Below are 72,089 nucleotides of genomic sequence, written 5' to 3'. Positions count from 1 at the left end.
TTATTGCGGGCAATAGGCTGACTCTATAAATTGCTTAGAGAGGGCTGTAAAGCACCGTGAAGTGGTATATAAGTCTAGGTGCTATTGCTACCATCATTATTAAGACTCCTACTGTTATGACTTGTAATAGTCCGATAACTAATATTTCCTTGAAAATTTATTTTACAGTATAGTCTTTATTGTCATTGTACAAAATATATACAATGAAATTGGTTTTTAATTTTAATTTTAGGAGATTATTTCCATATTCTTGTTATTCTGTGTATGTTATGCAATAAAGGTGCTGGGCAAAGTCAATGAGGAATCAATTGTTTTTTATTTTATGGTATCAAATTATGCATTTGTTCTTTGCTTGTTTAAAAGCAAGCAACAGAGCAATTCATAGACTTACAGGTAACATGTTTTTTTTTTAAAAGCCAGCTTTTAATAGTCTCCAAAAGAACAAAATGTTGGCATTGGTAAAAAACTGTGCTCAGTTTGAAAGAGTTTTTTTTTCAATTGCAGGGACTAAAAATAAGATGAAATTCTTAGTATAGAGCATTTTGGTCTCTATAAAAGAGACCAAATTATCTTTTTATCTCCCTCTCCAATCATAAACAAAGCCATATTATTTAAGGATTCAAAGTTAGGCTTGAAGTTTCTAGGACAAAATTTTAAAGGTATAAATCTGGTAATAAAATATACCTGCATGTATTTATATAAAAAAGAAATATATATATTTTCATGTCTTATCAGTTAATGACCCCTTTAATGAAATATACAAATTAACTGCATTTCTAAGAGATGACACTATTCTGATACCTTTGTATAATAATTCAGTGAGAACCATTTTTAATTTTTCTCAATGGTGTTATCAAAGAGTAAACAATCAAGGTTAAAGAGGGAGTGGAGAAACATGTAGAGGGGAAAAATACAACAAAAATACAATAATTAGACTACAATAAAAATCCACGAAACTGCAAATTAAATCTGACCTCAGTGTAAGCTCACACCATGTGCCTCATCTCTGAAGTGGTTTGATCTGCTCTCAGACTGGAGCAAGCAGCGATTGTGGAAGAATTGTATTTTATACAGTTTTTGCAGTTCTAATGCAGATGACCTTCTGGGATATGTTTTCACTTGAAAGAAGGCGTCTTCAGTTCAGAGGCACATTATCCTCAACTGACATAAGGAGTAGAATTTATCTTACCCTCCAATATGTGTAGTGGAAAAAGCCTCTCCATTGACACTGATGAAAGCTTCCTATTCACAAATACTTATTTAACCCAGGACCATCTTGTGGTTGAAGGGCTGCATTCAGACTACTGGGATTTAGTTTTCCAGTTTCCACCATTATAGTAGAGTAGTCCCGCTTATCGCTGCCTCTCCCATTCATTCTTATTTCTAAGCCACTTTCCCTTCCTCCTAGACCATCTTGTTCATCCCAAATTAATTCTTGCTTTGCTTTTTCATCATTCCCCTAAGAGGCAAACCTCTCTACTGTTTCCTTTAAAAAGTTGAAAGACTTTTCTGTTTGCAAAACCTTGGCTGTTAATGTTGTTTCAAAATGAACCCCATTCTCACCTTTACTTTCTGAATCCAAGAACTGTTTGAAGTTGTCTTGGTTTTCAGAATCCTTTAGTGCTCATGCTCTCCTATGCACGGCTATTCAGAAACCTCAAACTGAGATCAGTGAAACTTGCTCAGAGATATGTGTGTATAAAACTACAAACATAAAAACAAATCAGAGTATTTCTCTCCCTCACTCAATTCCCCCACCCACCCCAGTCAGGCTTCCTATTTTGGAGTAATCCAACTGTTACTAATACTGGCATCTATATATTGGTGGGAAATAAAAAGGTTGCCTTTAACAGACATAAGCCAAGATTTTAATTTGTAGCTGATAATTTGCTATTGGAAGCTTATTCTGATTAGTCCTCTTACAGCACCAACAGTTTTCCAGGTAGTGTGAATTACCTGCTGTGTATGTTTTTACCACCCATTCAAGGATGAAAATGAGTTACAACCTAGGCCTCAATTAAAGCCTGAAATAAGAGAACCTAAACTTCTTTTATGCCTCCACTTCTAAAGAATAGAATTAGTTGCTTGATATATTCTTGGAATTCTAATTCACACTCCTGGAAATCCAGCAATGGCTGTCTCCAATGAAACTCATTTCAGCTGCTACCCAATTATACTGCCTTTGCTCTAAGTCAAATCATCAGGCAACAGCTGAGAATTGAAACAGACTCCATTTGTGAAAATGAATGGTGTGGGGTGTATCCAGTAATGCCGAATGTTTTTAAGTGTGGCCCTGGGGGGAATTAAAATATTATACTTGGTTCTGTTAATTTAATTCACCTTTCTGAGTTCTGTCCATTTCATTTCTGCTGTCAGGTTCTTATTTGGTTTATTTTTTTTATTATTAACCAAATGAAGAAAAGGAAAAATAAAAAAGGGCAAAACCACAAAAGGAAGGAAAGACAAACAAAAACAAAATCACATGACCAAGAAATCAAGAGTGGTGCAGTGGTTAGAGTGCAGTACTGCAGGCTACTTCTGCTGATCATCGGCTGTCAGCAGTTTGGCAGATCCAATCTCACCAGGCTTAAGGTTGACTCAACCTTCCATCCTTCCAAGGTGGGTAAAATGAGGACCCAGATTCTTGGGGGCAACACACACACACACACACACACACACACACACACACACACACACTTATTCCTTGGCTGTATGGAGTAATGCTGATCAACCTTTCCAATAAATCAATAGAGACCCACTTCATAAATAAATAGAAAGCAAATATGATTGAAGATTGTAAACTAGAGGTCCCATTGTTTTTCCAATATTAAAGAGTGAACTTTCTTATTGCCCCTGATACTTGATAAACCCATATTTTTGATACAATAAGTTCAAAGTTTGGGGGTATACAATTCCAGCATGCATCCACACGTCTAAGCTATATTTTTATACCTGTAATAATATATTAATAAATGTATATGACATTTTTATTAGTAGTGTTATCTTTGTCCTAACCGTTGTATGTATAATGGATCTTGGTATAGCAGTGGTCTCTTTTGAGAATATTAATATGGTATTACAGAATTCTATACAGTTTACACGTATGAGTATATACTGGAATTATATATGACAAACTTTTGACTTACCGTATCAAGTATTAGATTCAGTGCGGGAAGAAGTGGTTTAGATTTGGTATTCAGAATACCTTGCGTGACTCCTTAAATAAGATTTGCATGGTAATCATTACATTTCAGGAAAATACCTGTTGAAGTTAAGGTAAAGGAACATTAAGGAGACCGTGACAGAATATAGAGACTTTTTTTGCATCCTGTTTCCATGCCCTGTTCTGTTGTTTGCATTCTTAATGCCTCTTTAACTTCGGCACCTATTCTCCTGGTGCCATCCAGCTACCTGTGAACCCAGGAAAGGTTGAAACTTTAAGAACTACCAAAAAGACAGGGAGCATGTCAATGGTAGAGAAGAAACACTTTTCACACTTCAGGTCTGAATGCTGCGCTTTCCTTGATGGAAAAATAATCACTTTGAACCTTGTCTAGATTGAAGGTGTAGCAATTCATGCAGCTTGAATAGCACTGCAACTAATGAAATCTTGTGATATTGTATATTGGCAAAACAGTTATCAGGCTGTTTGCCATAAGCCATTACAATACTGTATAACAACAATTTTCTAGCATAAAATTGGGCTGATTGTCCTGGAATATGAATTTAGAGGCTCTACTAGAAGTTTGAAATCCACTTGTTTTTCTCTGAAGTAGATCCAAATGAAACCTTTAATGAATTTTTGAATAATATATTAGAGAAGAAATGGAATTGATGTCCTTTCAAGGACTCGCCAAGGATTATTTTCTCATCATTAATGCCTAAAACTATAAGGATTTTTTTTAATACACTGAATTGAACTTCACTAAATTTGTGCAACTTTTGCCTTCCCCAGAGTTCTTGAAAAGGTTTAAATCCTGTCACCTACAGTAAAATTAAAATATCATGTAAGCATTAGTATGTTTATCTTGCAATAGTATGATTGTAATGCTATCCACTTTCCTTCTTTGTCCTTTTCTGGTGCTGCAACTTGGATATAAAGCATTGTGGAAAAGGTAAACATGATCACGAGAATGACTTTCCAGTTATCACTTTCATTCTGCTATAACTGGCAGCCTTTCCCTTATCACTAATCTAGTAGTCAATAGACTCCTCAAACTAAATAATATAGACCAGGGGTGTCAAGCCTGGGGGCTGGATCTGGCTTGTGGAGGGCTTAGATCTGGCCCACTGGGCCGCCCTGGAAACAGCAAAGGACCAGCCTGTGGTGTCTCTGCCAGTGAAAATGGAGGTAATGAGGCTTGTGGGAGGCACTTGCAAGCTCCTTTTTCACTGGCAGAAGGTGGCAGGAGGCTGTTGCAGCCAAAAATGGAGCTGGGAAGCCCATTTTCTCTGGTAGAGCACCCTTGACACAAGTGATGGCGAGCTGGCCATGCCTACCCTGGGAGCACCCACTATGCCCCCTCCCAAGGACAAACACAACCCTGATGTGGTCCTCAATGAAATTGAGTTTGATACCCCTGATATAGATGAAGTCTCCATTAAATCTGTAATAAAGGTGGATATTATTTCCCCATCTAGCCTATAAACCTGAGGTTTCCTTGTGCTCTCCAGGCTAAGACCCATTCATATCTGACTTTCTTTAGTTTTCCTAGATCAGCCAACGTTGGCTAACTAGGCAATACTCAATAGGAAAACTGTAATAGCATTATTCAAATAAATATGCAGCTGAGGTCTGTGGGATTTAATAAAATAAATTGCTAAAGAATTGAGAGAAAAACATAAGCAATACCCTGCTAGATCAGACCCATCTAGGCTATCAATCTTCTTTCATGATGACCAACCAACAGCCCAAATAAGCCCACTGGTGGTGTCCCATCAGTAGTCCCACTGCCATCAAGCTAATAGTCATTAACCCCATGAATTGGTCAACCTTTTTGGTGAAGTCAGCCAAGCTGGTAGCCTTAGTTTGTATAATTGCAGACTTAGATTTTATAATATAAGAAAACAAGCATAAAAGAAACTCAGGAATTAAATAATGCATGGTGTATTCTCAAAGTAATTGTGAAAATGAGGCCACAACTGACTTTCTCTCTCCTCTATTAGAGAAATAAAGCTTCTTCTATCATATTTTCTCCCCAGGTAATCAATTGAGCAAAATGATGTGGAATTATGGATTTTCATTCATCCAGTGAACTACAATTTATCTGAGATTGTTTCAACTAAACCAAGTCCTTCAGTGTATGATTTCCTAACGAATTAGTGTAGCTTTGTGTATTCACCACATTTTATTGATCTATGAGAGTTTTGTAAAGCAATTTCTGCCATAGTAGGTTTCCCCAAAAGTTAATTGAAGAAAAAAATCTGTTCTCAATTTTTATTTGTATAACGCAGTTTCTAAGCATCCACTGCATTCCCTGAACACTCACACTTACTTACCAAATGATGAATACCATGATACTGTATAAGATAATATCTTTTATTCAAGGGTTGTTGTTGTTTTTTAAAATGTGCGTAATAAATATTTTTAAAAGTAGTAATTAAAGTTATTCTGTTACAGCAACAACAATTTGCTTCTTTTTTGGCTGCCTTTATTTCATGCATTTCAGAATAAAGATAAGGACAAATTCTACCAATGTGCACATTAAAAACTGTACAAACAATTTACTTAAATGGTCCAAACATTTCTAACAGAAGATGCTTCCAGACAAAGAATTTGGCAGTACTTTGGTTTTCCAAATTTAAAACTTTTTTACAAGTTTCAAAAAAGCCATTATAGAAAAACCATAAGATGAGAAAAATGCAAGATGATTAGATTTCATAGATTTCAGGTTGTCAGGTCACCATAACTTTTAATGAAGGAAGCAGAGAATCTGTAACACAAATGCTTCATCAGGAATCACAAAGGGCCTATGTTAATTGGGTTAAATATTAGTCAACATTATTAGCAAGGTGCAATGCTAATTAGATGTATTTAATAGATTGGACTAATGGCTGTTTAAAGTTTAGGGTGTTTCAATAGATCTTTTTGCTTTTCCTCAACATGCATGCCATAATTTATACCATCTCCACAAAGCCTTGTAGTTATGAAAAAATAGTATTTTGCAATGCTTTATTTTCATGTTTTAGGTACCTTGTGATATCACTTTCACCTGCTAAAGAAAACGGTGAATCAACCATGAAAATAATATTTTTTGATTTGGTGGTAGAGAGAGTGCTTATATGAACTTGGGTTTTTAATCTAAAACCAGCAGTATATTGTTTAACAAGCAGATTCCTCCACCCCCATCTCATCTCAACCATTTGAATTTTGGTTAAACGTTCTCCCTTTATCTCAATTGATGCACACTGCCTTTCCTACTTACTTAACCAGGGAAGTGCTAGAGAGAGGTGCACTAGCTCCATAAGCCAAAAATAGCTAGCTAAATAAATAAATAAATAAATAAATAAATAAATAGCCACTACCTTCAACACTCACACCTTTTCCATGAAATTAGATAGGATAGATAGATATTATAGACTAGGGGTGTCAAACTCATGGCATCACGTTGTCATTATATGATGCATTGCGACTTTTTTCCCTTTCACTAAACCAGGGGTGGGCATGGCCAGTGCGTGATGCATCCAGCCCATGGGCCATGAGTTTGACACCCCTGCTATAGACAGACAGATATAGGCATAATGCTCAGGTAATGTTCCTATCAATTTTCCTGAGAATTTGTTTGACCTCACTTTGGTTTATTCTCATCTTTTTTTCCAAAGTTTCTTCATAGTTTTTTCCCTAGACAAAGAGAAATTCTTCAACAATTTCTGGAACTGTTCTTCATAATGACCATAGCACAACATTTTATTCTTAATGTTTTATTTCCATAAGATAAAAATTCCCTTTTTCTTTTCCCTTTGCTGTTGCAACTTGCAACAAAGCGGCAAACATGTTGACAGATTGACATTTGGATTTTTCCCCCCATGTCAAGGCCAACTGCATGTCCTATAGTTAGAAACTGGAAATTAGGAGGGGGCGGAAGGGAGAGACAGAAGAAGTCTGTGCTAGGGTAGATGAGAATGGAAAAAGAAAATATATAGAAGAAAGGATTAATGTCCAAGTTATATTCAGGTGTTGTTTGAGCATAATCTTGCTATGTTATAACAGGAGTGAGGCTTCACCTTTCTCACTTCAACTCTCTGTATTACATATCTATGTATATGGGTATTTCTGCAAATGGATTCTAATTTGCAAATAACTTTCCCAACCATGATGGGAGTTGCTGTTGTTAGTTGTGAAGTTGTGTCCATCCATAGCGACCGCATGGACAATGTTTCTTCAGGCCTTCCTGTCGTCTACCATCCTCTGGAGTCTATTTAAGCTCACGCCGACTGCTTCAGTGACTCCATCCGGCCACCTCATTCTCTCTCGTCCCCTTCTTGTTTTGCCCTCAATCTTTCCCAGCATTAGGCTATTCTCCAATGAGTCCTTCCTTCTCATTAGGTGGCCCAAGGGACATGCAGGGAGTCCCTGGCTGGAGTCCCTGTTTGTAATTATGATATGGATTCTTATATTCAGTCTGTTTTTCTTCCACTAAGGATTGTCAGCTACTAAATGAATATTTGATCAGAGGGGCAAGATTAAATCGCAGTTCAACCTGCTTGACGATAGTAACCCTACATACAAATAGTATGTAAATTGACATTGTTTACCCAGCACATTGAAATCACATAAATCAATGGAAATTTCGAAAGTGATCTCATTCAAACTTCCTTCTCTTTACTAAACTCTAAGAAGCCCACGACTGGTTGTATTATCTGTATTTAATTTTCGCCATTGAAGTACTATAATAGGCAAAAGAGCCATCTTATCTGTAAAGGGAAACATAGTTTCCTCAAGCTTAAACCCAGTGTTTAAGCCAGTTTATATTACCTGGAAGGACCATCTCTCTCACCCACCAACAGCTTGTCAATCAGAAAGATCGGCAGTTCGGCGGTTTGAATCCCTAGTATATGTCTCCTGTGTGAGCAGGGAGTTGGACTAGATGACCTCCAAGGTCCCTTACAACTCCGTTACTGATAACCAAATATTGGCTACCAAAATGCATCATATAATTTATTCATCTGAATGGGTCCTTTTGCAATCCTTTTGCAATCATGATTAGTTTTCTTCCTCCTCATGATCATCTGGAATGTGGTGATGATTGGGTGATAACATTGGAAGAAATGAGGCTAAAATGTTTACTTGTTTGGATTCTTTGAGGGTAGTTTAAAACAAAAGAAAACAAATTAAATCCAACAGAATAAAATGAATAAATTTTGACTTTTAGAAACCCAAGCTAATATACATGCCCTAATTTTTAATAATAATAATAAAAAAATTAGACAACCTGAATAACAAGGAAACTTTTCAAGTGACATGTGAATCTCCTCAAACTGTTATTTGGACATATCCAGAATTTGGGATTCAGCCATAATACCTCTTTGAACTTTGCAAATTTTATTGAAAACCAAGTGCTGAGCAATACACATTTTGAAATCAATTCTCCCATCCCAGACACACTTACACATATTATGCTAAGCTAGAAAATATTTTTTTCTCTCCCCTCACTGGTTTCATCAACTGTTAAAGCATGAATGGCAATAAGAAGACTGGTGCTCATTGCTATAGTTTTGATCCTCTGTAGGTGCAATACAGGTTATAACTTTCATTCCAGTTGACAAGAGTTTGAGAGGTTATAGATAGGTTTCCCGACATCAACCATTATTTACTGTTTGACTGTAACATCAGTCTCTTTCGGCTTTTTCAATACTGTTTGCACTTTTCCTTTGTGAAAAGCATCTTGATTGAGCCATACAAGGGGAGGTATTACTATCTTTCTATGGGATCAATGAAGTTGTATTTACAAGTCTAGGACACAGTGCACACACTGCAATAATGGGTTTTAGTCTGTTTGTTGACTGAAAGCTCCTTTTCTTTGTAACTTGTCAATCTTGTATCTATTACTTGATTGCAACATAAAAGGCTATTTGACAAGCACTGAAACAACAACTGTATCAATCTAGTTGAAGTGCTTTCCTGCTCTAAATATGTAGCCTTTAGCAAGATAAATTGCTTAACATTTGAAAAGCATGCCAATGTTTTTATTGGTTGCTGTATCAACAGTTTTGAGGATGTACTATTCCTTTCACTGTTCTTATATTGAAATGCTGGTAACCAATGTGCATTGCTAATTGAAAGATGACATTGAAAATCCAAAATACTTGATGTTTGTAGATGTTTGCAAGCAGCAGCTGTTCGTGGGCTCTGTGCGGAATGTAGAACAAAATCTAAAGCATAGGAAGGGTGCTTTGGTGACGGCCAACATTCATTTTGGGATTCCAGAAGGCTGGCACAGCTGGAAGCAGTTTTGCAGACTGTACAATATCCTTCCAATATATTGGTCTCTCCTCAAAGTGTTGTTGAATAAAATCCTTGGTGTACATATCTTTTGGTGATTATTGTATACAATGTCATCTTTGTGCATCTTAGATGTTGTAGGTGGAGAGATACTGTATATTAGCCCAAAATTAGAAGAAGCTAGTAGCACCTTTTTCAACTAACACATTTAAAAGGCGTACGTTTTTATGAGCTGCAGCTCAGCTCATCACATGCAATTTCAGATGGCATCTAATGAAGTGGGATGCAATTAGATCAGATTGCACTTGATAGAGTGAGCTGTAGCTCATGAATTGATTAGTCATGGAAGGTATTGCCAGGCTCCTCCTGATTTTTTCAGTCCTCACCATTCATTTAGGCAGGATGTGACAATTCTATCTGTAATTGACAGAGAGAAAATTCAGGTGTCTTTTTGTTTTTTTACATCAGTGATAGAATTCCCAGTTACTTGGCAGTTTTCATGATTCGGAAGTCTTTCCATTATTCCATGAGTAAATATTTATATTTTCCTCAATATGATCCCAAATAGTGAAAAGCAGGATTTTCCTTTGTAAATTGCAACATGGCCAATATTATTACATTAGAAAGTTGCTTCAGAATTTCAGTTCCTTCTGAGACGAGGATAGATACAATACTTTCAAGCAGCTGTCTCTTGTGGATGGAAATAAAAATCATCCTATGAATATGTGGCATTCTAATGATGTCAGCCCTGGCCGTTACTCATGATGGTGCTGTACTACCTGTGGAAAAAGGTGTCTTTTACTTGGATGTCCTTCTGGACTCTTAGAACCTGCTCAAGCATCAGGTGGAATCTGTGGCCAGCTTTTGGCCAGCTTCAGTTATGATACCAATTCTGAGTTTACCTGGACCAGGATGCCTTGTCTTATGTAAGACATGCCTTGATCCCCATCAAATAGGTTACTGCAATGCCGTCTACTTGAGGATGTTTTGGGGATAGCTGATACAAAATGTGGAATTCAGAGTATTAGCAGGTCATTCCTGCCAGGCTTGAGTAACATCGTTAAGTTGCCATGTTGGCTGCCAGTAAACTTTTGCAATTAAACTTTTAAATGATTGTACACCACAATACCAGAATATAGTAGATAAGTGACACTGAGAATGATTAATCAAAGAAACAGCTTGCTTTTTGAAGATGTGGGTACCCCATCATGGGAGCTTTTTAAGAACAGATCAGACAATCATTTGTTTGGGATAATATAAGATCTCCTGCCTTGGACAGGTCTAGAAGAGCTTCAAGGTCCCTTCCAGCCCTATGATTCTGTGTTTATGTCTGTCTAATTTGGTTATCTAGAAGGTTGGCTGAAAAAAACCTCCCTCCCCCAGGGAAATACAAATGGGATGGGGAAAAATGAATAGTTTTGATAAATTATGTGAAAAGCGGTTGATGTTCTAGAGTTAAAATGTGTAGGAATTACCATGCTTATAATGCTGTAAATATGACTATGCCTTCAAATAGTTAACTCATAAGTATATGATTTCATCTAAATGTGAATTTTAAAAATTGGGGAATATGCTGCTGGCATAGAAAGCCTGAGAGACTCAAATCAGTTGAAATAAGGTGCCTAATAAAAATACATGGATAACAGCATCAATTACAGAATAATTCATAAGCAATACAGTTCTAGGAAAAATAAAACAAGCCATTTCTTTCTTAGAAAACAAGATTTAAATGGAGGTGTAACTAATTGACTTTGTGCTATATAGTCATCAGCATTATTTTCTTTGGTAACTATTTTTTTTATAAAGAATTTTATTGGTTTTTACAAATATTTATAGGAAAAGGGTAAATAGGTATAGAAAATTTTGAAACCTACATCATGCGAAAGGTGGAAATCCCCCCAAATCTCACAACTTTTACAGAAAAAAAACATCAAAAATTTAAAGATAGACATTGGCAGCTTTTTGTTTTACATTATATCATCAATATATTCAATCATCTTTTATGTCACTTCCAACAATTACATTATAACAACAATTGCAATAATGTTTCAAACTCATTTTTGTGACCTGAGTCTTTTCACTGTTGCATCCTCCCCCCTGTCTACTGGCGGAGCCACGGCCCCTCCCTCCTTCATGTCTTGTGTACTTTCCCCTATTTCATCTAGGAGGGCACTGTGTTTTTTAATGAAGGCCTCTGCAACTCTATTAATTCTAATTCTGCTGCCCTCCCAGAAAATCAGCATTCCTTCTGGCAATAACCATCTAAACCAAATTCCTTTATTATATAATTTCTTTGATAAAGAGGAATATTTCTTCCTCTTATCTCTTACTTTCTTCGGAATTTGTTTAAGAATGGTTATTTCTTTGTCTTTATATTTTAATGGTCCCACCCTTTGAGCTCCTAAGACCTCATCTCTTGTAGTCTTTCTAAGAAATTTAACATGTATTTCCCTTGGAACATTGTGTGTTCTAGTGCAGGGGTGGGGAACTGTGGCTCTTTTGCGACTTGTGGACTTCAACTCCCAGAATTCCAGAACCAACATAGCTGCCTCAGGAATTCTGGGAGTTGAAGTCCACAAGTCGCAAAAGAGCCACAGTTCCCCACCCCTGTTCTAGTGTATGCTGAGTTGATCCTATAAATCAAATCAATATCCCACCATAGCTGTTGTTTATCTCTTTTAATGTATTCTGCTAAAATTGTAGTCATAATCTCCTTAAGGTCTTCATTCTGTGTCTCTGGCAAGTTTTGAAATCTAAGAAAAAAGGACATTCTTTCAAATTCCATCTTTATCATATGATTTTCAAATTCTATGTTCCCCTTCTGAATTGTCTTAACCTCTTCCCTCATCTCAGTCACATCCTCCTCCAGCACACCTATTCTCTATTTATTTTGTATTGCTTGTTGTTGCATTTCTCTGAGCTGGTCGTTTAAATCTGCCAGTTGTTTTTTCAGTTCGTTTTGTCCCTTCATAATAGTTTGAAACATTTGGGCAACAGATACATCCTTTGAACTCTCTTCAGTTGTTTTAGGTTGTAGAAATGAAGCCAATTGTGTCTGTTGCATAATCGGGCTGGACGTAGAAGATGTCGGGGCAGAAGATGCCTTACCAGGCAGTGGCTTTTTAGGACCCATATTAAGTTCCGAGATAGCTATAAGTCTATACAAAAGAAATGGCGTCTGACAGCTGGGAGAGATCATGAGGCAAGCAAGCCCAGAAGAGAAAGCTAGTCTTCCTATACAGCTCCACGCCAGGTGATATAAATCAAATGTTCCAAATCCAAGGGAGATACGTGAAAGGAGAGGCTCCTGGAGATCTCTAGGGTGTGAAATAATACAAAGCCAGAAATTCTTTCAAAAGGGAAACTTCATTCATAAAAGCAAAGAAGAAGGAGGAAGTTGGCCATGTTGGCTCCACCTTCACAGGAGATCAGAAAGCAACATGTCCAAAGTTTCCATAAAATAGTTTAAAAGAATCAACTCAGCAGTCATCTCTTGCAATTGTAGCAAAAAGTCATTCTCCCATTGCTTAGAGGAAGTGAAAGTAACTTTTAACTCTTTCTCTCTCCTCCAAGAGAGAGGGATATTCCAAATGCTGCTTTTCCGAGGGGGGGTATAAACCCCCACTCCAATCTTAACACTTCAAAAGATTGAAACCAGAATTTAGAGAGGCTGCTGTTCATAAATTGAGTAGCTTAAAAAGAGATTGAGGGAAACTTCCCACCTCACCGCATTTCAGCTGTAACATCCAATTGATTATTTCCTTCCAGGCTCCACTCGGCGAAGGCGTGCAGCGACATGACAGCACCGCTACGCACCCCCCATGCTCCCCGGCTCCTGGGGCAAAGTTGAAGACCCCCCTGCGGCTGCTGCTGATCCAGGGGGTCCCAACAAGCCGCCCTGTGGCAGGGAGCCCCTCCAAGGCCCCCTGTGCTCCTAAAAGGAGCCCACTGAGAAGACGAGCAGTGGACGCACACGTCCGTTGCCTTTTCTTTGGTAACTATTATATTTTTAAAAGTATTCTGCAACTAGTCAAATCCAAATATTACAATACTTTATGCTTAGGGAAAAAAAAACTGTCTTGTGAAAGGAAATATGATAAATAGAATATATTATACCCATTATATAAACATAAAATCATGGATATTCTCTATTTTTAAATAGTTTGGGTATAGAGAACATCTAACAAATGCACATGAATGAAGTATGAATTTGGCAGAGGGGGAAAGTGTTTTCTCCAATGAGGTGTAGATGAATACCTACAAGAATCTAATACAGCAAACTTATATCATAGGGTTGAGAGAAACTACTTGAGAATCATAGTAAAAAATATGAAACGTGAAAATATTTTATTCTATAAATATCTTATTCTATAAATATTATTACCTTTAACCTATTCATCTCACTGCCTGGAGTTCTGTGCAAATTCATGTCTGGTTTTCAAGAAATAAAAATGCAGTGCTGTTATCTGTTATAATTTGCATCCAGAGACTAATATAATGTCTCACTTTCTAGTTTAAAGTAATCAAGTTCAAAAGTGAACAGGAAAGGTTTCAGGGCCCAGTCAAGCATTGGCAGCAAGAGAAACAGAGGCAAAGGTATCGAGTCCCACAACAGTTGAAATCAGTTCTGAATCTTTTTTCCCTCTCTGTTTAAATCCTAGGATCAAAAGTTAATGGTGGAAGCATAGTAGTTTTACAAACTCACTTATCTCTAATTACAACGGTATAATATATAGAAAGGTAATTCTAGAGGAGAAGCATTCATTCTCCTGGTTTGAATTTTCATATTTTTTATCTTAAAAGTTATTTTACTGGACTGGCTTCAAAACAGTTTCACAGTCATCTAAAAGTAACCGGCCTTCTTGTCATTTGGGCTCAAAGTCTTACAAAAATGAAGAGGTTGGTCTAATGCCTATTTCAGGAAATGAACACGTGTTTTGCAGTCCAGCCTTGGGTCTGCTAAAAGAAGGAAAAAGTGAAATGATGATTTATGGGTTTAATGACTGAAAAAGATGGGAATTAAATAAGGGGCTAAAGGGATTTCTGGAATGGTTAAGAAGGAGGGGGAATGATGGGTTTGCTAATATCTGTTGAAAAGAAGGTCGGAAGCCATCTACTTAGTTTCTTTAGTTGTTCCTCCTATTTGTTTGGAGAACAAAGTCAGTGTTGAAAAGTAATTAATTCCCATCTGTGCAGTTGGGTGGTAGGAAAACACACATGCAGAAAATACACTAGTTTTCCCAGTCATATAAACATCTTCATAATAATTCAGGATGAAGGTTTTCAAATGTAAACACTTCATAAATAACATGTTATACAAATCCATCTGAAAAAGAGAATTTTATAACAAAGCAACACGTTCCACAGAATCACACAGCATGTTTGTACACTTTAGGTTGTACACTTTAGGTTAAAAGTAAAGCATATGTTTAAATGCTTCTCCTTTGAACAAGATGGAAGGAAGAAAGTCATGTGCTCTTAAGGATACCATGTGGCCTGTTGCCAAGAATCGCAGAGAGAAAATGACCTTGGGTCATTCGTTAGAAGTGAGAGGCACCATCCATCATATTTGCTTGGGCTGTGCCATTTGAACCTGAATGTTTTTACTTGACAGCTTTACATAATTCTAATTTTATTTTCTTTGTCAATTGCCATCAATTGTTCTAAGCCATATATATGCAAAATTAAAACAACATCCATAAAGCATATCCTCAAAGCCTGGATCTAAGCAGACTGGGTCGGACTGGTTGGTAGAATATAGTGGAACCTCAACTGTGGGAGGGGCTGCAGCTGAGGAGATGAAGGAGTGAATTAAGTAGAAAAACTGAGGGAGCAGGTAGGGCAATGGGAGGTGCTGCATTGGTATATCAATTACTGATAAAGAGGAAGGATTGGGTTGGGAAGATTGGGAGCGTGGAAGAGGCTAGTTAGTAGGACTAGTGTCAATAAGATGACTGAGCTATCAGTGTCAGATAAACAAAATACAGTATAGAAGGGAAGGCACTGGGAAGTGTGTGTGTGTGAGAGAGAGAGAGAGTGTGTGTGTGTGTGTGTGTGTGTGTGTGAGAGAGAGAGAGAGAGAGAGAGGGAGGGAGGGAGGGAGGGAGGGAGGGGGGAGGGAGGAAGGGAGGGAGAGGGAGAGGGAACAAAAGGCCAGGAACTGCTAAGAAAAGAATGAGATTAGTAGCCTTGCTCTATTCACTTCTCCTGGTTGCTCCAAGATTGTCCAAAGGAACTTCCAGAATATGGTTACTGTATTGCATTCTGTGTTAGAAAAGAAATATTTTTCCTATTTTGTTCATAATCCTAGAAAAGTATTGTATTTTTAACTATTTTAATGGGTACATGTGGTCAAGGGTTTTTTCCTCCTTCCAAATAAATCACTGGCTTTAATTTCAATAAGGCAAATGGTGTAAGAATCTTAACTGATGGAATTAACCAGGCATTCAGGAAACTGAACTACCCACCCAGTGAGATCAATAGACAAATCAATCAGATTGATTCTCAGGGAGAACCTCTTAAAAGACAGCCCACAAAAATAAAACAACAAAGGCCACTGGTTGCTACCTACAGCTCACAACTCATGCCATTCAAATGTGTTATTATTCAGTTACAACCCATCCTGGTCAATAACACTGCACTTCCTCAGAGTGGCAGGACTATACTTGCATACTGAAGCAGATTCTCTCAAACAACCAGAAACAGTATGAAAATGATGCCATCATGGATACTGCACCCTGGAACAAACGCAAACGCAGATGTGCCATTTTTTAATAATTATACTAATTATACTAATAGCACCAGTGGTGAAATCTATTTTTTTTGCCACTGGTTCTGTGGGCGTAGCTTGATATGTGGGGGTCATGTGACTGGGTAGGCGTGGCCAACTTTTTTTCATTTTTAAAGCATTTTTTTCCTGCTGGTTTGGGTGAATAGGCAGGAAAAAATGCTTTGAAAAGTGAAAAAAAAGCTTCTGATTGTGCGGATCTGCTGTGAGCCATGCAATCATTGGAAGCTAACCCTACTGCTTTAAAGCATGTTTTCCTGCCTATTTGCCCAAACTGGCAGGAAAAAAATGCTTTAAAGAGTGAAAAAAAAAGAGCTTCTGACAATCGTGCGGATCAGTTGTGAGCCATGCAATTGTCAGAAGCTCCCCCACCCCCCACCCCATTTTTAAAAGCAATTTTTCCTGCCTATTTGCCTGAACTAGCTGGAAAAAAATGCTTTAAAAAGCAGGGGGAAAGCTTCCGACGAAGATTTTTTTTACTACCTTTTTTTACTGTCGCAGAACCAACCACAATGGGCTCTACCAGGTTGGCTGAACTGGGTTGAACTGAGAGGATTTCACCCCCGAATAGCACCATAGCAGGCTTCAACAAATTCTCAGAGAAGACTAAAGGAACCAATAGAAAAGAATATACGTAGTTCATAGTTGAACTTTGGCGACTGGTGCTCTCTGAGGTTAGTGATAATAGTGCTACCATACATGTAATCCTTGACTAGGACCATTTGTTTAGCAACTGTTCAAAGTTACAACAGAACCGAAAAAAGTGATTTATGACTATTTTTCACACTCACGGCCATTCCAACATACCCATGGTCACTTAATCAAAATTCAGTTGCTAGGCGACTGGTTCATATCTATGAGGGTCACAGTGTTTTGAGGTCATGTGATCACCTTCCAACAAGTAAAGTCAATAGGGAAGCCAGTTTCACTTAACAACTGTGTTACTAACTTAACAACTGCAGTGATTCACTTAACACTTTAAGTGTGGCACAAAAGGTTGTAAAATGGGCAAAACTCAGTTAATAACCATCTCACTTAAGAACATAAGTTTTGGGCTCAATTATCTCCATACGGTGAGGATTACCTGTAATCACTAGCATTGATGAAGTAAAGTAAAGTAAAGTAAACTTTATTTATAACCCGCACCCTTTCCTAAACAGGACTCGGGGCGGTGTACAGACATATTAAAAACCATGTAGATACAAAATATAAATGTGCATAAATATATAAACATATAAACATATAAACAGAGGAGGTAGAATGTGCTGTACCAAATTTAAATTAAAATACAAATATAATTAAAATTCCCTTTAAAAATTACACAGTAAGATGTTTGCCAGGAGGTTAAAGATGGGACTATACATCAGTCAAGCCAGCTAATTGGAACAGGTGGGTCTTAAGCTTCTGTCGGAAGGAGCGGAGGTCATTAGTAGTTCTAATATCGGGGGTACCAAGTACCAAGTTGGTTGATGAAACATGTCTACAAGTAAGCAAGCAAGCTCAGAGAGCACCATGGACTCCACAGTTCAACCCTGAACCATATATATCCTTTTCCATTGGTATCTTTAATCAGAGAGAGCCAAGGACTCTGCAACGGTATTATTGTTGTGGGGAAAATAGGGAAAGGATATTATACAGGTAAATTACCTTGAGTTACTTAAAAGGAATAAAAGTGGGATTAAAACATCTTTAAAAGGAGCATCTACATTTTATTACTCTTATACAGATAATTCCATTAAAAACTGTAAATACTTTCTCTGATGATGTTACCCAGTTTGGGTAATGAAACATCTGCAAGAAAACAACCAAACTTAGAGAGGACCAAGGACACTTCAAATATTTTTCTGAAAGTGCCTTCAAAATCATGAGATTACATATGGTAAGGATGGAAAAGTAAGACAATAAATGTTGGTTTCAGTTATATATTGCATCCCTTATTTATTTCCTCCGTGGCGAGGGAGGGGATGTTGTATCCCATGCCTCTATGAGAAGCAATAGTGACACACCGTGGTAGACAACTTTATTTTGATGTATTCTCATCAGTGATTGGGAGCTGAAGATATCACCCAAGCTTTCTTTACCAAGTAAAGTTCATTTCTTTATTAATTTTAGCAGATTTCAGATTGCTCCCAATGTATTCATCATACCCTTAGCTGTATCCTGTCATGATGTGACATAACATTTTATAATGTGATGCTACATGTTATATAATGCTTTAAATTAAAAAGAAAAGAAGAAATCAAGACAGTTCTTTCAAAGAAGCACTAAGTAGTTAATGTGAATATTTGGGGTAATTGGCTCTCCAAAGAGAGAGGGATCATTATTTCAGGTTCCCTAGTGAGTGTTAATTAGTCTTATTGCCTCCTTGTTTAACAAAAGAGGATGTTACTAGTACTGCTAAATCTATAATGACACATACGGTTTTTGCAACATAGGTATTTTAAAATAAGATGACTGACAGTCAGGTAATTCTATTCATAACTGAGCATGCTTACAAAAGTCAGTTGTATTGTATGGACTACTTCACATGTGATGAATTTCCAATGCTAAAGTTATTCCTGGGTAGACTTTTGCAGGTAAATCCTGAGCGAAGATAATCAAGTGTGATTATTATCATAAATGTTGGCTGCATATAAACATATACTTAAGAAAGATATAGCCAATCACATAATGCATTTCCCAATGCATAAAATAGCTGAAAAATATTCAGTCCAAATGCTGAGGGTTTTTTTTTGTTTATTTATGGTTTTTCCCCCTCCTCAAACATGCTTTCAGAATAGTTTATAGAATACAGCAATGAACTACTTCACATTAAAAACAAAGGTTGTAATATTATAAACTTGGAAAAGTATCCCAGTATCTATGGTGCTTCAGAAATATCCTCTGAAGGTGTGTGTGGTGTGTGTGGAGAGAGAGAGAGAGGGGGAGGGAGGGAGGGAGGGAGGGAGGGAGAAATACATTAGAAGTATCCTTCTGGTCCATATCTGCTAGCATCTCAGAATATTTATTTCCCAAATTATGAACTCTGACATGGTTAGAGTGGTGATTGTGAAGTGTAGGTTTATATTTTCCTTGGACAGCAAAGATGACTGGAGCAAGTACTGGAACACACAACACCAGACAAATCCTTAGAAGGCAAAATCACAAAACTGTGTCCCACTTATTTTGGCCATTTCATGCAGCGGAATTCACTGGGGAAAGCAATTATGATGAGAAGAGTTAGTGGTAAAAGGAAACCATCAAAGCTGACAACAGACAGAGTGTAAAACAACTCAAAGAAGCAATGCAAGATTGGAAGATATGGAGAGAACTGGTCCATAGAATCTCCAACGATCGGATACAACTGAATGGGTATCATCATCATCATCATCATCATCATCATCATCATCATCATCTTGATGTTTAACCATCAAAGACAGGGATTACCTATTTTGGTAGGCTAAAACCTGCATGCAACACTTCAAGGGTCCTCTCAATAACTGGTGACAACCATTGCAGATCATAGAGAAACTGCAATAAATCAGAGGATCTGTCCATGGAAAGTCTGGTATGAGCGCTGTCCAATTTAGCACTTCGGCCCCAGCTTTTGTAAATGCAAGGATAACAATGCTGACTTTCCCTATACTGTGGTGTTTATTTTATTTTTTTTGTAGATTTTTGAGAAATCCAGTTCATTTGTGGCATTTATAGTGATTGTCTACTTTGCTTTCAAATGCAGATTCCTTTTGGCACTGCAGGTTTTCCACCACCACCACCCCCCATAAGTCCATATGTGCAGCATATGGCATTGCTGGAATATACAGCATTTAGATTATTCATATTCAACTGTACAAGACCACATGTTGGTAATGAGCCCGTTCTGTGTCACGGCTCTAAAAAAGCATTTGGAAATTCTTCTTTTTAATGTATTTCTTTCTGCATTATTTTTCCTCCTTCTGACAATACTGATCTGTTGCCTCAGGCACTGCGAAAATCATACCACAATATTAGCTGACAATTGCATGTATATTTATACTGATATTCTGATATTACCATGTTGTTAAAAACAAAACAAAAAATCTGGCAAAACAATATGTAGCTAAATTTATTTCTTCCTGATAGGAACAAATAATATAGGCAGCAAAGAAGATTGTGCTTTCATGAGAATCTGTTCGGTTTCCATGCATAGCCACATAGCTTTATACTCTATAGCATGGAGCAATCTTATACATACACTTCATTTTAAACTTAATGTATGGTTACCATATTTACCAATTTCCCTAATTAGGGACTTTTTTGGCTATGCTTGGGTGGTTGGAAAATAAGAATTGTTCTAGCATCGATGCTCCAGGCCGAGGTGTTTGAAATGGAGATGCAGAGACTGATAGCAGCAAATAGCACCCAGCATTTCTCTAATGGTAGCAACTGTGATTTCAGGCAGCAAAGTTAGCTGATGGAAACTTGAGTTGAAAACAAAACTTCGACTCCAATTCTCTCTATTGGGAGGGAAAACCACCAGAGATTTAATGAGCTATTTGAAGTGTTATTTTTGTAGAAGAGCACCAAGAAATAAATTTAATACGTCATACCATGTGCTATATAAACACCATCTTTTCATGAGCTACACTTTCACAAACTTTTTAAATGTAAGACGATGTGAAATCAAGCTTTGGAGGACTCCATTGTCCAACTATACAAGGGATACAGGTTCTAATTACCAAACATCTTTGTATCTTTCCAGCAGACCCTACTTCTTTGAAGTCTATACCTAAAATCATGAGAAAAACATAGGATGTATTTCCCTGAATATACTTTCACATTTACAATTCCCAGGATTTCTTCCCTATATCATACCAGCTGGGACTGTTTGGAATCCAACTGCTGGAGACTTGCAGATTTCCTAAAATGTCAGGCATCAACAAAAAAAAAAAGATGTATGGCTGAAGAAACACTAATTATTGTATGGATACTCAAGGCACAGAATTAAAGGATCTGCTTGGAGTCATTGCATACAGTAGACTACAGACTAAAAATGTTCAAAATTCAGGGATTCAGAAAGCAATTATTCAGAAATAAGTCTAATTTAATAGACAAGAACATATGTACTTATTTCATTATCTAATTAACAGCATCTTCAGTGCTGGAAGAGAGTGGGGTTTCCATTTATATACACTATGGTGAAGCATATAGCATGAGATTAACCTGGCTCCTTCAAAATTGAGAATAAATGCACGCATCACGGAACACAAGAACGCAGTAAGAAAAAAAGAAAAAAACTTCCTCCCTTTTCCAGCACCTTAAAGCTACAGGACATGAAATCAACTTTGAAGGAGCCAGGTTAATCTCCAAAACAGAACACCTCAACAAGAGAATAATTATGGAAGCCATCGAAATAGAGAAACATCCCCACAACATGAATAAACGTGATGATACCTCCTGCCTACCAAACATCTGGAAACCAGCCCTAGTCAACAAACGAACACCACCTACCACCCAGGCTGTTACAATACAAAACAACAATGCACACACAGCCAGCACCAATCAGCACCAATCTACCAATCATGATACAACCACACAACCAACCATTCCACTTACTGAAACAAAGCCAGCACCCCATCCCCTCCCACCAAGATTTACAGAAAGACGGCAGCTCCATTCGCATTTTAAGCCTAGCCGACAGCAGCCTGAAGATGGCAAGTGAGATCTTGCCGAAACGTTGCCAAGACAATCTCAATCTTACACGGGAAAAGACCCGAATACAACAAAACCAGCATGCATGCATGCATACATACATACATACATACATACATACATACATACATACATATATAATCTTTTATTTTATTTTCCTCTCACTTTCCAAATTAGAGGTGCTAGCAAATCTGCACAGCTACCAGGCCTTCCTTATCATGCAATTGCTTAGTAGCTCTAAGCTTCTTGTGCTTGCATTATTTATAGCATTTCTTAAAGTCCCTTGGCTGTGCTTGAAGAATATATCTTTATTTTGTGTATGCATTTAGTTTTTTTATGGGAATGTGGCCATGGATATTTAAAACAGATACTGTATCTTTGAAAGAGATTGGCTATTATTAACGTAGTAGGACTCTAAATATCACCCTTTTAGTAACATTCTGCAAATATCCTGAACATTTAGTGTTACATTTAACTTAATTAGTAAGGTTTTAAACCAATAGAACAAATGTAGTCCGATAATACTATCTACTTTATTTAAAAATCTAGATATATCTCCTTTTCCCATTTCCCTCTGTAATATTTAATAACTGTGTATCATTTTCTGGAATCCCCTTTCCGATACAAGATTTTATGATTATCAATCTAAGGACATTATTTCTGGCAATGCTTTCTATTTCTAAGCTTAGTCAGGTTTTTCATCCTCAAACTTCCATCATAATTCAATATAAAGGCTTCAAAGGACTTTATAGGAACAAAAGGGAGCAAGGATTTTAATAGGTTGGAATGTCTCTTTTACATAATTTATTTTGCTCCAAAAATGATATTGGGGAGAATAATCAGCACTTCAGGTAGGAAGAGAAATATTCTGGATTTCCTGGCAGGGTAAGTTTTTACTTTAAAGAGATTGAAGACATGTGTTATGTGTTACCCAGAAAAATATATATGCTATTGGCACAATTGAGGTGCAGTTCAAAGGTGACTATATAAAAGGATTCTTCCCAGATGTGGAAGGTGTTTGTGGAAGACATTCCTTGGGGGGGCACACCTAGCACACCTAGTTCTTTCTTGTGCATTGCAATGCTTGATATGTTTCATAATATTGTGTTCTATTATTTAAGGATGCGGTGGCTCAGTGGCTAAGATGCTGAGCTTGTCGATCAGTAAGGTGATTCGAATCACTGGCGCTGTGTAATGGACTGAGCTCCCATTACTTGTCCCAGTTATCTTAGGGGTTTTTTTTGATGGGACTGAAAAGTAAGTAAAATGATTGGAATAGATATGCTTGTGGAGATGAACTTGAAGCAGTTGAGCCAAGTTTCCAGAGGACATGCCTATTTCAAATCTTTGAGTAGAGACACTTGGCCTGTGCCAATACTGCCATGAAATACTGTACACTTTTAAATGCTTTGCATTGCCCTAGTAGAGGGAAAGGGAGCCAAGTAAAGTGGTTAAGGCAACATACTTCTTCACTTTGCCTTTCCTTACACAACACAGAGATATTCCTAGCCCTCCTCCTCAGCTCCCTTCTTCTTTCCTCTTTAGGGCATCCCACAATTCTTGATCCATTTGGCCTGCCTTCCTTGCCCAAAGACCCCAATGCCTGACAAGAGCAGTGCCTGACATGAAATATGAGAGCAGCAGAATTTTTAGACAGGAGCAGTTCTCAGCATGGAAGATTTTAGAACAATAGCTGCCTAGCTCAGCTAATCAAGTCCTACTGTTGCCAGGAGACCTGATGAGATCAGGCCACTTCTTTTCATGGATTGCTTCATGTAGGCCAACATTCAAATGTTCTGGTGGGATGTGTCCTCAGAACCTATAAAGTAATTCTGTAGGTCTCAGAAATTTATTCTGAGAGCTACATGTAACACCTAGGACATATATTGGAAAATCTCCACAGTGGCAGCAAATCCAATCCAGAAAACAAGAAAAGTTAGTTTTTTTTTTTTTTTTACCAAATATTCTCCAAACCTTGCTGGGGATAAAAGTTTGGCAAGACAAAGAAGTGACTTGACTTTTCACTCTATTGAAACAAACCATTACTGGTAACACTTGAAATTATTGCATATGACAGTCAAAATGAATGAATTAAACATTGTAATCTCTTATGGGAAATAAGAAAAGAGAATGATTAAAATGTATCTCTACTTACCAAAATTCAGTTAATGTTTTGAAAATAAATGCTTACCATTTGTGGCATAAAGTTATTTTTACTACTCTAGAAAGCTATCTTACTTGGCCTATCGTGTTTGATAAATTTCAGATGCCACTGCTGTTTTAATTACATCAACATAAAGATGGTTAATTGAACTTGTGGGAAGGCAGCAATTTGCATGATCCATAATTTCTTAGGCTGCCAAGGATTTGGCATGTCAATCAATAGGATATGATTATTTGAAGCTGATCATAAATTACTTAAATATTGATTGTGTTGCCAAATTGTCAGCTGAACACTGCATTGCAGCTGACATCAGTTAGTGGCCCAGGAAAAAAGAAGATATACATGTCCCCTTATGGGCTATCTACAAATGATTAATTGAATAATAACACATGATAATAAAAATAAAAACATAATTTATCTCCATATATTTTGTTGTCACTACCATTTTACATACTTGTATTGCATTCAACAGAGTGATTACTTTTCCAATAGCCATAAGTAAGGCCATTAGCGAAGTTCAATCAATAGCTGAGGAGAAATATGTGGTTTGTGCCTGGACAGAACTACAGACTCCAACTAAACGTTCCAGAAGGGAAAAAGGCATGCAACTGTTTCTATTGGATGTGGATAATTGGTGTTATTGCTTGTTGCTAAATATACTGGAGAAAGAATAGACAGTTGTCACATTTCCCTTTAGCTCGAATCCCTAAAAAATAGGTATATGGTTATGTTTCTCACTATAACTGGTTGGGACTTTGACTGCAGGACTTTATACCCTTACAACATATTGTTTCACAAGGTTTCACTGGATTTTTGAACTGCAGTATAACACTGGCATTTAATGCCAGGCTACTTGCAACTACATAGATTGAACCCATTTCATCAATAGTCAGCTTGGTGATGTTTAGCACCCATATTCCTCCCCATCTCAAATTAATAACAGTAGCAAAATCAGGCTACAGTATTATGCACACAGTAGAGGTCCTGGTGACTGACAGTTGCTAGTCTGTGTCACTGGTGCACCACAAGAGAGGAAACTAGCTTTTGACAGTGTTCTCAAAGGTACCTGATTTATATAGGACTTTCCTCAATCACTTCTCCACCAACCTGATTTGAACAGATTCGGCGCTGGTTCCAGGTCCCCGTGCAGAATGTTACCAACAGTTTCCCACCACTGAAATAGTGGTACCTTACAAACAATGCTTTCAAACTGCTAGGTGGGCAGGAGCTAGGGACAAGACCACTGGTGGGATACGACCAGTACGCCCCAGTACGGGCGTACCGGTGCCTGTTGGGAGCACCAGGTATCTTTTCAGTACTGTGCTCCAGAGGGCCCACCCACCCTGCTTACCTGTATTTGAGTCGATCGGGGCTTATGCACACATGCACGGAGCATACGGCGCCTGCGTAATCATCCACTGAGCAGCTGGAGCATTGCGTAGCCGTTGTAGAGCATCACAGCCAATATGTACATATGTGTGTGGTGGACGCCCAACCCCGCTGCACTGTATCGGTTGCAACAGGATCCGGAACCCACCTTTGGAAAAGACACAGGATCTAATCCTGTCCCATAGGACTTGAACCACCAGAATGTTGTTAATTGCTCAGCCCCTCCAGCAGCATCATCAGCCTCTGTGCTACCATGCCCCGTAGAACTTTATAAATAAACAACAGCTAAAGTGGCAATCAGTGCCTGATGCTCTTATTTTAAGGTCCTGCTGCAAATAAATATTTTACCAGTTAATTTTCACCAAAAAAAAAAAAAAATGGAAAGTGCTGTATTTCAAGATGCAGTCAGGTTTTTTTTAAAGGAACATTAGAGTTTTGGATTACAGGGTTTCTGAAAATTGTGTTCTGAATATGCTTCCTTTATATCTTTCTCATTTCAGTTGAAAATAATTAAAATATTTTGCAAATCAATTAATTGTCACTGAGTTTTCAACAAAATTAGATGTTTGATTTGTATCATCTGAAATGTGATTAAAAAGGAGAATAGATTAAGTACATATAAAAGATGAAACACAGTTTTAACAAAGCAAATACTTTACCAGAATGACATACTGGCCTTAATTTGAAGATGAAATTAATAAACTACTCAGTTTCAAATATTCTGGCTAGTTCATATATCATTTCATTCTGATTTATGGCAGAATAGATTATGTTATATTGACTTCCCTGTTTGTTAATGTTTTAAACCATTAAGATAAGTTTAACTGGTTAGAAAATAGAAACTGCTATCACAGTTGTACTTTGGAAGTCTTGTTATACAGTCAAATTTATTATACTTTTAAAAATAAAGATATAAGTAAAACCAGAGTTTAGTATATTTTAATAGAGAAAGCATACTTTATTTAACTATTAAGCATGCTTCTTAATTATAATGAAAGATTTTATTGTGTAAGGGGTTAGTAAAATTTTATAGTATTATAAACCTTATGTCTTACATTTTTGTATAATATTACTGCATTGTTGTCAGTTATCTTTTTTCCTGTGGAAAAAGTGCCTCAATTTTTCCTCCAGTTTATTTATTTATTTATTATCTAGCCTTTATCTTGCCTTCCACCTGACAATTTGCTAAGCTGTATTTTATTATTTATATAACTGAGAGTTTATGATTTTGTTGTGTAATGGGTTTCTAGTGTGCATATATAACTTTGAGCGAAACCCAAAATATCTGTGATGCATTGTGGGAATTAATGATATTATTCAAAGGAGGATAGATTGTTTTAATGGTGAATATGCTCTTAACTGAGAGCCAGTTTGAATGTAGACTAAGGCACCAGCTACAAACCAAGAAACTGCGAGTTCTAGTGTCACTTTAGGCACAAAACCAGCTAGGTGCCCTTGGGCCAGTCACTTCCTCTCAGCCCTAGGAAAGGGGCAGTGGCAAACCACTTCTGAACAGAAAACTGCAGGGACTTCTCCAAGCTGCTGCTGAAAATTGCATATAATTGAATGGAAGGGGGAAATTGCTTTTAATTGGAATAAATATTACCATTTTTTAAACATTCCATTCTTCTGATGTATGTATGAATTTATTACAAATGCTCATTCATTTAATATATATAGATAGAGTGCAGCATCTACATGGTATTAGTAGGCTTGTATTTGTGTTATGTTATTTGTGTTAGACAATTCATTAAACTGTGTTGGTTAACCTTTATTTTAGGTGTCAGCCTTAGGAAAATATAATGGAAAACCCAAGTCAGTGGAAGGTTGGAAAGCAATTCCTTTGAACCATTTTATTAGCCTGTTATTCAGTGCTGTACGTGGCAACATCCCAAAGCAAGTCTTGAATAAAGTACAATGTCTATATATTATTATACAAACTTAACCTGTAAAATCAATGCTAAAATTACAGTATATTTTGCCATCACCTACTAAAATATAGGTACTCTTCTGGAATTAATTCAAAATGTGTTGAAGCTCATCACTGGCATCTTTAATTTAACCCATTAGTCAAGGAGCATACTTGTGTGTAAATTATGGGCATGCACTCTACATTCATGTCAACGTTAAACAAGTAGAGAAGAATAATTGGCAGCAAGATAATGAAATGCAATGCCCTCCTGAAAATATAATTGGAACTGGATTGTGCCTTCATATCATTGATCTTACTTTAATCTATGACTTGTGTGCATGTATGTGGATGTGTGTAAATGTGTTTTTAAGTATTTCAAAGGTCAGAAAAATAGAGTAGAATTCTAAAAAGCTGCATTTCCCTGTGACAAATCTGTAAGTCTTGATAGATTAGAGATCAGTTTGGGTCAAGAGTAATAGAGCCCAACAAATTAGTGTCCTGCCCACAAGCATTTTCATATTATATCTTATAATATATTTCATAATTTATAGTATAAAAATGAAGTCACAAATATATTTTTAAAAAAACCAAACTACAATAATGCATTGATCTCAGTTAGTACTAAGCACAAGCTTAAATATAGCTAAACCAATTCAACTAAAAATGATGCATTTGCTTCATATTGTTTACTTAGCTTTTTGTTGGAAAATGCCCAGCCAGGCAGGTAGAAGGAATCAAGAAGGGAATTAGCTTTGAATCACTGTGCAGACTCAAGCGATCCTGGCCTGACCTCTTTAAGAAACCTTATCCAAGATATGGAACCTTATCCAAGGGAAGGCAAACAGTCTGAGGAGATTCCTATATTATAGGAAGAATTGCAATAAAGTAATCAATTTAGATGCTTCATGTGTTAGCAGTAGCACTTAGATTAATATACCGCTTCACAGTGCTTTTACAGCCCTCTCTAGGTGGTTTACAGAGTCAACATATTGCCCCCAACAATCTGGGTTCTCATTTTACCCACCTGGGAAGGATGGAAGGCTGAGTCAACCTTGAGCCTGGTGAGATTTAATCTGCCAAATTGCAGTCACAAGGCAGTCAACAGAAGTATCCTGCAGTACTGCATTCTAACCACTATGCCATTGTGGCTCTTCAGTGTTAATAAAAAAGGAAATAATTTTATATAATGTAAAATGATGCCCAGTTTGATTGTTCTAAAAATTATGCAGATATTTCACAAATTTCTTTTATCTGTGAATAATAAAACATGTTGAATTAAAAAAAATCCCCAATGTTGAAAAATATTTGACATTGACATGGCAAATGTTTCATTTTTCGGAGGCATAACAATTAAATAAAAATTTAAAATTAGCAGAGAAAAAGGCTAATAATTTGCAAATATTGCTCTATTGCTCTACACTTTTCTCACTGGAGCAAATTATATAAATCTTTGTAGATGTGTAAAAAAAGACCATTTTAGAACTAAAGAAATGATCAATTAATGGGTTTGTTCTCCATTAATTGCTTTGTTGTTACGAAGATTGTCTTGTGTGGATTGTCAAGAGCTACTATAAATTAAAGGGAATTATTTGTTCTATTGATATCTATCACAAAGTAGAGAACAAACAAAGCAGTTTTACTGTACAAAAAAGAAGACAAATGTACTAAAGGAAACAATGAATAATAATATATTTGGAAAAATGCAATTATTTGGGGAAATGCAAACATAAGCAGCATAATTCCAGATACCTGTTCAGAAACAAATCTCATTCTTTTTTTTATAGAGGTTACTTCTGCTACTATAATATAATAAAAAATCAATTTATTGTGAGATCTGAATCTAACCATTCAGTTTCTAACAACAGTTTAATTCCATAGACTACAATTAGATACTTAAGAATTTTATAATTCCAAATACAAACCCCTGTTAGGTAAGATTAATGTTATTTATGGTGTCTGTAAAGATTCTCAGTCATCCAGGTCAAGGTTGTCCCAAAAGTGCTTTTTCAGGAGGCAGCTGGACTGTCTTGGTTTTTCTTTGAAGACTCTACAGACTTTTAGCTATATAATTTGGGATGAATACCCTTTGAATGGTATGGTACTAGGAATGGATTTCCAGAGAAAAATTGCAGACTCCAGGAACCAGGAGCCCTACTCAAGTGACACTGAGGACACAGATAAATCTCCAAGTGCTTCACAACCCTCTAAAACAGGGGTGTCAAATTCAATTTAATTGAGGGCTGCATCAGGGTTGTGTTTGACCTCAGGGGGGTGCGGTGGGGGTGGCTGGATGGATGGACATGGCTAGGCTGGGTGTAGCCAGCTCAAAGTCACTTGTGTCAGGAGCACCTATGGTGGCCAAGTGCTAAGTCCCTCAGTCCCTCCCTCATTCCTTATAATCTCCTTCCTTCCTTCCTTCCTTCCTTCCTTCCTTCCTTCCTTCCTTCCTTCCTTCCTTCCTTCCTTCCCTCCCCCTTCTTTTTCCTTCCTTCTTCTCCTTTCTTTTTCTTTCCCCTCTTTCCTTATATTTTCTTCCTTGCTCTCTTCCAATCTTTTCTTCTTTTTCTTTTGTCTTTCCCATTCTCCTTTCCTGTCTCTTCTTGCGTGCTCAAATGCAAAACTCTCTGCCAGTGCAAACGAAGCCCAGGAGGACAACATGTGCCCCCCCCCCCCGAGCTCCATTTTCAGCCACAACAGCCTCCTGAAGCCCTCTGCCAGTGAAAATGGAACTTGGGGAGCTGTATGCAGCCTCCCCCAAACCTCCATTTTTACTGGCAAAGGACTGTAGGAGGCTGTCACAGCCGAAAATGGTGCATAGGGGAGCCGCATACGGTTCTCCTGGGCTCCATTTTCACTGGTAGAAGCATCAAGGGCCAGTACTTTGCTGTTTCCTGGATGGCCATTGGGCCACATCTCAGCAACCCTCAAGCCATATCCGACCTGTGGGCCTTCAGTTTGACATCCCTGCTTTGAAAGGATGCAAATGACTAGCTGTCTGCAAGGAATATAAATCCTTCCATTCCCCACTGTCCTGTCAGAGCTGAAGAAGCTTCTTGGATGAGAAGTGAAATGTCTTCAAAGAAATAACAAGAAAGTCCAGTTGCTTCCTGAAAAATCACCTTTGGGATAGTTACGTTGTTGAATATAGAAATCCCAGCACTGGAATCTGCTTTGAGACTGTGCAAGTTATTTTATTTATTTATTAAACAAATGTATACAGCCACACAAGTTACACAGAGTGACTTCGGGTGGCATACAACATTAAAAATTCACAATTTAACCTTCCACCCAACTCTGTGGCAGTAACAGCAGAATTTTAAAAAGCCACTTGATCAGCTCTCCTCATGGGGTCCCGAAGCTCACTGACAAAAACCATGTTTTCAAGGCAAATGAATATCTTCATATCAGCTGAAATCCAGAACAAAAACAGCTTCTGTATACCACATATTGTGGTTGGTTATGCTCCTATTCAGATGAAAGTGGGAGGGAATGTGTTCTGTCTAACTGAAATATCAACACAAACATAAAGGTATTAGCCACCCCAAATGGAATGCTCTATCATGCCGACTCTAAATAGTTTAGGTAAATTCCAAAATTATATTAATAGATTGCTCCATTAATATAGCATAAAATGCTTTGAACAGTGGAGAAATGTTATGGGACTTGGGAAGAAAAGAGATGAAAATTATTGTTTAAAAATAATTATGAAAATTATAATTATGATTTTAAAAGGAAATTATAAAAAAAACCAATTATTTATCAGTTAAGTCAAGCTATTTTTTTAAAAATGTGTTGTTCTGGACTACGATTCATAACTGCTAGTTTACACCAGAGTTGTTTAGCGATAGTGTGTCACATTGTATCCCACAAGGAAAGGAAGTTGCAGGAACATGCAGTGCCATATGTATTACCTATGTATTAGTTAACGAAAGCTTTATTTCTGATCAAGTTCTTTATTTACACTAATAAATCCAGTTCTAATATCTTCCTCATTACTGTTGATGGGTAATTACTGGCAGGAATCACTTATAAACAGTTCTTAAATAAACTTTTTAAATTGTCCTATGTCTCTTTTTAATCAAGATATGATTATATTTCCCTGTTTTTAAATCTTCAATTTTTTATTTTATTCCTTTTTAGACATTCCAGTAACACTGATTTTCTATTTAAAAAAGCATCATTATCATTAAAGCATCGTTCTCTCTCCACCATTACGAGCTGGAATTGGGTCAATTAATAAAGGCTATTTAATCAACAATTAAAAGACTATTTATCACTCCACCTTCCAAGCTAATCACAAAGCAATAAACTTGTGAATGAAAGGATTTGATTAAAGGCAAACATCATCCTTAAAAAAATCTTCTATAATGCTTTGTTTATCCATACTGTACATCCCAGTGCTGCAATTTTATGTATTAACTCTGGTCCTACAAAATAATGCTATTTTCAATAATAAGGTGGGGACGGGGGGGAGAGACTTTAAAAGCCTTAATTACATCAAGAACTGGTTTCTTCAATTATTGTGGGGATCAACAGAAGCCAGTGAACCAGAAATAAGAATTATAAATAAAAATAAAGTGAGTGGTACAAGAAATGCGAATTTCTTTTTTTTATGCAAAATGATGTCAAAAACATGATAATTTTTTAAAAAAAGTACTTTGGAAATAAAAAAATAGAACTGTTCCAAGATATAGTGTCCCATCTAAGCATTTTGTATTACAACTTGCATGATCTTTATTAATCAGATATTCCTAGAGGGCACCAGTTTGATAGAGTTCTATATTTTGCCCAAATTAGTCTGAACCTCTGGAACAGAGGATTTGATAAGCCTAGTAAAAAAATTATGCATTTACTAGGTGATCACATAATAGAATTTAATAAGTTAAATTAAGATTAGATAGGATAAGAAATATTTGCTTAAAGAACCAAAATGTTGACCTGCCTGTTATACCTAATACAAATGCTGAATAGTTCAAACATGCAGTGAATAAATAATATTTGGAGGCTTCAGCTGAAAGAATGAAGACCCCACTTCTTTTTATGTTGGTTTGTCAGTGATAATTAGGAATGTGAGATTATGTACCATCACTTATTCTGGTAAATAATGTCATCTCCTCCAATTAAGATCAACCACACACATTTCTTCAACTGCATTATTAGCATTGTTGTCAAGTTTCAATGAAATTATAATTAACTAGTCACTGTAATTACCACTAGTTTCCAAAATGAGCTCAGTAAATAATTTATGCAAGGATGTTTTTAAAAAATGTTTTAACTCTTAAATTGTATTGTAATAGAACTTACTATAGTTGTATGAATAGCAATGCAGAAATTATGGACGTCCTTTGCAAAAGGCATTTACAGTCCAGTGCTACACATTTGTATTCAGGCCTCATGGAGTAAATAAATGAACATAGGAGTTGCAACTTTACAATTAACCTTATTCTTGTCTGCTCAGAATAACTATAGTGGGCATGGATGCTGGAAGATATAGGCATTCCTCATCTGAAAATCATCAGGTTAGAAAAATCTGATCCTCTAGCTCAGCAGTCCTCAACCTCAAACCGCAGTTTGGCAGATGGACTGGGGGGATGGGGACTTGTAATGAGTGGCAGGCCAATGCGCACTGGGTGCAGCTTGACTTGCATGAGCAGTGGGACAGCATGCACATGTGCGAGCGCCGATCTGCTGTTCATGCAAGTTGAGTTACACATGCATGCATGCTCTGGCCTACCACTTGCATGGCCCAAATCCAAACAGACCGGTAGTGGACTCTGGTCTGATGGGTGGGGACCCCTGTCCTTGGTAGTATTTAGAACTGTTCCCTATGATTGCAATTTTACAGAGTGACTTAGGAGTAAGCCCCCTATCTTATGAGTTGGCATGCTTAAAATTGCACTGCAAAAATAAACTATTTTCCCTATTTTTACCATAGGTATAAAGGGGAACAGAGAAAAGAAGAAAAAGTATCAGAAAATAAAAAATAGAATGAAAGAGAAAGAAGAATTGTATGGCAAAAATAGCAAAAATGAATAGTAGCCCTCTACTTTTTCCTTCCGTTCCTCTTGTTTCTTGCAAATGCCCAACAGTTTTTTTTAATCCTGAGAGTATATCATCCTTAAAAACAAAAACCTAGCACCAAGTCAAACTTCCAACATGCAGTCACCTCACCTTATCCTTGTGCTTTGGGGGGGGGGGGGGAGAATCAGGCCTTCCATGTTTTATGGAAGACTAGAAGTGCTGAATTTCAGCACTTTTCAGAAGAAAAGTGCTGCCTTTCTTATGCCTTTCTATTTCTCTTTTTACCTTTCTACAGAAGATTAAAAGTACTGAATTTCAAGAGTCTTCAGAAGAAAGGGGATGCCATGAAAAAGCTTCCATAAGAGGGCAATGCTTAGAGGAGAAACCTAGGAGCATGCCCACCCTATGTTACCTGGTAGATATCCTTAGGGAAAGGCAGTCCTGCAGATAACCTGACCCTGTGCCAATGTGTGCATATAGGGCTTTAAAGATTATGACCAGCACCTTGACTTGTACCAGAGAGAAACTGGAAGCCATTGCAGCTCACACAACATAGGTGTCAGTTAGGTAAATTTAGGGGAACCTATTATTGTGTGCACTGCTGCATTCTGGACCAGTGTAGTTTTTGAGTGGTTTTCAAGGGTAGAGTACATTGCAATAATTCAAATAGAAGGTGACCAAGGCATGAGTGACTGAGAGCAAGGCCTTCCAGGCTAGGAAAGGGTGCAATTGACTCACTAGATGAGGTCCCTTAAAGCCGGGGCTGTTACCTGTTCCTTGAGCAGGAGTTGTGAGTCCAAGAAAGCATCCAAATTATGAAGCAGCTAATTTTGGGGAAGCACTATCCTGTCCAAAGTTGAAATGTCTTTGGGGCTTGGGGGGGGGGGGGGGAGGCAAAAATCTTAGAGCTGTTCCATCTTGCTAAGGTTGAAAAAAGCCAGTTTTTCTTATCCAAACCATTCCAACTTCCAGGCACTTGGCCAGTACTGCCACAAAATTACATGTCTGGCTAGGAATAGAGATATATGAAGTCCCCTACAGTGGTGGGATTCAATTTTTTTTACTACTGGTTCTGTGGACGTGGCTTGGTGGACATGGCTTGGTGAGCAAGTATACTGCAAAATCCCCATTCCATCCCGATCAGCTGGTACTTGGGAGTCAGAGAATAGATGGGGGTGGGGCCATTCAGAGGTGGTATTTACTGGTTCTCCGAACTACTGAAAATTTCCACTACCGGTTTTCCAGAACTGGTCAGAACCTGCTGAATACCACCTCTGGTCCCCTAGTGGTTTCATGTAGATGTTATAAAGGAGTGGTGAAAGCTTTTAAAGATTCATGAATAACAACAGCTATACCCCATCCCCATTTTGGAATTGTGGCTAGTGCTACATCGGAAATCCTTATGGTAACATTTCAGAGAGGGAAACAGTGTGCTACCCAACCAGTTTTAAGTAATGTTTATTCTTGTATATCTGAAATATTATCTTTGTGTGAACATGTGTAAAACTTTCAGGTTTGAAGAAAACACATTGTTGTGCAGTTCATTTATGGACACAGAATCCCAATGTGGAAGCGCTGAGTCTAACATAATGAGGGTACTTGAAGCACATTGTTATGATAATTGTGGGTTTCAGTTTTAGTGACACCTGCTCCCAGTTTTCCATCAGTTTTGAGTAGCGCCTAAAAACTGATGGAGACTCCATAGCACAAGGCTCACCAATTGCTTCTGTCAGCAGTCATAGCTTCTAGTTTCCTTGGCTGGATGTCATAGTGGTGTGGGGTTTCCTTCATGGTGTCTTTGTAGTACTTGCATGGATGACCTTGAGGTATCTATCCTGTCTCCAGTATACCATAAAGTTACTGATGAGGCATACAGTGGTTATCCTTTCTGATGATGCATCCCACCCACTGCATCTGAGCTGTGGTAATCATGGACTAAAAGTTGATGGATTTAACACAATCCAATACTTCCAGGTTGGAGAAACAGTCTTGCCAATAGATGGCAAGGATGGAACAGTAAGTTCTCCAATAATTTGATGTGTCATTGGTACAGATCCCAGGACTCACATCCATATAGGATAGAAGGGATAACTACAACTATGTAGATTTTCAGCTTTGTGGTGATAGGTATGCTGTATTGATGGCCCCAGAGACTAGCTGGCCTTGTCGAACCTGGAAGTCCTATTGCATGAGATGATGCTCCCAAAGTATTAAGGCTCTTTATATATGTCAACTGGGTGATGTCAAAAGTGATTTTCGTTCAATGGGATTGATTTTGTAAGGGCTGGAAAAATACTTAAGTCTTGTTCAGGCTGATAGTGAGGCTAAAGAACATAGTAGCTTTTGAGAATTTGTTCAGCATCAATTGTAAATTATTGCCTTTGTATGCCAAGACTGCATGGTCATCAGCAAAGAGGTTTGTTTGAATGATTGTATGGAGACATTTTGTTCAGGCATTCAAGCATCAAAGGTCAAAGAGACAGGTATCAATTGGTACCTGATGTACCTCCACCTTCAGACCCCAGACAGCTTATGACAACATACAGACAAAGAACAGATAGAAAAGGTTTTCAACTTTAAAATTTAAAAATCCATATAAAATTCTTCTTGCAATTCTATATATTTCTGTCCAGACTTAAGTCTTACTAATTTCAATTGGGGTTATCTGGGGTATTCAATTGCATACTTTATTTATATATATTTATTTATTATATTTTTAATTCAACCAACAGCTAACAATTTACATTTCCAGGATTAAACTCCTCTCTCTCCACTATTTTTATTGTTACAAAAATTATTTTCTATAAAACCTTAAGTTTCCTTCTTACAGAGCTGTCATTTCCATTACCCTTAATTAGTGGAATACATGCCCTTTGAAAAAAGAATATAGCCTGAAGCTATAAATTGTGCTTTAGAAAGACAAAGTCACATCATTTTTAAAAATTTCTGGTTGAACTAGCTGCAACCTAATTTCTGTTGGCAAGTGTGGCAGAGTGAAATCAGAGCCAGAAACTACAAATTCTAAAAATATGAAAAGGTTTTTGGAGTAAGTTTTGCCATTTATAATTCATAATGTAGATAATGTCATTGTATCTGCAAGGGACCAGCCCATAAAGGCAAATCAGCTGGTTACCTAGAATGCCAAGCTAAATAGGATGCCAGTTTTAAAGAAAAAGTTCAAGTAAAAAACAAACAAACAAGGAAATCGAATGAATGCCAATCACATGATTTATTCAGGGCATCATTGCTGGAAGTTGTTGATAACTCTAATGTTGTCATTGTAATCCCATCTCTTGTGATGAAATCATATTGTTTATGAAGTTGCACATATCCTTTATTTGCTTGTTTTTGTTCTTTAGACTTTCCTCTGTCCAGTTACTTTGTAAAAGTGTTTGAGCTTTGTTACAAATAATCAGATCATCCTGAGAAAAGATGCATCTGCTTTAAGGAGAAGCAGACAGGTGTTACATGAGCATCACAGCACATACTGAAGCACTTCTTAGCCTTCAGATCTGAAGTGCTGCTCAGCCCTATTTTTTTTTAATCGCATGACATGTGTTAATCCGCAGAGTAGTAAAAGACTATGTGTAACAACAGCTATTTTGTGAATGGCCACTATCTTCAAGTAATTTTCACTCTCTACAATTTCTACACTTCATTTTTGTGTAAAGCTTTCACCCCCTTGTTCCCCAATTTTGCCTCTTTTCTGCTCAATTATAATCTGTCACAATTCTCTTTGTTCTTGTTGTAGTAGATGAATCCAGTTGAGCCAAGAAGAACAAAGGTATTGGTTTCCTTTATTAGAATATTTGGTCTCTCAGGAATTACAGCTGCACAAAATGGGATTTAGTTCTGTTTTTCGTTCCAATATCAGAAGTACTATCATAAGGATGATGGAAGAAATTTGTTTTCAGTTACTTCAAAGGATAACAATTTACCACTTCAAATAACAAGAAAGAAGATTTCAGCTAAACGTTGGGGAAAAATCCTATGGAATGAGTACTTTGACCAAAATAATAGCTTCAATCAGTGTGTGCTTTTTTTTTTTAGCTCCCAGTGCCAAAACTAATGGTCAAGTTATAGAGATGCTGTACAGGAGATTTTCTTTCTCGGTAGGAAACTGGACTACATTAGTTTTAAGACCCCTCCAACTTTCTATTATTTTATTTTTGTTTTTTAGCAGGGTCTTTATCACAAGAGAGAAGTCATTAATTTAATCCATTGCTCTTTTTCAAGCAATGCACAGACAAGGCCATCAGATGGTAGTTATTATTTTACTATTCATTTTATACTTCTGACTCCAGAGTTATCCTATGTTTGTAAATGAAGTTTCCATATAACTCAGGGGTCCTAATCCCCAGTCCATGGTTACGGCAGTACCAGGTCATAGACCATTGGGAATTGGGCTGTTCAAGTGATGGGCAAGTGTATGAAGCGCCATTTGTGTGCGCGCAAAACCATCTCTTCTCCCCCAGCCACTGCTGCCACCATCCACTGCCGCCAGTGCTGGTCCATGGAGCCAGAGAAGCTGGGGACTGCAGATACAACTATTCTGATATAGCCTTTTCATATACAGTATATGGCCCACAAAGTCATTGGGCACCAGCACATAAATTACACTCCAGAAAATGAGCCATTACCTTGTGTCCTACAAGTTATTCCTAAATTCAGAACAGTGAAGAAAAGAACAGCATGCGTTACAACTTCCTTTTCCCCACTCCATCCTGAAATTACAGAACAGAGTATGCATCAGAACTGGTATTTATAGTAAGTTACTTCAGGTTAATATTCTGAAAAAGTTGGGTAGAAACAGGAATAATTTGAATAATAAATCATTAATCACTAGAATGAACTCTACCTTCTGCCACCTTTGCAGTTTCTGAGTAATCAACAGTGCAAAATGGAAACTTATGCTACCCTATCTGCACTTATCTGCAGTTATAAAATAGATGTGATGCTGCAAAGTGAGCGCCTACACTTTGAACTACAACCCCCAGTAGTCTCAGTCAATATTGTAAGAGTATTGTCCGTAACATGTGGCGGCCTAGAGTTTCAACACTGTTGTATTTAATTCCACCTGACACCAATCAGAAACACCAAGAATTCACCCTATTGATCTGCAATGATGAAGACCACCACTAAGTTAAGACACTGATGCAAAGTTGCTACAAAATTCTGGAGAAGGTGATAGGGTAAACATAGTTGGTTTTTCTTCAAGGTTCAGGTTCTACTTATTATCTATAATGACTTGGATTTGAATTTCCACTGTGCAAGTTTACACTCTTTCTATTTCCATGGGCATACCACTAATTTTCCTTGTTCCTTGTCTTCAGCTCCTTGTGTCAGATAGTTGGAGCTTCTACTATGTGGACCAGGGATTCCTCACCAGTCCCATCAAGCTCTTTAATTGTTCACTGTCCAGGTTGCCTAGCAAACTACTGGAAATAGCATCTGTACCTTTTTCTTTCTTTGTAATGATTACTAGGTGGAACACTAGTACCTACTCTTTTTTGGTCCTTGCTAGTGATTTTTGGGTTGGTTATTGGCCAGGAAACTTTGTAATACCTTGAAAAATTACAGCGAAGATGGATATGCCAGTAAAGATGTGTATAGGTACAACCGAGAGAAACAGTGTGACAGAGTGTCTGAATTAAGTCTGAAGCCTGCTCACAGATGTCCTTGTGGCCCCCCAAGCTCTGTAAAACTGGTCTGGTCCACAGAGCCCAATTCTTGCATAGTTGTGTATTTGATCATATATTGATTGAAAACCAGATTTTTGCCATTAGCGTAACTCCCATGCTAGAGCTTTAAAAGATTACTTACATTTTGTAATACATCTTACAAAATATTTGCTGCCCTTTCTCATTTTTTTCCAATCATAATTTATATGAAACAAAGCATTAACTCTACAAGAAAGGATTAACTGTACATTCAAGGACAAATTTCCATGCCATGAGTATATGATATTAAGATGCTACTGCACTTTCTTTACTAAACAGCTTAATCAGCAGGCTATGAGCGAAAGGTGCAATAATTTACTATCTTTGGGAAGATACTTAATTTGATTTTAATCAATGAATTTCAGAACTCTTTGCAGAAACTGCAATGTAAATAAAAAATAACATTTTGAAGGTTCTATTCTAGCCTCATGAAAACAGGGTTTCTGGGACCTGGAATCTTATTATTTAGATAGCATTAATTTAGATAATTCCAAGAGAGTTTCTTTTTAATATCCAAAACAGCTTTATTATTTACAGCGGATTCATTCTGAAGATATTGTACCTATGGGTACATGAGGCAAGCAGCTGAAGATTGTATTAATTTATAGTACATATGAAATGATGCTTGGAATGCAAGAAAATATACAGAATCATCAGGTAAAAGAGTTTTATGCTTTAACTATACCCGTAGCATAGGCAATTGTTGATCTCTGCAAGCATATCTCAGTAATAGAGAATTGTAGAATGGCAAACGTAAATAGAGTCCCATGGAATCTCCCAACATAAGGTTGCACTAAGGTTTGGCTAATTGCTATAAGATTTAAGATCTAAGTGACTGTGAAATGAATGGTCATTGCCATATGTGAGGAAATGCATGCTAAGCAGGATAGATTAGAGGGTGTAAAATGGTATACAAGGTAGGAGGAAATGGGGCAGAACAAAACCCTCTCTAGAAGTTTTATAATTTTTTATCTCTGGGAATCTTTGCAAAATGGAATATTCAAATAAACCTTGGAGTTCCAATACATCTTGCATTGGAAAATGGAGAGAAGGACACCCTCAAATATTTTTCCTCAAAAGCTAAAAAGGCTCCAAAAGCTAAAATGTGGAGAATTGGATTTGACTTTCACCATTTCCTCAGAAACACACAGGCAAGGGAAGGTCACCCACAGCTTTCAACAAGCTGCTGAACTGTTTTCTCTTCTTTTGCTAGGTCACTGGTGTCTTAGTCTGCTAGGAATTGTAATTCAGCCGCAGATTCCTCACCTCCACTAAAGGGACCTATGACTGCTCATGCATAGCACTGCTGTGGTGTCCTGCACAGATATTAAAGAAAAAAAAAGCTATCAAAGCTGGCAAATGCTTATTTCTCACACTTTATCCTGGGTATGAGGAACAATAGGGGAAAATTCATGTAGCAGGGTTGAGAATACCTGCTGTTTCATTTTTGCTGTTTTGGAGACCTGAAATTTTGCACAAAACAAGCAAAGTCAAAATGTTTGACACCCTCTCCTTTTGTTGATGTCAATACACCACTGCCATGGCATTTGTGACCATGTAAATCCTTTTTTTTAAAACGTATGCTTGCTCTTGCAGCAGGTTCTAAGAATTCATTTTATGATAAAGATTACTAGACACTTGTACTGTATGTGGGTATATATCCCACACCAAATTGCCTTAAAAACAGTAAGATATAACTATTTGTAATAGCCAAGCTGTCATGTTTCATGTTCCCGAGCTGTTTGTTAGCTGTAATTATTTGTTTTCAAACTTCTTCATACAAACTGTTCCTTTGTTGTACATAGGTCCTAGGAAAATGTCCCGTATGTATTCTGACTCAGGAGCATAATTTATATTCACTCACCACTGAAATTCACTCATATATAGATGCAAATTATCAGAAAGATATTGAATATTAATAAAGACATATTTTACTATGTTCAATATTAACTCAGCCCTTTGTTGCAAGTGATACTAAATGTTTGATGTTATTCTTGGAAAAATATCCCACAGACTAGAATAGTATGAATCTGGACTATTAATTTGATTGACTTTTTTTTTTTAACTATCTTGTACACAATGTGATCTTTCCAGGCACTGAAATTTTGCTATTCTCCCCCCCTCCATTTTAATGTATGCATAATTAATATTCAAGTCAGTGAAGGGAGAATGAACACACACACACAATAAAGCTTTTTTTCCCCCAAGTCAGACATTGAGAATATGAACGGGAAGAATTCTGCTTATAAAACTCACAGATTCTATTACAAGAAATATGAAGTCAGCCATTTAGAAACTTGGAAATGCTCAAATATTAAATTCTCCTTTATTGCCCATTTATACCATGCAGAAATTTTGTGAGTTATATTATGTTGTACACAATTTAAATTTGTTTAAATTTGATAAAGATGGTAATCATTAGTAATTTCTATGTTCTACTCCTGCTAAGTTTTAAAATCCTTCCCATCTAGAAAGGACATTCTTTTATTTATTTTTCACTAGCTGATAACCTGGCATTGCCCAGGTATTTATTTATCCTAATCCTGTATTAGACAGGATTTCTAATGTTGGATTTTCCCTCTTACCAGGGGGACTAGAAAGTGGGGGACCACGAGTTCTAGTCCTACCTTAGTTATGAAAGTCAGCAGGGTAAGGCAATCCATCTTAGCCAAACTCACAGGATTGTTATTGTGGGGAAAATAAGAGGAAAATAATGTGTTTGCTGCCTTGAGTTATTTGTAAAAATAATAAAGGCAGTATGCAAACAAATAAATAAGCATAATTTACTTAATCAGGGAGAGAAGTCAGATTTCTGTGTGTGTGCGCACATGATCATCCCACACTCAAGTAAAACATGAACATGACCATTGAATGGAATTCATGGTATGACAAGCAAAGCCATCTGCTATGTGGATCTGGGTCAGATGGCTCATTCTTCTTTTCAGAAGTATCGGTAGACCAGCAAACATGTTTGGAAATCTGCAAGAAATGTTTCCTTCTTTCCTTTGTGAAAATGCTTTTTCCACGGCAGGGAAACATTTCTGAATTTTCTGAACATCTTGGAAAAGGGTAAATGAAGTAGTGCAGATTTACATATATATATTTTTTGCAATGGGAAGTAAGAAAGTAGAATGAAATGTCATAAGTATTAATGTCAACAACTGGAGTTTTACCTCATTAGACAATTTCTGATCTAAGGCTCTGATGATTATTCTCAGCAGAAAAAATATGCTAATTATTCGCTCTGAATGTAGGAGGAAAAAAGGTGTAAAATCTCCCTTTAGCCGTGTGACCATGTACTAATTGCATGTCATGTGTCAAAATAATGCAACTCTCATTGCCTAAAGCAATTAGACATATAGAACTCTATTAATGAAGCACTGTCTGTCACTAAAAATGTTTTCAGTGTGATTGCTGAAGATTAAAATATTAACTTCTCAAATATTTATGATAGTTACTGACAGCATTTCAAAATGCTACTTTTAACAAAAGCTTCCTGCTCAGCTGTACTTTTTAAGTTGGATTTGGGATTCAAAGGCATTATTAACAGACAGGGATTCTGAGCAAGCAAAGATATCTCAAGAGTGTTTACTGAATCTACGCCAGCTTTGAAAAAATTCACATTTTTTAGGAAAGAAAAGGAAACCCTTATGAAACAGAAAACACACACATTTCTCTTCTTCTTAAAAGTGCTAATATCTTCTGAGAAGCTGCCAACCACCGAAGAGTTGATACATTCTTTGTCTGAATTTCAGAATTTATTGAAATGACTCAACCCATGGAATATTTGGGAACATACTGAATTTCTGTGGATTAATAGCACAGAATATTTTTTAAGCATTCACATGAGGACATAAACATATTTCGTGGGAATCCAGATTGGGATTCCTTGGGACTGCTTTGCTTTTTTATATTAGGTGCTCCCCTTACACAGATACACTTTCTAGGTTGATTTTGGAAGAGAATTCAGCCTGGTTATTGATCTAATTAGGATCCAGTAACATTGATAATAGAGGATTCAGTCTATCAGGCATTTCCCCCAAGTTTTAGTTTTAGTCTTTCCCATTAAGCCCCTACTGGCAGCCTTCCCATTTGAAAATCATATCCTGAGCAACACAAAAAGTGGAGAAGTAACAGCTGCTGAACTAGTATTTAGTAGTTAGTATCAGTCAAGATTCACATAACATGTGGAGCTGGACAAGACCAGGTAAGCTCAGAATAAACATTGAATTTAGATTGCCACAAAAGCTCTCTGATTTTTATCATAATTTGAAGGCATTTCTAATTTCTATAACCTACTAGCAGAAATACAAGATGGTTTAGTGCATTCTGGAAACTACATTAATGTACCCCAGATATAAGCCAAGTCCTGAAGGATGTGGGGTTTCTCTGTTATCATACCATCGTCTTTCCCACCACTGAGGGCTAGAGGTGAGATTTGGTAAATGAATTGGAGGGTGACCTTGGCCAACTGGTTAGACCAGTTGTAGAGGTAGGCCATGGTAGGTTGGTTGTAGAAAGGAGGTGGCTGCTCTGCATGAGCTGTTTCTTTGTACAAATGAATGATTTAAGGTGATATGTGGAGCCTGTTTTGAGCACTGGATGGCATGGGGTAGGGAGTATGGTAAATTCAGGGGAGGGTGTTGGAAAGAATATCATGATGGTGACAGGATATGAGAGTAAATGGCAGGCCTCTCTCTGGGAACAGAGGAACAGTCCCATGTAGTGGACTCATGTTCTGACACTAGACTTCAATTCCTGGTCAGGAGGTTTTCAGAAATCTTTGCTTTTTGCTGCTGCTACTGAACAACAAATCAGCCTGTAATAAAACTTTCCTCATCTGTGACTTAACTCACAGATAAGACCTGGCATGTATTACTGAAACTTGACTGGGTCCTTCTCAGAAATTGCCTCTTCTTAGAAATTGTCTGGTTTTAGGGTATGGTCTTAGCCAAGACCATATTGCTGCTGTCCTATAGTACAAATAGCTGTGAGAGGGAGTGAAATAATAACATCTCTGTAATATTGCATAAAATAATATATCTTGAATACTGCATAAAATATGCAAATCAAATAATATTATCACTTCCTACTGAAGTTCAAGTGGGGAAGGAGACAGGTGTAAGGCATCATCTAAGAGCATATCTGTCAGCAGTCCAGGTGGAAGTAGGCAAATAAAGTGTAGGTAGTGTATTGAAGAGTTACAGCTTGTTCACAGTTGATAGCATTGTAAAAATGACCTTTTCAGTAACATCTAACAGTGGCACATAAGTCATAGAACCATTTATAACAACAAGGAGCCATGCATCATCTTTTTAAGGGGCTATATGGCTCCTATTTTGATCAGTGCACCTTTTTGAGGTTTATTGCACTTGTCCCATTCTGCTGTCCCTTTTTTGCACGTTCAAGAAAAATTGAGATTTTGCAAATTAAAGAATGTAGAAGTGTAGAATGACTCCATTTTCCCAGTCAGTCCTCCATTCTAGGTAGGATATCATGATATCAAGAGAGATAATGGGTATGAATGGAAAAAAATAAAATGCTCCAGCATTAAAGTGCTTTTCCTGCTTTTGTCAGTTTAATTAAGAAAACATTCTTAATTAAAGAATTCTGAATGCCGTTTATTCAATGCTATCCATGAATACTGAGCTTCATAGAATCGTGTAAGCAAGAAAAGCAGGTACAATATTTTACTTTAAAGATATTTGAAAGCACAACCAAGACAATCAGTGGAAAACAAAATAAAAGAGAAAAGATAATTGCAAGTTGTATAAAGTGGTATGAAAATTTTAGAACCTTAGATATATGGTTATAAAGGTGATCCTGTGTCCATTTAGTGCTTCAAAACCATTACTGAAATCAACTCAGTATTAATTAACAAAGACAGATAGTACAATAAAGATAATCAGGATGAACAATTAAGAAGGATGTCCATTTAATCTAAGACAATCTATTCTTACTATATCAGGCAAGATCAAGTATTTTAAAACTTTATTTTAAGAGAAAGCCACATTACAGATGCAACTAATTCTTCTGAACAACCTGAATATGGCAGAAAGAAAACAGAAAGAAGGGAGAGAGAAAATTTCCAAGAAGAGGAAGCTGGGAGAGACGTGATTAGTAAAGAAACAGGGTGTGAGAATCTCACTGGGTACATTCATCCCCCCCCCCCCCAAGGTGGTATTCAGCAGGTTCTGACCACTTCTGGAGAACCGGTAGTGGAAATTGTGAGTAGTCCAGAGAACCGGTAAATACCACCTCTGACTGGCCCCACCCCCATCTATTCTCTGCCTCCCAAGTCCCAGCTGATCTGGAGGGAATGGGGATTTTGCAGTAAACTTCCCCGGGAGTAGGGAGGGAATGGAGATTTTACAGTATCCTTCCCCTGCCATGCCCACCAAGCTACGGCCACCAAGCCATGCAACCCCACCCCACTAAGCCATGCCCACAGAACCATAATTTTTTTTGAATCCCACCACTTCCCCCGCCATTGAGGCCAGGGTTTATGTTGTCAAGTGGTGGAAGCTTTAATGCCAGAATGGTTTTCATTCTATTGTCTTAGATAGCAAATGTGTAAGCTATCTCTCACAAAAGTTCCCAACTTATTACTATTTTTAGTAGTACTATTTTTAGGACTTAGCACAAATAAAGGGTAGCGACCAGTGGTGGGTTCTGGCCACCATTCAGTAGTAAAAAAAACTGTGTGCGCATTTTCATTTAAAACGATCTGCGCATGTGCGCAACATTAAAAAATGAGTTAAAATTACATTTTCAATGAAGATTGTTCTGCGCACGTGCAGAACAGAAAATCAAGATGGCACCACTGATCATAGAACCAGTACAGTCATGTGTCCGCCAGAGTTACTAACTATTCAGCCGAACCAGACCGAATAGGTAGGAACCCACCTCTCATAGTGACCCACTCTATAGAAGTTTGGAAACTTTACAAAAGACATCAGGAGAAAACAACATCCCTCTGTTGGAGGAACATTTTGGAGAAGACACATGAGTGGACCTTCTTTTATGGAGATACTTTTTTGTGTGTTGTTCTTCATGGAGGATAGGTGTGTGCTGATACACTCTGCCTTTAATTTGCAGACAAACATCCACTATCCTTTCATTCAGGATTTAATTCCTGTAATTATCCTGCCTTAAATCTCTAATATGTTTTTCTGGCTAAAATGACTGAGCATTTTATATTAAGTTTATTGTACAGTCAGTCAGGTGTTCAGATTGGACAAGGAATTTTTATCCTCATATCCAGTCCTTCCTAAGGACCGGGGACAGTCCGATGTTATGTTTATATTATAGTAACAATGTTTGTTATTAATTGTACTTGGTTTTACTATTTAAGCTTACTTTCTGTTGGATGGTAACCCAATATGAGAACCTTTAGATCACTGTTTTTCAATTTTGGCAAGTTTAAGACATGCAGACATCAACTCCTCAATTCCCCATGGCATAAGCTGGCTGGGGAACTCTGGGAGTTGAAGCCCACACAGCTTAAATTCCCAAGGTGGAAAAACACTGCTGTAGATGGTGGGTAGTCTTTAAATATTTCAAATTTTAAAATGTAATTGTAGAAAAGGTGATAGAGAGGGCACGTAGAATAATCTGTGGGAAAGTGCCTCAGCCTTGCAGTACAATGTTAAAATGAGAATCTGTCTTTCACATCTCTGCTAGAGACTTCTTTCTTTGACAACCACATTTAGAAAACAATCTTACATAAAATTTGTATGGCTCGGGTATATCATTCCAAAAATTTTAAGCACCATCAATGCAATTTCCCTTTAAATAAAATAAAAAAGGCAATAAGAAATTTATAATTCATGATACATTCTTCCCATGCACACATCTTATTAGAATTATCTAATATACAACTCCATTTTATCTTCTTTTTTTAGCTTTAGTTCTCCCCACAGCTCCACTTCTATCCATTTAATATATACTTACAATTTTTTTTTACAAAGAATGCCATACCAAAACCTCACTGAAATCCATTTCTAGGTAATTATGCTACAAATTGAGAAAAAAGGGAGCATCAGAGCAACATAGCCGATCTCCTGCTTTTTCTCATTCTTTGTTTGCCGATTGCTAATTGCCGGCAACCCAGAAATTCATTTTGGAATCTGGCGGGAATCATTTTTGCTCAGGCCAAGTGAATAAACAAGCAAACAAACAAATCCAATCTCTGGGGATAAAGAGAGAGATAGAGAGAGAGAAAAAAAGAGATTTGACTTTTCTTTCATCTTCTGATTCACCGGGGACAATAAGGAAGATTCATTAGGCCATTTGTTACTGTCACCTGCCATGATTTGAAATGAAATACTAAATGTTTCATGGACTCAGAAAAGAGAGAAGTATTTGTCTTTGTGTTGGCAATGCAAAGCCTGCCTGGTGAACCGCTCCCGTACAAGAGGCCTGATGGATGAAAGGGGGAAGGGTGGTGCCTTTGGAATGATGATGGGCTAATATCATCATCTTGTCAGCTGTAATAGGCTTTTCCTCACAGAAATAATTCATAAAACCGCTACATTATATTCTGTCCCTGACAGGCCCTATCTATCCTGCAGCCCAGCAGGCTCGCTACTAATAAGAAAATATGTGGTTCAGGAACCCTAAAAAATTAAACAGGTAGTTTATGAACAATTTGTTTCATGGGGATGTTTATTATGTTTATTAAATATTGAGCCTTTAATGTTTTGTACAGATGATATCGTAAAAATGCTGACTTAGGCCTCAGTTGTATTCTTGGAAAGTGGCAGTTCATGGAGTTTGCAGTGCATAATGAATAGCAAAAGTACATTTGCTTATATGTGTAAACCAAGCATAATTTATAGAGAGCAAAGTGGAAAACATGTAGCTATTGGCAGGGACGTGCGGTCAGGGGAGGCAGGGGAGGCAGAGCCTCACCGCTCTCATCATGAAAAGAAAAAAAAGGGGGAAAGGAAAAGGGAAAAGGCACACGTGGTCCGATCCCCTGCCTTCCTGAGTCAACATGAAGGGGACCGCGGAATGCGCTCTGCCGGCTCGCACTCCACGGTCCCCTTCATGTTGACTCAGGAAGGCGGGGAATGGGACCACATGTGCAGGAGGCTGAGGCAGCCTCAGCCTCCTGCACACGTGGTCCCATTCCACACCTTCCTGATGATGTCACCAGCCTCACCAACCATAAACCTCACCGCACGTCACTGGCTATTGGGCGGGGACAACAGATATTTGCATGCAGATGTGCCCCTAAATGCACATATAAGCAACATGGATATGCAAGAGAACAAAGTTATGATGATGCTCCCTGTGAATCAGGGGTGGGTTCCTGAAGCAGTTAATACTGGTTTGCTGTGTGCTGGCCGTGCATTGCTTGCGCATGCACATTTAACTAATAATTGCTCTGCGCATGCACAGAACCATGGCGGAACACACTGGAAAACCGGTTAGGGAGCTTGTCAGGCCTGGGTTGCTGCCAGTTCTATGACCCAGGCCTGAATTCCACTACTGGTTTTGCCGAACTGGGCCAAACTGGCAGCAACTCACCCCTGCTGTGAATGGCTTGTAATTTAAGTTAAGGCTAGAAACTAAGTGACCCTGAGTTCTAGTCCTACTTGTAGACAGGAAACCAGTTGGGTGTCCCTTGGACCATCTACTCTCTCTCAGCCCTGAGAAGGAAGCATTGTCAAAGTAGTTTTGAAATCTTACAGGGAGATATCTAGGCAGTTACCAGGAGTAAAAAAAAACTGACCTGAAGGCACAATAAATAATAAATATTATTTGCACACAGTTTCTCTCCAGCTTTCATTGGTATATATTTGGATTCCGATATTCAGATTGCTGTGGAGGGGAAAAGGAAAAGATGATTTTCCTCTCTTCCTAGTGTTTCTTTCACAGTGGATTTATCAGATGTCTTTCTTATCTCTAGAATGATCATGGATGAAGCTGCTTAATAGTGACAGAAATAAACTTATATTTCAGAATATAATCCAAGAGGGGGAGGGGTTTGGCCATATTAGGGATTGTAAAACCTGTTTTCATATATAGCAAGCTTTCATGGACCTCACTCTATTTCATCAGAAATGTGGAGTAAAGACCTGAGTAAAGGCCTTTCCTTTTCCCCCAATTGTTGTTAGGGGCTAAAAAGAAAAGGAAGAGAAAAGGGAAACACTACAACTACAAAATCTTAACTAGTCCATGGAATCCTATTTTAAACTTTTTGTATTAAAAAAAACACCCCTGAAAATGTTATGAGATGGCCATATTTATGGGATGCGATGAACATCCATTTCTTTATCAAAGTACTTATTGTTCATGACAAACTTTCCAAGAAGGAGAAAATCAACCAAATCATATTAAGATAAGAAAAGCATATGCAGTGATTGAACAGACCCTTATTTTTCAACGTCTGTCACGGGAGGGTTTTTAAAAAAATATTTGTACTTTATTCTGAAGATGCTTTTTGGAATGTCTTTCACTTTTCTTTGAATTATTTCAGTTTGTAACCTGTCGTTTCATTCTGCAGGTACAGTACCATCGTGTTTTTGATTCATTGAGATGTTCCTTGCCTTTAGAAAAACAAACTCAAGCCATTTCTGCTTCCATCCAACTGAAGAGGAATCATCAGAAAACACTCAAAGGAAAAAACTTTAAAACACTAGTGGCTTAATATTTCCCAGCCCTTGGGGAGGGGTTTTGTAGTACCACAACAATGCAGTGATTGTCTTTTGAAATTATAGAGTATCCCACCCCCACCCCAGCATGTATTTCTTGTCATTTTAATGGCAATGTGGGAAGGCTCAGGCACTGCCTAAAGGTTTTTAAGGCACCCTATTTGGTGCTCATCGCTCCTGAATGTGTCTCTAGGAAGTGCTGTATTCATCCTCTGCCAGTCATGTTGAACAAAGCTTGCACATTTTCCTGTTCTGATCTAAATCTGTTGCCTGTTCTGTAAATCCCTATGGCATATTGTGTAATCATATGATAAACCCTAATGTGTTTAGGGACACATGTTGTGTTGTGTCATCAATGTAAAGAACTATCATTTTCACTGGCAGGCAGTTGGAAGCAATTAATTACTCATGGATAGCGTGTACAGCTGTTGCTTATGTATGAAAACAGAACAGAAATTAGATTTAATTGGTTTATCATAATCAAGAAAGTGGCATTTATTTCATTGCAGCTTTTGTCAACTGAGCCACTTCATTCTTCTTCTATTAATTTTAGACACATTTAGCCAACATCTTTTGGTACTGAAAATTCCCCAATAAAGCAAAAATTCTATGAATGATATTCTCATTAAAAATTGTGATCTCTGCAATTGCTTACTTTTAAATTGTCATGCTATCAGCTTCTGGTGGCTATATTATCCTCCAAATAGGAGCCTATAAGCATTTTTATATACTATTGACAGATGGAGAGGAAATTTAAAATTTTGCATTGCTAATGAATTTTGAACTTTGTTATGACATTATTTAGTATTTTAATACATCCTCCTACCCCAAATTCCCAATAGACGAGTCCTAATGTTACACTATGAAGCAATACAAAAAAAAACAATCTTTCCATTAGTACTCATGTCTGCATCAAACAAATTGGAAGAATAATGTTGACCAAATTGTGGGAATATGCTTCCATTTTCAATGCAAATATGGTAAATAGCTTAATTCAAAGTGGAAATAATTTCTGCATTATATCTTGATACACGGGTGATTTGTATTCAATCTGAAATGGGGTAGTGATGATGGTTATGTGTAGAGTTCATGGGATGTTTAAAGCAGAAGAGATTCTTTATTTAGGATCTTGACAAACTTGAACATTGGGCACTATCTAATAAAATGAAATTCAATGGTGAAAAGAGTAAGGTTCTACATTTAGGCAACAAAAACGGAATGCACAGGTACAGTATAGGTGATACCTTACTCAGTAGTAGTAACTGTGAAAGGGATCTTGGAGTCCTAGTGGACAACCATTTAAATATGAGCCAGCAGTGTGCAGCAGCTGCCAAAAAAGCCAACACAGTTCTAGGCTGCATCAACAGAGGGATAGAATCAAGATCACGTGAAGTGTTAATACCACTTTATAATGCCTTGGTAAGGCCACACTTGGAATACTGCATTCAGTTCTGGTCGCCATGATGTAAAAAAGATGTGGAGACTCTAGAAAGAGTGCAGAGAAGAGCAACAAAGATGATTAGGGGACTGGAGACTAAAACATATGAAGAACGGTTGCAGGAACTGGGTATGTTTAGCTTAAGAGAAAGAAGGACTAGGGGAGACATGATAGCATTATTCCAATATCTCAGAGGTTGCCACAAAGAAGAGGGAGTCAAACTATTCTCCAAAGCACCTGAGGGTAGAACAAGAAGCAATGGGTGGAAACTAATCAAGGAGAGAAGCAACTTAGAACTGAGGAGAAATTTCCTGACAGTGAGAACAATTAATCAGTGGAACAGCTTGCCTCCAGAAGTTGTGAATGCCCCAACACTGGAAGTCTTTAAGAAGATGTTGGATAGCTATTTGTCTGAAACGGTATAGGGTTTCCTGCCTAGGCAGGGGGTTGGACTAGAAGACCTCCAAGGTCCCTTCCAACTCTACTATTGTATTATTATTATTTTAGTTCATTCTATTATATGTCACAAAATGTTAGCTGGTGATTTGTACTGCACTGAACTCTTAATAGTAATCCACATTTAAAGCTTAATAATGATTTTTGGTCATTCAAAGTAATGTGTATATAAGCCACCCAGGGTCATTTTACCAGTGAGATGGTCAGAACATATATTTAATAAATAAATAATAAATATTATATTCAATCATTCATAATTTGGTATTGATATATCAGGAAACTATAACCTCCTAGATATTTTTATATCCCTCGTTTACTTATTCATGCCTTATTTCTTTTAACCTGTTTTCTATTCTCTATTTGCATTTGTTTATGTATTTTCTCCAAAAAGTTAAATTAAAAAGAAAGGATTTAAAATCCTAAAAAATGGTAAGAACACTTATCATTTACTGTTTTATTTTTTATTCTTATTTTATTTTGTGACTATCTTCCTCTGGGCTGTATATTTATTAATTTGATTAGGTTTTATTTATACCTGGACAAATTCCCAACAGCAACAATATAGTACCAGCCAATTCTGCAAGATGATTAGGGGACTGGAGGCTAAAACATATGAGGAACGGTTGCAGGAACTGGGTATGTTTAGTTTAATGAAAAGAAGGACTAGGGGAGACATGATAGCAGTGTTCCAATATCTCAGGGGTTGCCACAAAGAAGAGGGAGTCAAACTATTCTCCAAGGCACCTGAGGGTAGAAGTAGAAGCAATGGGTGGAAACTAATCAAGGAGAGAAGCAACTTAGAACTGAGGAGAAATTTCCTATCAGTTAGAACAATTAATCAGTGGAACAGCTTGTCTCCAGAAATTGTGAATGCCCCAACACTGGAAGTCTTTAAGAAGATATTGGATAGCCATTTGTCTGAAATGGTATAGGGTTTCCTGCCTAGGCAGGGGGTTGGACTAGAAGACCTCCAAGGTCCCTTCCAACTCTGCTATTGTATTGTATGAGAAATTGACATAGGAGGAGAACAGAAATTAATGACACTGGAGGTTCTTTACACAAAGCTTAAGCAGCTACGCAACCAAATCTGGGCATAATTCAAATCAAGCACCTTCTAAATTGCAATTGTATAGAACTTGGCAACTTTCAGAAATATCTCACTGAATTAATTTGCACACAATCTGGATGTTAGTGTCAGGACTGCCAACCTGCTGCAGTGGTCATGCTTCGTCAGATACCAGTGTGCTATACGCAACAGGAAGAGGGAGCTGTGGGGAGGAATAAGCGGGGGCTAGCATAAGGAGAATCTAAACTACTCTTTGTGCCATTTTTTGAGATCCATCGGCCCTTCTAAGGTCACACCATGGAATGCAACACCAGTCAGCCAGGGACCATTCCAAAACAATTCATTTGAATGCAATTGGATGATTAAAGATAATCAGTGGGGCAGGTAGTGAGAGGGAAAGGCAAAACAGATGTTTTGGGTGCAAAAATTTAGATTTGCTTCCCTGTGACCACTTGGATTTAGTAAAGTACTTTCACTAATCATGGACTTGACAGTCTTTCTTTTCTAACTGACCAAGTTGGGACGGCTGACAGTAGACAAATCTGTACATTTTATAACGACAGAACTATTTACTCAGATTGCCATGTATGGAATAAAGAGGAAGGCAAAGGGAGAACTCATCTTAATGTCCTCATCCAAAAATGGAAAAAGTATTCTGATATGGGGTGTTATTAACTACTACCACTCTTGAATAAACTTTAGGGTAAAATAGGAAGCCTTGCTAATATAAATGCCCTCTTGCATCAAATGGACAAAATAATTGAAAGATAATAGTGAAAGGTCTACTAATAACAGAAATGGGAAGATATTTTCGATCTGTTGTTCTGTACTCCCAAATTAAAGACTGTCTTCTTTATTTCTCTTTGTGCTCCAACAATTAGCAGGGATTGCTGTTAGAAACCAGAGTGAAACAAATCTCTGGCTACCCATTTTTTTTCCAGGAGGAGGTAAACATATTACCAAAGATTTATGAACCAAGTTTTCATCTCAGAAAAATGAATTTCAGCCAATTCAGTCCACAGAAGCGTAGCCCAGTTCCTGCAAAATAAATACCTTTGGTCTGGTTTGAAAAACACAAAAAGAAATTCCTCTAAACTGGGATTGTTTCTAAAGTCTTTGTATCTTTGTAAATGCAAATTCATGCTCCATACAGAAGAAGACTTTTACTCTAAATAATGAACTGTTGCAGAAACAACCATGTTGCTGTAACCAGCATGGGCAGTATTTCCTACAATAGTTGCTTTCTGGTAGTAGCAAACTGAAGATAGATTCTTAGATGTTTATAAATGTTAATCTGTTTATTATGAGTGGTATTAATTTTCCAGTTGTGACAGCAATTAGAACTGCAAAGCAAACAAAACTATCTTTGTTTCTGATTCCCCCCTCTTTTTCTTATGAAAATATTTTGCTAGAGTCCAGGAGGTTAATCCAAAGGTTGACAATGAAGTCTAACATGAGTCTGGCAGAGAATGATGGTGTTATCAGCATAAAAGATGGTTGTAAAATTATTGTGTAATATTGGAAGGTGTAACTCATATTTTAAGAGAGCATATGAAGTCAAAATTAGAGAGATAAAAGATACAACTTTAGAGAAGGGATTAGTAAAGAAATAACATTAGATTGACCTATATTGATAGAATTTCTCAGGCTTGATGGCCAAACAGAACAATCAGCAATATATCAATGTGCATGACAATTTCCTCCATAACCTCTTCGTGACGACTGAATCAGATGTCAGTTTTAATTTTAGGAAGGCAACCAAGAGAATTCCTGGTAGGTGGTAAGAATATTTTTCTACCAAGTAATAAAACATTGATCAAAGGTTGATTGGTCAATTCTAAAGCTTCCTTGATTCTCTGCTAACACCTTCTCTTAAACCATCCAATCAGTAAACTTACATAAAAGTGCTTAGCATATATTTCACACATAATAATTATGTGATTGGTTGAATACTTACTGTATCGAGCCTGTTACCCTTTTTAAAACATTAGAATTAATGTATACTAATTCCAGAGTTTAGGGATCTATAAAAACATATCAAGATGGGTTAATATGAAGGCCAGGCCTTGCACCTCATAGGTCAGGATGGTCTTTCCTTGCAGCTTAATCATTTTTTCCAGGATCTCTCCAGATCTTGTTAAGTTGATTTGGGAGCTGTACATTTTCTCCTTTTTTCCTATATTATCTTCAAACACAAACTTAATGTTATCCTTTTTCTATGAGAAAAGAAGATGGCTTCTAGCCACTTAGCCAAAATTAGAATAAAGAAAAGAAATCTATCTGAGACAGTGTGAAGGGAGATACCAGTCAATACATCCTCTTCTCCAGTTCTTAAGAAATTTATTATTTAATTATTTAGTCCATGCTTTGTTCAGTTCTTCCTTTTCCCAATTTGTATCTTCCCTTAATCAATAATTACACTCCTACAATAAGAATAGCACCACCATAGACAAGAATTTGAGTTATACCCTATTATATTATTTTCTCTGAAGATACATGTCCTAACAAAGTGTGTAAAAATTGGCGTAGTTGAAATGACTGGAAAAATGAAACAACTTGATGATAATTCCTTTATTTGTTCCATTTCATCCATTATTTTATGGATTAAAAACAAAGATAGCATTGGTGTTTTTCTATAAGACAATAGGAAAACAAAACTTTATCATCTGATCTTCAGATTACAACCTAGATCTGTGCTTGTCTAGAAAGCATATAGCAGGCTGGAAAATTCATTCATTTGTTGAACTGAAAATTGTTCCATTGCATTTTATTCCTCTCTCTATCCTAAAAAAATGTACACACATGCTGGAATGACAAGCAGGCCAAATTTATTTCAGGCCAGTCAAAATTTCCTTGTGTTCCCATTTGAATCAACTCTACATCACACTGTGGCATCATTCTCCATGTAGGGAAATGCTGGATATTTGCAGATGGAGAACACCAGCACCATAGCTATTTTTAAATCAAAACAGGATGGAAAACAGAAAGTGTTGCTTCTGGAAAAAGGAAGTCTTTTTATTCAGACCTATTAATCTGCTTTTGATGCAATATACATTTCTGTGGTATCTCATATATTCATGAGTACCTAGAATGATAGACATTTTCTACATACAGTTTAGGTTGTGTTTATTTATTTTTATTTAGTTTGTTAAACATGTACAAGACAAGAGGTATAGGTATAAACATGGACCTGAACAAGGAAAATAGTACAAATAAATGGGGACAGTAGGACAGGGATGGTAGGCACGCTGGTGTGCTTATGCATGCCCCCTTTACGGACCTCTTAGGAATGGGGTGAGGTCTACAGTGGACAATTTAAGGTTGAAGCGGTCGAGGTTAGTGGATGTAACAACGGAGTCAGATAGAGCATTCCAGGTGTTGACCACTCTGTTGCTGAAGTCAGATTTTCTGCAATTGAGTTTGTATCGAATGTTTGCCCATTTAATATGAAGTTGAACCTAAGAAGTCATTGACAGGTAAGACATTGTAGCAGATAATTTTGTGCTCTATGGTTAGATCGGTAAAACTCTAGTACTACAATTAGAATTATATATGAAAGAGACATTAGAAAATAGTTCTCAACTCCCATTTCCTATTTATTACAGGACTCACAATGTAGGATGTAGAAAATAATCCTAGCAGATAGCCATCTACACTCAATTTAAGCATTCAAGGTCAGCCCTTCAAGGGAAATCAGACAAAGAATTCAATGTCATGCAGGTCAATACTACTTTCAGTGTAAAGCTAAAGAAACAGACAATTGCAAGTCTAAATGTGTTTCCCCCTCTTTCTCTTTCTGAGAACTAAGGACAATCATGTCTGAAATTCAGACATAGTCATAGACTCAGTGCATGTCCACCCTGATCTCTGTTCTCTATTACCTGATCGTTGTCTTGGTAATCATTCTTTCTCCTTGCTCATGGTTACTGACTTTTTCCTATACTCCTAATGAAAAAAGGCCTACCATGTTCCATTGTTGAGCATTTTAAAAAATAATAATTCTGCATACTGACAACTTTAAGTTAAATAAATCAACAAACCTCAATAAAAATATTAAGTCTGAAAAAATGGGATTGCTCTGAAATATTATACCTATGATGACCTGTTTCAATATGCCTTTCATATATCACCAACATCAGATACTGCAATTTGGTGTTCTTCAGATTGTTGGAACTGATTTTCAACCAGCTATCTGCAAGGAATTGAATTGGAGTAGCAATAGATTGCAATATAGGTAGGTTGTAATTTGGGATTTATATGTTATATAATTCAACCTGATAGATAGATAGAAGATAGATAGATAGATAGATAGATAGATAGATAGATAGAAGATAGATAGATAGATAGATAGATAGATAGATAGATAGATAGATAGATAGATAGAGGGAAGGAGAGGGAGAGGAAGAGAGGAAGAGAAAGAGAGAGATATGATGGATGGATGGATGGATGGATGGATGGATGGATGGATGGATGGATGGAGATAAAAATAGAGGTAGAGATAGAGTAGATATAGAGGTAGATATAGATATAGATAAAGATAATTTCCATACTGTTTGGTATGGGGCAATGGCTAGTTAAATCAATCTAATTTCCCACCATTTTACACGAACAACTTTACAGAGTTCTTCATTGGACCCTAAATAGACAACATTAAGGCTGTAGATTGCATGTAGCACCTCAGCCCTTCCCAACTAACCAATGAACATTTAATCCTCACCGGAAAGGGTAGGACACAATTTTCCAATTGTAGAGATGGTATTATAATTTTCAGAATTTTAGAGAAAGTTTTCCAGCTCTGCATCAGCCATTCATCCAGATCTAATAAGTTCAGTACATAAACAGTGAATCTGAAGTGTATAGTAGCCTTGTGCAAATTCTATATCATTTATTTTTACAGTTTCGATTCTGCACATAAGCAAGAGAGATAATTCATAGATTGCTCTTGATCATTTTCAATTTTTTTTTCAAACTTCCAAACCCTAAGGAAGTTAACTTTTTATACCTTGCCTGCCAAATACTGTTACTTTACAAGCATCATTAAAATTAAAGGTTGATAGATTATTAGTTAAAATGGGACCCATGTAATTTTTCACCCAAACACCTCAGATTAATATAATAGCATTATAGCTCTTAAAATAGCTATGGATATTAGAAAGAATACATGAAATAAAGACATCAAAGTCATTGACATAGAGCCGTGAACAAAAGTAATGAAATATTTCCCACAAGAACCACAAACCTATTAATTTTGTCTAGCTATCTTTGTATGCCTGCTAAGAAAATGAAGCTGCAAATTTTGACTGGTTGGTTTTTGGCAAAAAAAAATGTAGTTTTAAGTTCTGTTGGTGAACTAACCTCGGCCCATTGACTTTAGAATTCAAAAGACTGGAGGCAGCATGTCACTCAATTAGGGGGAGTTTCAGTTTCATATAAAAAAACCTGAAGGATTGACTCAAATCAAAATAGATTCTGTATGTGTGATTACATTTATTTGGCCAAACATAAAAAACCAAGGCAAATAAAAGTTAAATATACCCAAAATACATTTTTAAAAAATGTAAACTAGATGATACACTACAATCCCCCGCCACCAAGTAACAACAGGAAACAATTACCATATCTTTTCCAGTGGTCTGCTTAGGCATGTAGAGTGGATAAAATTTATTTGATCCAGTTATTCAATCAAATTGCAATAGTAATTACAGATCTCTTGACTAAGGATTCTCCCCCTTATCATTCAATCATGTGTGATTATCAGATTCTACCTGGACAATTTCCTGCAGTTTTCTTGGCAAGCTTTCTCCCCCCCCCCCGCCCCCTCAGAAGTGGTTTGCCATTGCTTCCTTCTCTAGGGTGACAAAAAAATAATTGGCTCAAGGCCACCCATTTGGTTTTATGTCTAAGGTAGGACTAGAACTCACAACCTCCCAGTTTCTAGCCTGACACCTCAATTGTCTCTCTGACTAAGTTTAACATGAACTAAAGGATAAGTTAGGGACCAAACTGATTCTGACAACAGTGACTTCCTCAAAAATCTCCTCAAAAAGGAGATTTTTACTCAAGGAATGATCCTGTTGGATCATCTTTTCTCACAAAAAATTGCTTTTATGGGGCTGGCACAAAGAATTATAGATAATTATATATTTTTTGCTGTCAACCAGCAAGATTTTTCTAAAATTATCATACTGTTGCATTAAAAATATCTATCATTTGATTGCTTGTCAGTAAGAATCAATTAAAAATTCCAATGTCATATAGCCATGTTGGGGAACCTATGAAACGGATGCCACAGGTGGTACGCGGAGCGAGATTTGCTGGCACATGAGCTGTCAGCTCCAGTGTTGATTTTCGGCCTTCCGGAGGGCTGGGGGAAGCCATTTTCGCCCTCCCCAGGCTTCAGGAAAGCCTCTAGAGCCTGGGGAGGGAGAAAACTCCCTCCCCCATGGGATGGGGTATCGCGCAAACATGCGCGGGGTTGCATACACATGCACAGGTGGGCGGGGCACATTGAATTGTGGGTATGGGTACATGTGCACATGCAATAGCACACGCACGCACAATTTTGTCATGCCTTTACAAAAAGGTTCGCCATCATTGTCATGTAGCGTTTATATGACAGTTATTTGAAAAGAGGGATCAGAAGAGCAAAGAACAACAGCAAAATTAATCAGATACTATCAGTAATAATTTTTTCTAGCACTGTTATGCATGAAGCAAAGAAATTTGGGGAATCTATGAAGGAACATGTATACGTGTACATATACAGAAAGCTACATTTCCTATAGGACTCGGTAAGGAGGATGGAAAAGAGGCATACTTCATGCCTGTTTAGACATATCAAGATATTTTCTACAATATCTATTTTTAATCATGAAATCCATATAGATTTATATTTCAAAGGGAATTGTTTGACACCTAAGGCTGAACACATTTACTTGGAAAGAAACCCAGTTTAATCCATAGTTTTTAATGTAATCTTATATCATAACATTCAATTAAATTCATTTCAGTACCTGAACCTTAAAACTGTTCTAATCAAATTTCATTGTGTAGTTATTTGCAATTGAACAGCAGTAATAATTAAGCATAGCATATGTTTTTTTTAAAAAAAGAGTTTACAAATGTTGATGTTTCATAACATCATGAATACCTTTTGACTTGTCCTAAATTGATATTTCTTGCATGGGTCGAGTTAAGACCATCTCTCCTTTAAAGTTGTTTTATGATCTTTATTTACAGCATACTTTTGCTTAATTGTCAAAAAATTATGTCTCCAATATACTACAGAAATTCCTTAACCTATGACCACAATTGAGTCAAATATTTATGTTGCTAAGTGAGGCAGTTGTTAAGTGAAGGGTCCCATGTTATGACATTTCTTGACACAGTTGTTAAGTGAATCACTGCAGTTGTTAATTTAATAACATAGTTGTTAAGTGAATCTGGCTTCCCCATTGACTTGGCTTGTTGGAAGCTCGCAAAAGGTGATCACGTGGTCCTATGCAACCAATATCAATATGAATCCTTTGCTAGGCGTCTGAATTTTGGTTATGTGACCATGGGCATGCTGTGTGAAAAACAGTCATAAGTCACTGTTTCAGTGGCCCTGTAACTTTGAATGGCCACTAAATGAACTGTTGTAAGTCGAGAACTACCTGTGCTTGAGGTTATAAGTATACATGTACAATAGATGTACATCTATGGTGGCTTTCAGGGAACATTGAACAGCTTAGACTAGAAGTAAGCAAGGTGAAAATCAGACCTTAGATCGCATTTTTCCCAGCAGGTTTAGAATCAAAATATATTGCAAATTAACTTCAATTCTGGTACTTCAGCTGAATTCTTCTTTTGGCCTGGGCTACATATCAATCAGCTGTCTCAGATCAAATAGGGAAACAACTGTATTATTCACAGAAGGACTTTTGATCCATGAGCTGTGGTATTAATGACAAGGTTTCCCTCCACAGAATAAATTCGTGAAGTGGAACTGAGCTCTCGGATAGCAAACACTATTTTTTGTTGAAAAGTTGTGTACACCTGGCTAACACAAAACCGGCGCTCTCTAGTCTCGTAAACTGACGAAAGATCATTTCATTGAGAATGTTTCCATAACAAAAGTCAAGGCGAGACACGGCCTGGTTTACACTCTCAATTTGCTTTATTTGCCTTATTAAGATCCAAGATAGACCAAATAAAAGCAATGCAAGCATATCTGTCATCGGCGCAGCTTTTAACTTTTATTCATTTTGTGTGCTTCAGAATAGACTGCAGCAGCAGCTGGCAGATAGAAGCAGGAAAACAACTGATCTTCCTGTCAACACCACCCAACCTTCTGAAGCCAAGTAGGCTGTTACACAGTAACACATAAAGACCAGGGTTTTGTTTAGCCAATATCCTTGTGTGTGTGTTTTCTCCTCCTCCTTTGTTCAGAATATGCACAGCATTAAAGGGCCCTGATTAGAACAAAGGAACAGGGATCATGGTAACAATTATGATAGGAACGAAAATGCATAATTAAAAAAAATCCACCAAAATCAGGAAAATAATGCCAGGTGAAGATGAATACATGTCCGCTGGGAACAATTACATAGCAGATGCATCCAAAAATTCATTATCGACATATAATTTGACATGCCCCTAGTAATGTAATTCATTACATTTACAAATAATTCATCACAGGTGTTGTCAACTACAATGCCCCACAGGATCTTTGTTTTATTCTCTGGGAAGAGAGAAGAAGTGTCCAGTTTTTAAATACATATTAAACCCTTTTAAAATAGGATCCTTTTATTTTTGGTAAACACAGAACAGCAAAGGAAGAGTGTATGCAGAAATCATTTGTAATAGAAAAGAAATGGATTTCTCCACTCAGTGTAGGGGAAAAAGGGCACTCTCAAAATGATAAATATGTATCTGTATATAGAGGTATTTGTTTATACCATTCTTCAACATATATTAAACCCACTGTTCCCTTTGGAGATTTGATTCAAAGGATCCTAAGCAATTGGAGTCTTGAGTCTCCTAATTTAATATATTTGCTGATTTGAATTGTCAAAAATGTTCTAAGCCTTCATTTGGATCAGACGCCTCCAGATGGATTAAATGGACTTTTGCACATGCTCAGAAGTCCTTTTCATTTAAATCAAATTGACATTTTGATGCTCCATGAATGACTCCACGCGTTTGTATTGATTTGATGGCATATCAGAGTGAAAGAATTAATAAATCAATACATAACTCAATTGTGCAAATTGATGTTTCAGATCAGATCAAATCCATTTTCTAAATCAGACTGACTACTTGAATTAGATCAAACCAGACACAGCTGTGTCTTCCTTGCAGTGAGATGGGCAGCAAACAAATTTAATAAATAAATACTCTATATTTAATCTCAAATACCCAATGTGAGATGTGTTCTAGCCTTGCCTTGCCTTGCCTAGCTCTAACCAGAATGGTGAGAAAGCGTTCCAGCAATTGTAATTACATTTAGATGTATGTAACTATCAAGGTCTGACAAGCAAACCTGCAAGATAATATGAAACATTCTTTCTTATCTGCACAGCACAGATTCATCACAAAACAAATAAGATCTTCCACAAACACATATAGTGAGATAAAACACTCATCCCTTCTTGGACCAATCTTGTGTCTAATATGCTTCTGCATATTCTAAGTCAGATGAAAATTAAGCACATCTGCCCTCCTTTGTTCTCAGTTGTCCCCACTGGGTAAAAGTGGGCCCTCCCAGCTCTTCATTCCCAAGACAGCTTCTCTCACTTTGAAAATCTTAAAAAGAATTTTGAGAGACTCTGATAATTGAAACTGTACTGGGATGGGGATGAAACTAGAACCTCTGGGTGCAGGACAAACTTTTCAAATGGGTTGGGGAGGGGAGTTTTCTCCAATAATGCAAACACTTTCAGGCCATGGCAGTTGAAGGCAGCTAAGAGAAAATGAAGGTAGGGGGTAGACTACAGATTTCTGATGACTAAGAACTGACTACTAACATAGCAGTAAAGTGATCTCAAGTGCTCAGTTAACAGCTATAGGTCCTCCAGATTTTTTCAGAAAATAGATGGTAGCTCTAGGCAAACAGTCAAGTTCATTGAAGACATGTAGCAAGAAAGCGAATGCAAGACAGAATACAGTGGGCCATCTATACCTATGGATCTTATGATGCCAATTCCTCTGCTTTTATTATATTTGTGCCATTCATGGAGAGATGAATGGGAAATGGAAGATCCCTGAAAATCAAGGAAGGAGATCTGCAATGGACATTCTGTTGCAGGCTGTGCTCCTAAACTCAGCCTTGTGTCACAAAGCTATGCTTCTGCAGGGTTTGCCATGCAGTTAAACCAGTGTTTCTCAAACTTGGCGACTTTAAGTCCTGTGGACTTCAACTCCCAGAATCCCCCAGCCAGCATAGCTGGCTGGGGAATTCTGGGAGTTGAAGTCCACAGGACTTAAAGTCGCCAAGTTTGAGAAACACTGAGTTAAACCATAAGGAAGAAAAAAGAACTGGAGAAAAGTAATTGATCTCCAATAGGATTTTAACAATAAATGTTTAAGGCCTTTTGTGGAAATAGACTACAAATTCCTACACTAAAACAGAAACTGTAGGCTAATTATTCAGCTTTGTAAAAGGACATGCAACTAGTCCTTCCTTAATTTGTGCACATAGAATAATATAGTGATAGGGACAGAATAATTCAATTATTTTCCTGTGTATTAAACTAACTTACCAGAAAACATATATTATTTCTCCTGCTACTCTTCTATCATATTTTATTCATATCTAAAATAGGACCTTCATTAGAATTCAGCAAGTGCCGTCAACATTTCGAATACTGTGTTTTAAATAAATACATTAACAAACTTAAATGGAGGGAAACTAACATTATGGTTTCATTATAGGTATTACAATTATTACCAAACTCCCGTTCCCTTTAACTCATCATTTATAACAAAGCTATCATTAAATTTGCATATTTTATTATATACTGTAATGACTTGAGGGCAATGTGTCAGTAAGCATCAAATTTGTACATGATTTGAATTAAAAAATGATTCTCGGCATATCTCCAGTAATTTAACAGCAGTGTTTATTATATATATATTGTCTGATCTTTATTCTATCTCTGTCTGACTCCCTCTTAAAGTTGTCTTCCAATTAAGGATGAGGTGAACTTTTCTTGTCATTCGATAAGTCAATGTAGCCACAGGACATTTGAAATTAAGCTTACATTTGCCTAGTATACATAAATACCAGAAAGGGTCATAAAGGCCAATGTTTGGACAAATTTAGATAGTGGGAAATAAGCCAATCTGCTTGCTAAATCTAATATGCAATTTCACACAGGTTAAGGGTTTCTTTCCAGAGATTTAGGATACACATATATAAAAGTAACCACTGCTTTTTTAAAAAAAAAGTAGAGAGAGATAAAAAGTATACCTTCCAACTTTCCAAGCTGTTAAATAGCATTTAACTTTCATCTTCTATCAACATCCTGTCAGTGTTTCCTGCAAAGTTCTTCTGCATATGAAAAAAAGAAAAAAAATGATATCATTATCCATGTTTGCCAATTGACTTGGGTCAGATATTTTTGTACTCGTGGATGAAAGCAGTTTTCCCTCATCTTAGGTAAGTTTTAAAACCATCGCAATTTACTGGACATACAATTATATCAAAGGGTTTATTTTTTTTCACAGTGTCAACTGGAATAGATTTTTTAATAACTTCTTAATTAAAGGTACCATGCATAAACTGATACATCCCTTGGCAATCAATTGTTTTCTACCACTGGCATAACTTCAGGTAATTGGTTCAGCAATACACTTCTGTTAAACATATCTGCACGGCTCCAGCAATTTTGCTGATTTTCAGTGCTGTTTTATTGAAATCATACCTTTGTGTTGAGTAGATATCAATATTCAATCCCCCTTACTCCTCTTTTTCATAACTGTATGGAGAGAGTACAAAATTTGTGAGAGGAAAATATTTATAAGTCAATAGCACAGTAGATGGTTTGTGGGTCTCAGCACCTTCAAGATCTGTACCTGATTTGTTTATCCATTGCAGTTGATATGTTGCTTACAAATAATTGTAGCTTTGTTGAGTTTATAAATAATATACCTGCTCAAAAAAACCCTAAACATTAATATAACATAGACAAGACCAAATAACAGAGGCTTCCTGTTCACCAAAACGTCAAAGTAAACAAGGGTCTTCTGAAGGGTAGGATCTCCTCAATTTATCGGTCACCAAAAGCTGTTCAAACCAACCCATCTTAGCAACTTTTTAAAATGCCAGGATTGCTACAGAAATGACATTGGGTAAAATATTGTTCCAAAGGACAGGACTACAACAGAAACGACATGCTTTGTGATCCTAAATGGCAAAACTTCTTCTCTAGTAGATCTTAATTTGGCAAGCAACCCTTCTTTCCTGAATTCCTAGCACCTTCTATCAAACCCAACAATAGCCACCCACTCACCAGATAGCAGTTAGTAAAACATAACTCTAACAGCACCATAAATCCAGTTTTTGCTTTTTTCGCCTACCATGTTGAGAAGTCTTTATCTTAAAGAAAAAGAAAAAGGTTTGCCATGTGCTACTAATTAATGCAATTTGTGAATCACGGTATAGTGGTTAGAGTATTGGTCTACTTTAATTTTCTTTCCAAGTCTATCTGCACAGGGTTGCTGTTGTAGATATAAAAAATGGAAAAATATCTCCATGCATTGACCTTCTGGATAAAAAGAATATAAATGTAGTAAATAAATAGCACTTTCGCCTTAAAAAACACAAAGTGCATAAAGCACCAAATTTTGAGCTCTCCAAACCTTCATGGTTTTCAGGTAATGCTCTGGTAAAATTTTCCTACCAACTTGATCTATTATGTGAACTCCATTTAATTTTTTTAAAAATGGTAGAAGTTCAGAATGCTTATAGATTGATTGTTCTATTACTTACTTAATACTGTGGTGGTGAATAAGAATAGGTAAATATATGTCTCTAAGATGAAGCATCATCAGGTAACTCCTTCCGCTGGGCTTTTCATAGTGGAAGATCTAGTCTATCAGGGAAACTTAAAAACAAGGAAAAGTAGTCTACAGTATATCTAAAAACCAATATTGGCAATGCCAGTTCATTCCACCGCCATTACAAACTCAAAAACTCCAAAAAGTATAACTATAAAGGAATTCTTAAACATTCTGGCAGTAAGAGAAAATAAAGTAGAAACTTATTTTGCCAAGATAGAATTTTTTATAGAAATTGCACACCAGAATTCAACACCACTTCATCCAAACCATGCCATCTGCCCCAGAGAAATTTAGAACTCTACCCATCCTTTGCAGCTATCACATGGTGCATACAGATTCCTTCATCCCTTTTCCATCAATAACCACCTGCTTTTTTCTGCCTTGGCCATTGCCCACCTATGCATTGCCTATAATCTGCCAGCAGAAACATTTCAGGCTACTCACCTCAGTGGTCCACATGGCAGAGATAGATAGGTAATCATGTTCCCCAGCTTCACAGGTGGGGAAGACAGCACCTGACAATATCCACCCTTTAGTTTAGAGGTAGGAACAGGTGCACATTGATTTGGGGCAGGCAGATGTTCCCGTGCTATCCTCCTCAATCATGAAAATGAGCAGAACTGTTCACAGGTGCAAGCAAGTCTCCGTTTCTCACTAGAAGAATGAATTGATGATTACAGTTACTGGGACAAAGTTATTATTATATATATGGGATTGCATAGATGGCATAACACCTAAAAGGTATAGGTAAGCATAAGCATATGGCATGTTCTATTTTGAAAATGTGATTTTGAGACTACAAGCATTTTAACAGGATTGCTGAGGAAACATGTCAGGAAGAGCTGATCTACAGTTATAATTAGAATGTTTATGGGGAATTATATAGCCAAGAACACTCCAGAATATCCCTCAAAGTAGAACTCAGAGAAGTTGGTAAACAACTTGTAGTCATTTGCAGTGAAAATGATCAGAAATGTAGTACTTCACTTGGGGTTTTGTTTTTTTCGAAGTAAAAAAAAATCCATTGTGGCTCAGCTATTCAGAAGAGAAAATTGGGGTCAGTTTAAAAGTTGCCTTTCTGTAGGATAGTGAGAAAATGTAGAGCACGAGTATCAAACTCAGGGCATCACGTTGCTGTCATGTGACATTTTGCGATGTTTCTTCCCTTTGTGGAGTTAGGGAGGGTGTGGTCTGCATATAATGCACCTGGCCTGTGGGCCACCAATTTGACACCCCTGGTGTAGAGACTGTCCCAAACAAAACATAAATTAGCTTTTCATTTTGTAAGCAGTTCAATCTCTTACAGCATGTATATATTCTTTTACAAGTCTCATCTGGTTTTGTGGCAATCTTAGATCACAAGGTAATACTGACTGTCGAATCTTTGCTTTCCAGATATTAGCCCCTGAGTTAACCAAGGCATATACTGTATATACAAATTCAGCAGTCACTATAGAACATAGTCTCGGAATATCTTTGATTTCTAGTATTTTTGAAATGACATTTCAAATTATGAAACTATGTTGCTCTACCAATACATACTGTGCTGCACAATATATTTATAGGATCAAAACGAGTAAGGATTTGAGATACTGTAGTCCCTGAGGTTTTCATAAACAAATATCTAACAAGGTTTTTAAACAATATTTTGTCATTATAAATGTATTTCTGCCTAATCCAAAATTCAAGAGTCTTTACTAAGGAATGATAGCAACACTTCCATGTTCTATGGAAAATTTTAGTTGTTAAACTAAGAATTGGGCATCATTTGGATGTTCAGAATTGTTACAGGCAAAACTCCTGAAATTCTAGACCTTTCAGCAAGTGGGGAATCTATAGTTCTCCAGAACATCCCTCATCATTGACCATCCTAGTTGGGTTGCTGGGAGCAGTGCATCAAACATCAGATCGGCTTCAGGCTGCCAATTGTGGGTCAATCACAACAAGCCAAAATTATTAGGGAAAATGGGAAGGCCATAAATATTGTTAATTAAATAAGAGAAATGAAGAGGAAACTAAAGTATAAATTGAATGAACAAACTAACAAACCCAAATCTGAAGAAATATTAATTTTGGGAAAGTGAGGGTGGGCATTCTCCTGAAAAGTAATAGAGGATTGCAACTAAATAAATGGCTCTCTTTTATTCAGTGTATAGCCAACATTCCAGTCTATTGGAAGTTCTGGGAAATTTAGTGCCAAAGCATCATCTGAAGGACATCAAAAAAGGCTAACAAGCATCATTTGTTCTGTAAGGTTCCATAATGTTTTAAAATTTGGATAACTTTTAAATAACCAAACACACACAGTCACTTTGGAATTGATTGTGTGTAGATGGATACATAGATGTATTGTAGAAGTATAAACTATTTTTTATGATTGAAGCTCTCAATTGCTATTATGTATTATCATCATTAAAAGCAATTCCAATATGAGTTATAGTTTATTAATAAGAATCAACCAACAATAAATAAGTTTATCTTTTTTGGGAAATATTGTACTGAAAGAACGATAATGTTTCATCTGTACAATTCAGGGCCATGAGTTCTAGTTCCACTTAGGCACAAAGCCACTCACTTATTTCAGCCTTAAGAAGGAGGCAATGGCAAATCACTTCTGAAAAACCTTGCCAAAAACCTGCAGGATCTTGTCCAGACAGTCTCTGAGAATTGGACCTGATTCAATTAAAAAAAAAGGATGATAGAATCCTATGAAATTTACTTCTTTCCAAATTCATGTTAAAAATCATTTTACAAGTGTACAAGTTATGAATTAAATAGGGGTTTATATTGTCAAAAGACAAAAATTGAGTGTGATACACATGACTATACGTATCTGCATCATAAATTCCACAAATCCTGTGTAAAAGGTGGGGGGGGTTGTGTTGAAACCAGTGACGTGCGGTGAGGTTTATGGCTGGTGAGGCTGGTGACATCATCAGGAAGGCAGGGAATGGGACCACGTGTGCTGGAGGCTCAGGCTGCCATACAATATGGGAGGAAGGTTCTAATCCCAGTAAGGGTATGGCTAGCTGATGAGAGCTAATTAGCTCGAAATAGATCTATCCTAGTCTCCCTTTATTTATTTATCAGTACAAATACAACACAAATATAAAAGGCAACATTAAAAATAAAAATATGGTTTTCTGCCTGCATGGTCTTCTGTGATGAAGCCGAAGGACAGAAAGAGGGAGTGTGACCTTCCTCCCATATTTAGGCATACCAGGGGTTGTAACACAAATATATACTTATTTCCCTGGCTCAACTGATAAGGAAGAGAACCCGTGGCTTAGTGGTTAAGACTCCTGCCTAAGATATATACAGCCTGGGTTCTAATCCCAGTAAGGGTATGGCTAGCTGATGAGAGCTAATTAGCTCGAAATAGATCTATCCTAGTCTCCCTTTATTTATTTATCAGTACAAATACAACATATATATATATATATATATATATATATATATATATATATATATATATATATATATATATATATATATATATATATATATATATATATATATATATATATATATATATATATATAGTATATAATATTATATACTATTATTTCATGAAGAGAGGTGAGGCTCTGCCTCCCCTGCCTCCCCTGACCGCACGTCCCTGGTTGAAACTATTGACACTAATTGGTTGGGTTCAAGTTTATAGATTTTGATAATTCCAACAACTTTCTGCAATCTGAGCATTAAAAGTTTTTAAAGAGATCAAAAAAAGTCTCCCCTTCACTAGTACAAAAAGAGAAGCAATTCCTTAAATATATATAACACTGCACTGAAATAAATTGCAAAGAAAAGTAGCTCTGATTTTGCAAGCAATATCTCTTTTAACTTTTTTAGCTGCTAGTCTACAAAATGCATAATTTTAAGGTTGCTGCATTCCATTTATGGTACAATTATGTTATATTATTTTCCATGGTGCCATGCTACCATGATAACATACTTTGTATTTGCCTAAGCTATTTACCTTCTGTAACTATTTGCATTAAATAAATAAATAAATCACATCTTTTTTAAAGCTATCATGCAGAGACACAAAAGTATTTCCTGCTATTATAAATATAATACTACTGATATGAAAGGAGTAAACGAATGTATTGTTGGTTGATTCAATTTAAGTAAAATGAATTAATATTTTTATGGAAATGGGCTTATTTAAGCATAAATCACAAGCTATTGAATATACTTCCTAGTTCTTCTAAATCCAACAGTTGCTAACAGATTTATTTGTTTATTTAAACAAGCAAGCAAAATCATTTGTTAAGGACTGTCACATGATACACAAATGATTTTTATCTCAGGGCAGATTTGACATGATTTAATAGTGTATAGCATCAACTTTCACTCCATTGTATGAGATCCCTTTCTAATTGCCACAGAGGGAAAGGACATATAATATTAGATTATTCCTTCTTGGGTGCCTCATGGATTATGTCAATTTTCAGTGAGCTCTGGGGAGTTTCACAAGCATCTGGGGCAATTCAGTTGAGACCTTGGTCAACCAATGGATTAAAATGACATCTGGAGTGGGGAACTGAGTTGTTCAGAGTAGCCTATTCCTTTTCACAAACCATTGATATCACTTAACTTACTGAAGATCTCAAGAGATAAAGTGACACAAGAGATGCCTAGAGTGCCACAGTAAGAAGACACATCTTAAAATTAACCAAACACTGATAATCAAAATTATGTCTGCTGAGTTGTGCTTAATGATCTTTTTAAAGTTGAATAGTTTTCATTTATAGAAGGCCAGGGTCATTTGAAAGTCTATTTTATTACTGAGAAAACAGACACTAGCTGGGCAGTGCCAATGAAGATTACTGGACCTTCAACTTGAGAATGATCTGGGATAATCTTGAGATTGTAAGTGTTTAGGAAGTACATGGGATTCTGTGCAATTAGTTCCATTCATGTGATGTTAGTTCTTCTTATCTGGAATCCTACCACTTATAGTTGGTTCAATAGTTTTTTGTGAGAAGATATCAGAAGGTTGAATCAAAGCAATAATAAACATTTCTTTGGATGAGGGGGTATTTCCCTCACCATGGCATCTACTGCCAAGAAAGCAATAGTAGAACCCCTGCTAAAAAAAATCTATTGGACAATTAAAGACCAACCCTCCTTTTCTTTGAAACGTTATGGTGAAGATGGAAGCCTTACAACTCCCACCTCTGGGAGGCAAGTTTATAGACCCTTTTGTTAGAGTTCAGGATGGGATACAATATGAAGCTGCATGCTTATGTTCTAGTTTGGCTTGTTTGGCTTTGACATTTTGATTTTGTAAAATAAAATAAATAAACAATAAGAAATAACAGGGACCCAATTGAAACTTCTACTGCTGCTTCTCAAAATCCTTTGTATAAATCTCTCGTCTCCCAATTTATATATCTAGCATATTTCCTCCCTATCCTTGCTCAACTTTGGAACAAACAACCTACATTACAAGCTTGGCAAGTAGCGGCGGCAGGGGGGGGGGACGCAGAGAAATTTGAGCAACTCTACAGTATACTTTTTATTTTAAAAGACATCTTGTTAATCTTATCACATGTTTCAGTTCTTATGCATGGAGTTCAGAATTATTACCCCCCATTTATAATTATATTACTTCTTTTAAGACAGACAGGACAAGAAAAAGAATCATATCCTAGACCTGACTCTGTGTGAACAGAAGTGACAAAAATTAAATATCATCTTTAAAGAAACACATATGGAGAAATGAAGAGTATGAAAAACTGTATTTCTGTGATAGTATATGTAATTCATGCTGGATAATAATGAACCCAGCAGTTAATGACCTCTACTCAGAAACATTAAGGCCAACCAAAGATAATGGTGTCCTGTGTAAATTAACAAACCCAGTGGTAAACTGACTTCTAGTTCAGCAGGAGATGGTGTGAAAATTAGCATTAGTTCTTAATAAGACCAGTGTCCTGCAAGCTACACTTGGTACTGTTCATAATGCTGTTTCTTTTCAGGTGAAAATTCTGCTTCCCGAGGGATTACTGCACAATACATTCTCCTGACAGAGAATCAAGCTCACCCTAATCAGTCCACGGCTTCAAAACTTTCCTCGTTTCTTACACAATCCTGCTGAGATTGCCGCTGTGAGTTGTTGGGCATGATTATTCATTTGTAAGCTTCTTTAATAACATTTCCTGTTGATACAGATACCCCCCATGGAGTAGAGTAAGAATTTTATTTTAGGCCTGTTTGATAAAAAAAATAATGGTCACTAGATGAGCAATTGTGTTGTAATATATCAACCCTTCAAGATTATTTCCCCAAATCATATAAAATACATGATGCA

The sequence above is a fragment of the Natrix helvetica genome, assembly GCF_964273705.1.
Source record: "Natrix helvetica genome assembly, chromosome: 1".
Lineage (NCBI taxonomy): Eukaryota > Metazoa > Chordata > Lepidosauria > Squamata > Natricidae > Natrix > Natrix helvetica.
The sequence above is the reverse complement of the archived record's forward strand: the minus strand, read 5'-3'. Positions refer to the sequence as shown.